Below are 72,089 nucleotides of genomic sequence, written 5' to 3'. Positions count from 1 at the left end.
ACTAATAGTACATGTGAGCAAAATGGAGATGAGCTAGGCCTAACCATGCCCTTCTCAATCAACTCATGCACTTGCCGCATAATCTCCTCTTGTTGAGCTTGAGAAACTCTATAAGGAGGTTTGTTAGGCGGTGAACTTCCTGGAAGAAGTTCAATTGCATGGTCATCATTACCTCGTTTAGGAGGTAGCTCACAAGGGATGTCATCAATAAAAACATCTTGAAACCCCTTGAGAAAATTGGATAACTCTAATTCCTTTTGGTTGCTTTTATTTTCTTTTGCTAAAGCATTAGGTTCATTTTGAGAATCTTTAACAAAAATCATGTACACGCAAATAGAGCTCTTTATTGACTTGTTGAAAGCTGGTGTATGTACAATGGGGATAGTGTTACCCATTTCCTTAGCATCTATATACATGTCTTTTTCCCTGAACTTAAAGGAGATTCTCCTTTTAGGAAATTTAACATTGGCAGCCAGGCGCTCAAACCATGGTGCCCCTAGGATTACATCCTCATGCTTGAGAGGAGAGATAAAGAAGTCCTCTTTGTCCACATAGCCTCAGACATGAAGCCTCAATTTCCCGATTAAGGGAGTGACTGAAGCTTCTTGCCCCTTGAAGGCACTGTCTGCAGGTAGGATATCTCCCATCTCATAAGCTTGCATGCCTAGCTTGGTGGCCAACTATATAGATATAAAATTGTGAGTAGAACCAGGGTCAAAGAGAATAAAAGCATCATGTTCTCTTACCTTTCCCCAAGCATGGCATAGAGGAGATCCTTTGTGGTGAGTTTGGTGAGTCTCCTCCTCTTGGATTTCTACCAAGGAAGCTCTAAGAGGATCTTTGCGGTTGTTATTTTGAGGACAAGTGCGGTACGCATTCCCTTGTTCGCTGCACTTGAAACACCGGTTATCCTTGCGATAACGCTCAAGCTCTTCAAGAGAGAGTTTGTTCTTACCTTTGTAAACTCCCTTCTCTTTAGCTTTGTTGGAGTTGCCCTTAGGAGACTTTTGGACATTGTCCTTCCCCTTAGGCTCGTTGGAACCCTTGTTTTTCGTGGGCTTATTATTTCTTTTAGCCCCCGTTTGGAAATTGATTCGAGAGGCCACCATAGTATGGTGTATTACCGCCGATATGGTACGTGGCCTTTGGGAGTTGACATACTCCGCCATTTCTTCGGTTAAGCCCGCACAAAATTGTTGTTGTTTCTCTCCAAAATCCAACTTCTTGAAGACAGTGGCTTTGAGTTGTAGGTCCCAAAACTTGTCTACATATTTGTGGATGGATTCATAAGGAGAGAGATTTAAGCTTCGCCATTCGGTGAGTACTTTGTCTTTGGCATCGGTGGCCAAAAACTGCTTCATAATGGAAGCTCTTAAATCTTTCCATGTTCGCAGAGCTTCACCGTTGGCTCTTAGGTTAGACCACCATTGTCTGGCGGAATTTTGAAAGTGCATAGCTACATGGCGTAGCTTAGAGGACTCCGTGAAGCCCTCATCTCCAAACGCCGCATCTAATTGTTGGATAAAGGCCAAGACTTTGTCCGTAGCACCAAAGGTACCATCATAGGTAAGGAAAGAGATGCTCTTCCCTCCCTCTTTGAACTTCTTTAGCTTGGATGACCTCTTCCATGCGGCATAGGATTTCCTATGGCCTCTTCTTTTTGATGGTTCAAAGGTTGCACCATCACTTTCTTCAGAAGGTGAAGAATTTGAAGAAGGTGGAGAAGAGGGTGACCTCTTTCTCGCCTTTTTCTTGTCTTGATCTTCGTTGTCTTCACCATCACTTTCATAAGAGGAAGAGGATGAAGAAGATGGAGAAGAGGGTGTCCTCTTTCTCGCCTTTTTCTTCTCTTGCTTTTTATTATCCCTCTTTGAATTATGGCGTGGAGAAGAGTGTGATGGTCTTCTCCGCTTTGGTGGTGATGGAGAGCGTTTAGCCCGCCGTCTTCCTGGAGCCATCTCCGTCGAGGTGGCGGGAGACTCACTTCTTTCTCGTTCCTTCGGTGGAGGCTCTTGAGGTCTCCTTTGGGAAGGAGATGCATCATCAAGAAGTAAATTCTCGAGCCCTTCGTATGGATTCTCTTCTTCTTCCCGAATCGGAGAGAGACCTCTTTTGGGAGTCTCACAAGGAGGCTTCCTAGGTCTTCTCTCGTCATGGTGATGAGCTTGGAGAATCCCGTGAGCACGGAGCTGCCGTTGCACTTCACTTTGGAGAGATGGATTGCCCATGGCTTTTGCCCATGGCTTGTTGAATCCTAGAAACAAGATAGTTAACAAGCATCGGAGCATCATTAGTAGCTTGCTCATTAGCAAAATCAAAGTTATCAACATTAATTTCACTCTCTTTACTATTGTCAGCCATTCTAACAACTTTTAGGTGTAAACTTTTTAGGTGTACTTTGGCACTTCAAGCCCTAGTTGCTACTCCTCTTTACCCCTTTAGAAAAAGCACTCAAGCTACTGTACCCGTGGCTCGAATACCATTAATTGCAAGGAATAGAAGAGAGGGTCTTTCAACACCAAAATAGCACCAGCTCCTGTCAAGCTTCTAATAGCTCAATAGTGGTTAAGTTGTAGGCAAGCCCCGTAGGACTCCACTATTAAGACCATAGCTCTCGACGGTGATGCCCCGTTAACTGCACGAAGGCAGGCGCACTGCAAGGCTGAAAAATCCCTATTCTACTTACTCACAGGCAATTAATAATACCAACCATTTATAGCTAGCTTGAGGACCTCCCTACTTGAGCAAGAAAAGAGAAACCTTGTGCTCTGATACCAATGTAACATTTAATGGCCTAAAAATTTGTGTGTAGCGGAAATTAGCATGAACATAGTGGGCATTTCATTAAAATAGATTCCTAATGAGAATTACAAGAGTGCTTGGGTGGAGAGAGCAACAAAAAGCATAACACCTAGTTAGATAGCATCAACAATACTTTCAAAAGAGAGAAATTAAGCTATTGACAACAGTTGAGGACCGGATTTTCATGGAGCCGGTCCCCCCTCCAAAAGGCTTTGTATTATGGTTTCTCCCATCAAGAGAGACATTGTACGATACAATTCTTTGTGTTCCTTCAAGGCTAGTTAGTGCAATGAAGATGAAAGCTTCATGCACTAAGCAAAACACTTAGCAAACACAACATTAATTATCCCCGTTCTCAGACCCAAGACCTCACACACCTTCGAAGATGGTGAGAGCTAGCAGGGTATGAGAGTAGATTGAGAGGAAGAAGGAGTATCTTACGAGAAAGATGTACATCTCCTCACATAATCACTCATATTAGCATAGCTTAGCTTAGTAATTAGCTTGGTAGAGGAGATGAGCATGCATTGAAGCTTGGCTCTCGGTTGGATTTGCATCCACATGCCAAGAGTGTGTTGATGTAGGCTTCTATCTCACAAGCTTGGAGTAGATGATGAGCTCTCCATTAAAGCTTTGGGGAAGAGATAGTCTTCTTTACTTCACACATAGACTGTGTGTGAGTGTGTTTGTGTGTGATAATGCCTTGCAAAAATCAGTCCCCCTCTCTCTCTTGGGCGAGCCCTCTTGCTATTTGCTCTTGCTCAACCCTCATTGGCCCTCCCCAAGTCAAGCCAATGACTATTAAGCAGCATAAGTGATAGACTTCTGACATGTGTCCCCCTTTCCCGTTTTGTGAGAGCTTTAGGTAAATTAATAATTAAACTAAACTCTCATTGGATCCTTTGCCTCCTGGCCAGTAGGAATCAGGCAAGCCATTGGGCTGTTGAATGCTCATTGGACCCCTTGGGAGACTGTCCAATAGTCATCTAGGAGACTTAATTCTCATTGGTTCTTTTATTAAGTGTTTTTAAATTAATTAAACTAGATTTACTCTAGCCTAATTCTCATTGGTCCACCTTTAAGCCATCCAATAGGAATTGGGTACACCTTGTGGGCATCTGGCCTAGGGAGCTGACATGTGTCCCTCATTCCCTTTGTGTAAAGGGAGCTTGTGTGTGTGTGTGTGTGTGTGTGGCTTTCTCTCTCATCCCCTAGAAGAAAGGCTCGCCCCCTCCCAAGTACGGATTGCAAAGACTTTTTGGTCACACACAAAGCATCCAATTTCCCCTAGGGTTGACCTTTGGACACAACCTTTGAATTTTTTTGGAACCTTAGCATTTTGGAAGTCTTAATGGGCTGAACCTTAGGGTCTTTTTAGCCCATTGTTGCACATGGCTCTTTTGCAGATGGCCCCCCCTTTGGATCCCTATTTTCCCTCCTTTGGATCCCTACTGTGGCCGGTCTGCTAGCTTAACCAATATTCTAGCTTTTTCTCCCCTGGCACTTCCCCATATTAAATGATCAGTTTAACATGAGAAAATCATTTAGGAGAATTAGATATTGATTATTATGACACAAAGGATACATCTATCATTGCATGGATGAAGGATAAAGGTAAATCGTGCAGGTTGTCCAAACTTATAGAGATTTGTGGACCTCCCAAAAAGGTTGATGAGCTCTCAACTGTATATAATGGCAATGTTTGTTTCAAGCTTCCTCCAATACACCACAATAAAAGGATGTTTGGTATGGAGCAGAAGTAGGATGGTCACCTTTGGTCTCGACCAACATCTACCAACATGGCCATAGGTTGCACAATGTGTTTTATTGTTTTGGAAGTCTTCAATGTTGCAGAGTGACATGCCCTTTTTACCTTGGTAAAATAAGATACGATGATGCCTTCTTTCATGGACATCTGCACAGAAAAATCAACAGGGGCTATCCTGTTAGCGAAGGTAAATCTAAAATAACATGCCACTATTGTGAGAAAACAGTCACTTGTTCAAATGTTTGCAAGTGTATGATCTATTATATGATGCAAAGGAAACCACAATAACACATTTGGTGATCCATCTGGGGGTGCATGACGACAATGTTCAGCCAGGTACTAGGAGGGCAGCCCTTGAGTAGGTGCGCTATCTTGTTAAGATAGTTTTAAAGTTTGAGAAGGGGGGTCCTAGAAAAGTACATATGTTAGTTGCTCGTTAAATGCTATTCCATTCTTTGACTAAAGAAAATGATTTAGAAGCCACTGATGTAGGCATTTTCTTGAGGAATGATGCCACTTGTTCAGAATAGGGTATTCAAAAGTATTGTATCAAATGAGAAATCTAAACAGGGTCAAGTCGTTGGTGATGGATATGACAATATACTATTGCTGCAGAAGCGGTGTGTTTTTCCATTCTTTCATGGAAGTCGCTTTCCTCCCAGGGTGGACCTCACGATATATGTTACATCTTCAAAATGTCCACGAAAGGACCTGCTTCAGGAGTTGAAGTAGTCAATCAAATGAGGCAAGGAGGGACAAGAGATTTGAGTAGTGCTTGGGTGCACCTTGATCATACTCATTAGATTGAAGGATGGGCAACTATGTCCAGCTCGGTTTATGATCCTGGGTAAGTGAGTTTATAAAAACATGCTACATAGCATTGCAGGTGATTGCAATATGTGAATGTAAAGAGGAAGACAAAGATACACAAATTTTGTTTTGAAGAAATTTAAACACAATGATGGAGAGATGCGGTCATGAACCAACAGACTTTGCTAGATTTATGTCTGATGAAGTTGGAGCTAATTGGTTGGCAATACATGCCGTATACAATGGAGGAAGGCATAGTGTAATGGAAGGGAGGGAGTGCTCACACCTTTTCCATTGGGAGTAGAGTCTACACAAACACACTAAAAAACATGTCACTTCAGATAGACAAATGCAACACATTGAAATGTGTGAAGCATGATGCCTAGCAGAGACAACAAATGAGGCCTCCCTTCTAGCTTCCACAATATGGTAATGGTGGGTGAAAAAAGTGACAGGGATAATATAAAGGCTTTAGAGCGATGGTTATTGCCCATTGGAGAAGCACTAAACCAATGGTATATCAATCTTTTCTCTTACTCATATAGCATACATGAAAATAGAGATCAATATATATATGTTTTTTATCGTATTTCATTTAAATGTCAGCAAAAGTCCATGGGAGAAAGCTCAAATTCCAACCATAAACCTGTCAGAGAGCATCCATGCAAGTTGGCTGGCAGGTGAAGGTGGAAACAAAAAATATCACTTTCTGATGCATGAGTCAACGACATTTGACTGCATATATTCAATGTGCAAAAAGATTGGGATACACCACAGGTAGATTCATGGGAACTGGCCCTTCCATACAAGCAATGATGGTTGATGTCAAACGTAGAGAATCTCCAAATTCAACTCATATTGCAAGTACATTGAAAGTGGTTGCAGCCTGCAGGCAGCCCTTTGTATGAGGAGCCTGTGATGGAAGGTGACAAAGTGACTGTACAACTGAGGAAGCTAGTGCAGGTGGTACAAATTCACATAAACCTAGAAATGTAAGGGAAACAAGGCAACACAAAACCAGAGGGAGTCCACGGAGTATACAATCTTATAGAGAGGATAATGAAGAGGTATATGTTGTCACTAACAATGAAGCAGGAGAGAGCATTCCAATGAATCAAGGGGAGAATTCAACAAGGTGTATTCAAGAGGTCAGAGTTGCATGCGAAGAGTGGGCTTTATGAAGGATGCCAACCAATTGCGTGAGAAATGTTTTGGAATGGAAGGGAAGAAAAGTTGTGGTAACAAATTACAGAGACGTCAAGTGGAAATGGTTGCATTTTGGTTTGAGGTAAATTTTAAAGACAAGATGATTGCAGAATGTATATGGTTCTACAATAATGAAGTAAGACACACACAAAAAATACAGAGACAAGTTAAATTCTCACCTATTGTTCCTACATTTTGGCAAGTGGATATTGAAACCAACTTATCAAGGGAAGAGAGTGACAGCTTGGTACAAAGTGGATTTCAATTTGCAGATTTAGCAAAACCACTACAAAACATGAACAATACAACTGTTGCTCTTACACAAGGAGGCTCAATAGCAGGAAGAGTAAGTGGAGACATGGTATTTCCAAATAAGTGCAAAAGAGATTGGAGTCAGCTACAAGTATGGTTGCAACGTTCTTGGAAGAGAAACTATAAAGTGAACAACACGTAGTTTTTTGAGTTTTGACAAGAGTTGCTATGATTTACACATTAAGGTAGAACCTAGTTGTACCTGCCCCGATTTCACAAGAGAGAATCCACACATAAATCTTTTTTGGCATGTAAGCACATCTACTATGTGTATGTTCATATACTTGGGCTTCAACCAAAAGAGTACATGGTCACTCATCAGCCTGCAGTAACTCCCATAGACCTTGCATTTGTATTAGGGTAAACTCGCAAGATAAACCCTATGGTGTATTGAACCTAAACCTTAAAGAATTTCATCTAGAGGTATGCATTGAAGGAGACGTCTCTTATGTATGAGCTGTGGAATTGCTTTTCCCCACCTTTTGAAACTTTGTTTGATTTCCTTTTAGTTATAGAAGCAGGCTTTGTGGTATCTATCTTGCAGAATGTACAAGCTCAAAACTAGGCCTTTGGGAAACTTGTACATGTTTTCGGTGTGTATTGTATGAGTAATGTCTCTTTTTGGTGAACATTTTTTTGTATCGTTAAAAAAAGCTCTAAATCTAAAGCCAAGTTGTTGCAAGATCACACATGGTTTTTGGTGTGTATCATATAGTGATGTCTTTGTTTTGGATTAACATTTTTGTGTCGTCATAAAAGGCTTTGAAATTAAAATCAAAAAGCTTCGCAAAATTAGATTTGATTACAAAAGCTTGAAATCAAAATCTGGCAAAAAAAAAAAACACACTCCGACAAACACATAGTCACTCACCCCCCAATGTCGTTGTGCATGACCTTGCCACATGTCGCTCATGTGATGATGCAAATTTCTCAATGACAATGAACGAGGCAATTAATTGTGAGTGCCACCATGAAAATTCCACAAATAGTAATGATGATGATGTCTACCCCCATATATAACGTTCCTATTTACCATAGATTCCACTATTGTTTGACCTCTCTCCTCACGTCTCAGAGTCAACGTACCCAATTTTGCTGCCTGATTTCTTGTTCTTCTTCTTTTCCTACAACCTTTGTTTTCCATGAGAAATTCAAGTTCTCATGGCTCCCACGAAGCAAACAGCTAGGAAGGTATACCTGCAAGGCAGCCAGCCTTCAGCTCCACGTGTTGCAAGGAAAACCTTTCCCAATTTATGGACAAAAATGCGGAGTCAAATGTACGAGAAAAACCAAAGTTTACTGCTTGAGCTTCAAAAGATGAAAAGGCATATATCTCTAGATATACCTAAGCTACATTTTCATAGGGTTGTGCGCGAGATCTGTGAGAGAACGAACTTGAATTTTTGGTGGGCCAAAAGCACGATGGGTTTCCTTCACAAGGCAACTGAAAACTTTTTGATTGAGCTATTCCAAGATAGCTAGATCCTTACAACGCATTCCCACAGAGTGATTGTCATGCCTCGGGATATCAACACCCTTGGATTGTTACGTTTTAGGTATGACACAACACTAGCGCCAGTCCCTCTTTATGACAAGAGAATGGTTACCATTTTGACAATCCTACCAATTAGCAAAGTGAAGGTGATAGATATTAGCTCAATGTTAGCACCACCCATCACACATATAACACACATCTCAATGTGGAACGGGTCCAAGAGTAGGTGGAGAAAGAGGAAGCAGTCTTGGCCGATTCAAACGATTCGCAATGTTGGTGGCTATTGACAAAGCCAACAACAAAGTACTACTTTTTCTGGGTCCTAGATTCAATGTTGCAGTTTTAGTATGGGGATGGATGATGTATTTTTCCTTTGGACCTCATGAGATAACCATATTGCAAGATGGTATGAGGGAGTTGACGGACCAAATTATAAATTTTGGTCTCTGGTACGTGATTTTTTTTGTTTTGCAGAGCTTCTCTTGTGATTATAACATGTTTGGGGTACTCATTGATTTTTACAAATTTGTAGCATGCTTGTCTCTAATCTACCGTGGAATTGCCAATCTGAGATAGCTAGACGCACAGCTTTCAATGGTGCTGACCTCGGAGGCCACTTCCTTAATTGATGTCGTTGATTTCAATCAATCAACGAAATTAATTAAGTAAGTGGATGTCGTTAATTAATCAATCAACATGGATGCAGTTAAGGTTTTACTTCTAGCTTATCATGAAGAGTAAGTCTTGTATATTTTATCATTGTTTCAATATTTTTTCTACTATGAATAGTAACATAATTCCTAATTATTTGCAAATAGTTCACATTGGAGCCTTGTTAGACTGAACATCGAGTGCAAGTGCTGCTATCTTGCAAACATTGCACACGAGTTTCATGCGAATGCCCGAAGATAGTTGTCTGTTGATTGATGTTGCAAATTATAGACAACATGTCACCACTATGCTATGTCCTGCAGGTCTGTTCAAAAACTTGTGGCTACTTGGGAAGTGTTGACCCATTACAATATCGAGAAGACATGTTGATTCTTAGTTGCAAGGTGCCCAAACAAGACGACAGACATTCTTGTGGATGGAGAATTCTCACAAATGAAGAGCTTCTATTAGAGTGCATTTATGCTAAGGAGCATAGAAATTTAAGTGCATTTATGCTAAGGAGCATAGATAATTAAGTGCACTCTTTTGCTTTGCAATCCTTTTACTATTTCTACATACATTTTCTTAAGGTAGGAATTTTGTTTGCAGGAAAGGAGCCTAGCAAATAATTTTGATGTCCACGTCGAGGTATTCACGATGACGATGACCCAAACTATGATCAATCTTATGGAGACGCGTCTTGAAGGAGTCTCCCAATGAATTTGTCCTTCCACAACCAAGGTCATAACCATGGCCTCCACCTTGGAGGTACGATGCGGTGCCTCGAGCATCAAAGCAAGCTCGTGAAGTTGCCACTCCTCGTCTCTATGATCATTCCACCTATAACTTTTTTGTTATACTCGACTTTATAGAGGAGGAGGATCCCGCTGCACAATTTTCTCTTCAACCCCATCCCCTCATCCAACACTGGAATCATCTCTTGAGTATGACCTAGCACCCTCACGCCCTCATGTTGCCAAGGCTGCTCATTCACTTGCTCACTCACCTTCTATCAGTGCTAACTATCAATCTAATTCTTCCCAAAGCGAGTCTTTATATTCTAGTCATGATAATCAAGCATCGGAAGGATCTCCCCCATTATTGTAAATGAGAGTTACAAATCAAATGGATTGAATTGGACAATTTAGTGTACAAATGTAAAGAAAAGTTGAGTCGGACTTGAAAAACATTTGTGCTCAAACTTTTTTTGCAAGAAAATTTGTATGTATTTTGCATTTGAATAACGATTACAATCGTACTCTAATGCTTTGTTATAGAATTGGGGTTCTAAACATCATGATGCTTTGTGTGAGCCGCTTCTTTGATTAGGAATATCACTGCACCAGAAACAGTCGGTCATCATAAACCTTTGCACATATTATCTCCTTCTCCTTCCTTTGAGGGACTTGTACGACGATTGATCCAATATTCAGATTAAGCAAAAAAAAATTGAGAATGACAAACAAGGAAGTAGTACATGCAAAACATACTACCTTTTGCATGTTGCACTCGAAAAGAAATTTTGGAGGCACGTTGAGGTCAACCTCATTCTCCAAGCCCTCGCGCACTTGTCGTAGTCTCACATTGCCTCAAATGCTAAGAACGGTCAGCAAGTCAAGTCCACACTAAACCTCAAGCATCCTCAAAGGTTTAGTAATGTCATCATGCAAATCCTGATCTCACCAACTACCATATGACCATTCACTCGATGCCACCTTATGTAGTGGAAGGAAGCTATGAAGTTCTGAGAAGCTATCATGCATTCACACACAATGATCTTCTTATCTACTTTGCATAAGATGCCTTCAAAATCATAAACATCCCAAAACTCATCTAGAAAATCAAGGCATTTCTTTGACTTATAGATTAGCATAGTTGCAATCTTCCTAAGCTCCTCATCATGGAAGAAGTTGATGAATATATGCATGGGCATGAATATTGAAACACGTACCACCCTACTAGCAATATTTGATCTTAAGCACTTTTGTATTCTTGATGAAGCTTTAGTCTAAAACGTTGTGAGGTTTTGGAGGCAAGTACTAGCCACTGTGGACTCTCTTTTGGAGGAAGCGAGAGATATTGAAGATTACCAAAGCCAAGCACAGAACACGGTGCATTGTAAAAGTGGTCAAAGAAAAATACCTCCTCTTAGCTAGCACTCTTCTAGCGCTAGTGTTATACAGTAGTTCGTCCATCAATATGTGGAATGCATATAAAATGCCTATAATACAATCCATCGGCTGTCTGTCTTCTTTGTTCAAGGGATAGATATCTACAACAGACAAGTTAAACATAAGTTAAACGGTGAACAAAAAATCTTTATTGAGGTTAGTAAACGCATAATTTGGTCGGTGAGCTGGAAACCCTGTCGATGTTGCTCTCAGACACAGCTTTGAATGCATATATGTATGTTCAATGAGCACCTCTTTGATTGTTTTGCCCGTTTGTGACAAGCAATATTCTTTCACCCTACCTTTGTAATTGTTCACAAATTCATTTTCCATGCGCTTTCTCTTTCTCATGTATAGGAGAACCCAGCTCCCAATGCTAATGATGGTGGAAATCCAACCACTATCATCCAAATTGAATTTGCTGAATATTTCCACATACTTAATACTTATGGATGGTCATCGAGGTCTTCTATTCTCCATTAATGCTTCTTCGATAGCGTTAAGATACACAACACAACAGAGAGAGGAAGAGTGTTCAGTAGTGACATTGAGCACAAAGAGCATGAAATAGAATGCGAGTAGAATAGTAAGTTGAGCGCAAGTAGATGGGAATGAGCGGAAATAACACAAAATCTTTCATATCAAAAAAGTACGCACAACTGCATTGAGTGTGAATTATGCCAAATTTCTCATGTATTCGATGTTGACAGCAAAGAGATTTGAGCAAGTCGCATCGTATATTATTGTATTATTATTAAACAACTAAAGATTGTTTCTGGGTGAGCATGAAAAGGTGGTGCACAAAATAGTGTCCTTAACACTTCTTGTGAGGCACTTATGGATAGTACTTTAGTACACTTTTGTAGATGTTCTTGTGAGACTACATTTAGTATTTATTTTTTTGAAATGTTGGCTTCAACCACATTAACAAATTCTTGGTTTTGTCTATCCGTTTGCCTTTTACGTGTACTACTATAGTTGAGCGCCTCTCTCTCTCTCTCTCTCTCTCTATCTACTTGCATAATGTTCAGCAATCTGCCTCCATCTCTCCTTTGCTTAAAGCAAGCAAGGGCTTGTGCAACAAACTGCCTCAATGTCTACTTGTCTTTATGCAAGCTATTTTAAGTAGAGATTATAGCTGACAGGTTGGGCTTGGGCCTTGAGAAACATGGTTGGAGAGTATTTGCAACAAGATATTGGTGTGGCTCAGATGTAGCATAGAAATAAGGAAAAATTGAGCTATCATTACCATAACCCTCTATCCATTGGTCGTGCAACATTCTCTCTCTAGCTCTAAAATGACCAAATTTGAGTTTAAACTTTTCCTAATGATACCTATCACTTTTTTTGTAGGTTGTATAAGCTCAATGCTTACAAAAAATACATGGGAGATTTAGCACGCACAGTTTTTGATTCAAAGATTGTTTTAGATGCAAAATTTTGGTAGCACATTTTGGTCTTCTAATTTTTTGAATTTGATGCTTTTGCAAAGATTTATTGTGATTGTTTCTAGCATGTATACTGAGGAATGACGTTTTTCATTTAATGGAGCACAAAATTTAGAAAATGGGTTGGTTGTAATGTACTTTGAGCATGATGGTATTGTGAAAAATGGGACATTGTCTTTGTGTGATTTCCCGCCTAGCTAAAAGGCCATTGGTACTAAGTGCATTTTGAGGTTCAAAATCTTGATGGTACCATTGACCACTATAAGGCTAGAGTTGTGGCAAAAGGGTATGATCAATTGAAGGGCATTGATTTTGATGGATTTGTTTGTTCCACTTGCCATTTCACTACCATTCGTAGCATTTCTGCAGTGGCAGCTCATAATGATTGGAATGTACATCATTTGGACATAAATAATGTGTTTTTGAATGGTGATTTGCATGATGAAGTGTATGTAGCAAAAGTCTCAAGGTTTTGATGAAAAAGAGTAGAGGTTTTTAGGCTTGAGAAACCTTTGTATAGTTTGAAGCAAGTTCCAGCTGCTTGGTACAAAAAGATTCATGCTTACTAGGCTCCACATGGTTCTTACATTAGTTCGATTGAGCACTTTATAAAGTGTGTGGATGATGCATTTTTATCATTGTGCTTTATGTTGATAACATGTTTCTCACTGTCCAGATGGTGGGACATGTTGCTGATTTCAAGGCTTATTTGAATGTCTCTTTTAAGATGACGGATTAGGGGCTTCTACATCGTTATTTGGTTATACAATTCAAGAAAGTTGATAGAGGCATTGCTTTGCATCAGACGAAGTACATTGAGACATTGTTGCATAGAATATTTTCATGTCAATCTCTATCAGTAGGTTGTTGGTTGTCTCATTTATGTATGCATTATAAGGACGGATGTTTAATATGCAGTCTCATAGGTGAGCAAATTTATCATAGTTGAGGGTCTATGCATTGAAAGAAAGTTAACCAAAACTTTTGCTACTTGAATGGAACTATACATTCTGGGTCTTTTTATCCGAGGAGCATATCATTTCCATTATATCTATATTTATATGCTTTTTCAGACTTAAATTGGGCTAGATTCTATGATGCATGAGTGTCCATTACTGGTTTTTCTTCAATTCTCGAAAGCTCATGCATAACTTTTGGAGCAAGAAACATCCTATAGTGGTCACTTATGGTTGTGAGGTAACGAACGGAAAAAAATTTAGAGCTAGTATTGAGTGCATTTCTCTCTAAAGAATTTTGATTGAAAGGGGTATTGGATACCAATGTACTACCACTGTCTACACTTACAGTCATAGTGCTTTGGTTGTTGCCATCAACCCATTGTTCCATGCTTAACAAAGCACATTGAGATGCATTATCACTATGCCAATGAGAGACTCTCCTTAGGAGAGATCGGCTTGGCTTATGTACGCACGCAGGACAACCGGGCTAATGTTTTTACAAAGACTCTATGTCATGAGAAGTTTAAAGTCTTTTGCAAAGCTTTGGGCTTAGTTCCCTTTGTGGACTAAGGCAATTCTGTATACATGAGTGCCAGTTCACGTTCATCGTATCCCTCCTCCCAGGGAGATTTGTTACCATATCATGGTAGTGATGTGTGTGAACACACTTATGACCACCAAGGCACTTTTTTCTCTTTTTCACAAGGATTTTTTTTCTACGGCTAGTATATGCACCCATCATTCTAGGCAAATCCTTATCTTTATATTGGCACACTCATTAATACTAATTCCAGTATTATGTGTTCTTGAGTTTCTCCTTCATTTTCTCCATAGTTTTTGCGTTCCTACATGCATCTTTCCAACAATTTTGAAGTTGTCTTTAATGCTTCCTTCCTAGGTGTCAATTTTGGGACAGTTGCATCGTTATTTGGGCATGCAATTGAAGCAATTTCATGGAATATTTTTCGATTTGTGGAGTGCGAGTCTACTAATGCTCCTATGGAGTTACGATTGAAGCTTAGCCATCTCAATGTTGGATACTACTTTGATGTCGCTCCCGACCAGTAGAATGGTAGTTGCCTCATTTATGGGTAAGTTAAGAAGCTAGACATTTAGTACGTAATCTCGCGCATCAATAGATGTATGCATAGTCTAGGTTCTAAGCATGAGTAGGCTATCGAGTTTATCTTTTTTGATACTTGAGTGACACTACACTCCTAGTTTGTTTACTTCAAGGGGATTGCATTGCCACTAGAGTGACGTAACTTTTTGAAACATTGGGTTGGTTTATATGTACTCTTGTGTCCATAAGTGGTTTTCCCTTCATGCTTGACAACTTATGCATATCATGGTTGAGCAAGAAGCACCCTACAGTGGCCAGTTTTGGTGGCAAGTTCACATACAAGAATCTTTCACAACTATGGTTCGGTGCATTTGGTCCATACATCCTATTGAGTGATTTTAGTGTTGTAGGTAGCGCACAATCTATCACCGTTATCTTCATTGATATAGTAAGAGCCGTTGTTATAAGGAACCCAATGCTTCATGTTGGCACCAAGCTTAGTTAGGTGCATTACCTTTATGTCAAGGAGAGAATCTTTGTTGGAGAGATCTAATTGCCTTATGCACATACACAAGACATTACAAATCCTTTCACAAATGTATTTCCTCATAAGAAGTTTGAATTGCAAATCTTTTGGCTTACTCCCTTTTGTATATTTCTTACATTTTGGAGGGTGTTACACTTTCCTATACATAAGTACCACCTTATGTTCACATCATCGCTCCAAGGGGGATCCGCTTACAAGTACACTTACGATCATGGGGACACCTTTTTACCCCACCAAGAGGTAAAAAATCTGATTGCATTAGTTTTTCATACTCTTAAGTGTTTTTTCTGATAGCTAATGTGTCAACCTATGATTGTGCATGCGCTTGCCTTCTTTTAATTATGGCTGCTAATGAGGTTCTCTATGGAAATCCTCACTGTCTTGTTTTCTTCTGTGATTTGTGTTGAGTTGTCCAGCATCGAATGGTGGTCACTGAGATTACTATCAGTCAAGTACATTGGATGGAGGGATGGGATGCTCAGTCCCCCTAATCTTGGACCTTGACTGTATGGGGAATGGTCCTTCTAAAGAACCATTCCCACATAATTTATGCGCCCACCACGGCTCCTAGCCTTGCCCCTTATTATGGACCTTGACGGTGTAGAGAATGGTCCTTCAAGTACCCTTCCTCGTAATATGTGCAACCACATGGTGACTGGCAAATGCCAAGAGCCATGGTGGGAGAACATATTACGTGGGAATGGTCTCTAAAGGACCACTCCTAGCATCAAGAGTCCACACCGTCCTTGACAACTGTTGAGGTATCGCAATTGTATGCTTGCACACTTTCTGGCTTGTTAATCAGTCTTCCTAGAGTGATCCCCCTGTCAAGTGGATCTCAATGGGTGAACAGGGTGGCAACAAGCTACAGTTTTGTATATAGGATGCAAAGTGGCAACTTCTCTGCAGCTACAATTACCTTTACCTACATCTTGAACGTCTCCTAAAGTACAAGACCACAGTAAGCTTATAAAGAACTTTTATGCTTCTCTAAATCACCACTCTTCGCATACATGTGGGCCAAAGCACTAGAAACCACTCTCTTTTTGCCAAGCTTCGTGTAAAGGATGTCATTGCAGAGAATGGTTCGGATGTATGTTATGCACCACAAGGGCAAGACCAAGATTTTTCAACGAATGCAAAAGTTAGCCACGCAAAATAGAATCTAGAGGAGTGCAAGATTGGGAAATATGCCCTATGAGGGCTGACCAGGGTAGCTCTAGACTGTTTCTAATGGATGCAAGAAAAGGTATCTTCTAGGATGTAACACTTTTTAGCTAATGTGATCAATGTATGCTTGTCTCTCAAGTCTAGTGGAGGGAAGGGGTGGTTTTTTTTTTTTTTGGGGGGGGGGGGGGGGGATATACTTCATAGAGATACTTCGGTGATCACTGCTTTAGCAGAACATCGGAGAGATCTAAATTATTTGATCAAACAAATGCTCTACAAATGGCTCAGGAGTGTACGCACCTTCTTTCCGAGTTTGGAATCTTCTCTTTGTAGCAAACAAGTATATCGCTTGTGAATTAATCCAATCACATGAGTATATGAAACACCACATTGATGAATCATAACTAGCCCATTTGAGCTCGACCTCTCTAAGAGCAGAGAATATCTTGGGATGGAAGCTATTCTAACCTTAAACAGTTTTATCAATTAAATTAGCAAAGAGATACCATTCACTCGGCGGGAGCATCCAAATATTAAGACAACAATGTACATTACAAGCATTCCATCAAACGGGACGGACGGACCCGATCGTTATAATCCAGTGTCACAGATGAAGTATCTCTATGCTCCCCCCACCTTAAAAGAGGAAGAGATGGATGGTACAAAAAACCAAGTGGAACTTCATAACACTACCCTATTGCAGAATCGCCGGCAGTGATAACAAACATGCTGCTGCAACAATCTCATTACATATCCACACACAGATTTGGATACCAAGAAGCATTACAAATTCACAATGTTATTCTAAACTCCGAAAGAGGGATTACTGCTCTTGAAAAGCTGTCAACATGTCAGCCATTCGCAAGTCTGATCATAGATACACGAAAGCACCGTCTCATAATCAATGGGCCCACTTCAATGGAAGAAATTTAGTTGCTGCAAATTTCTCACAGGCGATCATAACTCTGGAGTTTTAAGCTACTGAAATCCCAGAAACTGATTTTGTCTCCGTGCATGCTCAGGAATAAGCTTTTGGATCATTTCAAGTGTAGCACCTTTCAACTCTGCAGACACCAGCTCTTCTTTATCAATATAAAACAATAAGTTACTTACGGTATTGTATAGTCACAATCCGTATTTTCTCATTAATAATATAAAAAAAAAACCATACAAGTTTATAACATTTGGGGAAAAGAAAAAGATGCTATCAATCCAATGAGCAAGACTGTTGACCAAGCTAGCATTAAGAGAGAGAGATGCCCTCCTGGGCTGCTACCATGGCATCTGTTATGAATGATAAGTCTGAATGTGTTCACAACAGCTTGGAACCATCCTTGTAGATGGTATTACAATGTCTTCTTGTTGATTCTTGATTGTATCCTGACCATTGGTACTCAATTCACTACACGAAACGAATAACCCATGAAATGTAGAGATCTGTGGTGTCTCTACAACACACGAACCAATTTTGGGGCCTGTTATGTAATTGAACTGCTGCATGCAAAATTGGCCAAATTTCACAAAAATTAAAAAAATGCACCTATACATTTGCCTAGTCGTCCCCAGATGGAGACCCCCTTCGATGCAACACAATGTGTAAATCTCCTTTACAAAAAGCATCTCCTTTTGCGGAAAAGTTTGCTTTTCCGAAAGCTTTAGAGAAGACATCTTCTTTTGCGTGGTTGTTTCTAGCGCTCAACTCTTACAGGTTGATATTTGTTTTTGACCAAGAGATAGTATAGTGTGAGTATCCAGTCACCCATCCTGAAGAGTATCATACTACGGTATCTGTTCAGACTCCTGGATTATTTCCTTCGGGATGCTCCGAGTCACCTATCTGCTGGCGCATCAGAGATCTTCATTCGGAATGGCCAGACACCCCTTCTTTAAGTAACCCACGCATTATGACACCCGTTCCAAGGGGTGGCGGGCCTATCATAGTGCTCTAGTCATCCCTATGGGATACTGATTTTTTCTAAGATAGTTTTAGGGATATTCCTTCTACAATGCTTCAGTCATCCTTGTGATGACGCATCCAGAATTACTCCCTTGATTATGGATCCTATCATCCCTCTGTGATACGTACTATGAATATTTGTTCTAGGATGGTTTTAGAATATTTAGTCTACGATGTTCTAGTCATCCATTTGATGACGCGTCCAGATTGTTTCCCCAAATATGGACCCATTTATATAATCTGATAATTAAGAAAGTGTTATAATTCCTAAGTTATAGCCAGTTTAGCAACAAGCAGGTAGAGATCCATCAAGGAGAACATGTAGAAGAGATCTAATACAAAACCAAATAGTTACAGCTTTCTGCTCGTAGACTTCCCTTTGCTACCTAGCACGGTCCGTCCTCTGCTACTCCTGCCCCTATAAGCTGCTTTGCAGTAGCCAATAAGGGGACACTAGTTGCTACCTTCCAGCTTGGTAAAGGGTTTTTTTCCTCCTCTCATTGGAGCCTTACTTTGTTTGGTGTTGCCTCACCTTGATTACCTCTCAGTCAAGCTCTTTGCATGACGCTACTGCTGTAAGAGAACTATTCTGGGCTTTCCTTCAAAGTTGATTTGAAATTGTTTCTTCACACTTAGAGCTGTTTTGTGCTTTCGCTGTTGCTTTGGGGTTTGATTTCCATCAGTCGCTTGGAAGATCCTCTGTTGGTTTCTTGGCCACTTCTACCTTCTTTCCTAGGCAATCTTGGTCCTAGGCTCTAGTATCCTCGTTTAACAATTGTTGTATCCATTTTTTGTGACCATTATTTTGGGGCTTCATGCATTATTTGTAGTATGACCACCCCTGGCCTGTCATCTTGCAAGAACAAATAGTCCTATCATAGGATTAGCAAATACCTGTTTCTTTGAGAGAGAGAGAGAGAGAGAGAGAGAGAGTGTTTTTGAAAAATAAGCATGTAGCTATAAGATGATATAAATCACATAAAAACCAAAAAACTCAAGACGCTACCATCACACACTAATATTGATAGAACAGACTATCACTAGACTCTACTACAAGCAATTCTGGTTAAATAACATACCTGGGGGTTTAAAGTTGAAAAGCGGAGGAAGAGGACGTCCATTAGGCAATCGAGTGTTAGGATCCCGCAATTCATCAAAAAAGGGATGAATGCAAGCTTCCAGCTGTTTAACCACAAAAAAGATTTCTTTTTTCCATATCTTTGAGAAATTCATGAAAAAGACAGCAAAAGACTCACTGCTGTGAAACGAAGGTTAGGAGAATATTGCAGTAGCCGAGACACAAGATCCACTGCTTCCGGAGGCATCCTCTTGTGAAAAATCTGTCAAAGGAGCATAACCACCAGATTTACTTCTAATCCATAGGTATCTGCAAAGAATGAGCTTCTTCAAATAAAAAAGTTTTCAAGGTTTCAGTTGGATTTCTCATGTCAGAATGCTTTGGATTGCAGACAACTTCAAAATGCTGCTCAACAACAAAAGCCATACAGTCAGAAGACCTCTGTGGACCTCTGTGCAGCTTATTAGAGCAAGAGCTTACATCCTCCAGGTTGGTACTCTTACCTTTCCGTCACCCAAGGACGTAGATTGATTATGCCATTTTCCACTTAACAGGTCTTGAGTTCACGACGATCTTTGGGGTCTCTTTGTTAGAGTTCAGGCATCTCTCTTGGTTCATCCAGTCGGTCCCAGTCTCTCCCGGGGACAGGTGCTAGGGAGTGAGGGTGCCATGCCCGGCCAGTGTCAGGTAGGCTTCTCATGACGGGTTGTGTCTAACCATGTTTAACCGTTCTTGGCCTGAAACCATGGTCCATAGGCTCCTGCAAGCTGGGGGTATTTTTCCCAGCCTTGCCAGTATTTTTCCTCTCTGTCCCATGGGCACCCGATGCCTTCTTTCCCTATTTTCTTCATTTATGCAGGGTCGTGGCTGGTGGACAGCTGGCCGACCTGGAGGCTTGGAGGTATATATGAGAGGGCAGGGCGCCTGTAGAGGAGCACAGTGCAAAGGTCAGGGTGCTGGGTGCCCCTAGGGGGCAGCCCTAGGGTGGTCCTTGGGTGCAGATGTCTAGCGTTTCCTTGCTGGATGCCTAGCGTTTTTCCCATGCAGCCCTAGCGTTTTTCTCTCCCAGCAGTGGGGCAGCTCCACAGACATGCAGTGGGCAGCTGGCAGGCATTCCTTGTGTTTTCTCCTCAGGGCAGCCCGCAGGTGGACGATCTCATGCAGAGACAGAGCATCTCCGATGCAGACCTAGGAGAGTAGAGGATTCCTTTTCCCTCTAGAGAGCAGCCATACGACGGAAGCCTTCAGCCTTAATTCCTCTCTCTCCAGATCCACCTTGCTGCCAGGAGGAGATGCAGTTCGGTATAGCCCATGACGAGACGTGTCAGTGGTCTTATGTGCAGGAGCAATTGGCAGTGTCAGTAGCAGTCACAATTGTGTGCACCTCAGGCCTATCCATTGGGCATGTCAATTCTATGCTGGACTAAAGTGATTGGAAAAACTCGTCTTTTCTAAAGACTGTGCATGCAATGTAGATGAACAAAGAGACGGAGTGCCAAACCGTTCACCACACACACGCAAACAATCAGATCGAATCTTTCTCTTCTGATCTAAATCAATCAACTGTGGCAATTCACAACAGAAATGCCCATGCTTGGTGCTCATACTTTCTTGTGCTCTTTCTACAAATGTGTCCTGCCAAGAAAGAGACATGGAATGTGACTTCCTTGAATGCATACTTTTCAGCTTTTCATGAGAAATCCGCATACATTCGTGCTCATTCATGAGTGAAACGTGCTCACGTACAATATGTCATGCCTATGAAAAGGGATCACATAAAGACGCTGACTAAAATACAGGAAACGATCACGAATGAAACACTCGATCACTGCGTGCTGACTAATCATTCGAACACAGAGTACTTCCTGTGAGGGTTCTTTGGACCTAGGCTCGAGAGCCAAGATCGATTCGTCAAGATCTATCGAAACTTCTTGTGGGGGATCTGTGGGCGTCGACTCGAAAGTCAAGATCGGTCCTTTGTGATCAATCGAATCTGCAATGAGGTTAGCTTCACTAGAAAAAGTATCAACTAAACCATCATGCTTGTGAACAATCACATCATCTTCAAGCAAATCATCATGCTCGTGAGAAATCACCGTGATCATCATGCAAATCATCAGGCTTGTGAGAAATCGCATCTTGATCATGCAAATCATCATGCTTGTCATTGTCATCCAAGTCATCATGCTCATCATTATCATTCAAATCATCAAGCTTATCATCATGCAAATCTTGTGTATCATGCTTTGGAGAAGTAGAGACTGAGAGAGTCTCCTTTTCCTGATTTTGTGCGAAGTGCACCTGCACTTGAGAAAAGAGTTACAACATCTCTTGCATTCTTGCTCTGTTCTCGCGATTAAATCTTACTTGTCTTTCTTTGTTCTCGTGCTCGTGCTCACGCTCTATGGCTTCCATTCTTGCGTCGTATTCACGATCTTTGGCTGCTCTTCTTTATTCGTAGTCACGATCTATGGCTGCCATTCTTTCTTCGTGTTCTAACTTCCTGTCCATCAACAACTGCATCAACTCCTTCATAGGAGTTATTGCAATCCTTGGTGTAGATGGGGAACGGGGAGGGTCAGAAAAACCTCCTGGTGGGGAAAATTCTTCTTCGCCTCTCTCATGCTCATCACCTCCAAGCGAAGTATCCATTCCGCTTCGAGTGATGACCATCCACTGAAGTCGTGGGTTCTTGTGGTCTTGGGTTCTTAAGTTCACGAGGAACTTGGGTTCTTGGGGGTCTTGGGTTCTGGCGGTTCTTGAGGGTCTTGAGTTCTTGAGGTTCTGGAGGTTCTTGGGTTCTTCTTCGCTTGCAATCTGTGTTAGAGAAGGATCTTCCCTTCACCCGAGTTCTGCTCTTTTTCGCGGGCGCACCCCTTGGCGGCCTTGCGCTCACACCAAGGTTGCTTCTTCCCACCTCACGTCGATGACTCGATTGGCCGGCTGCTAAGTGCACGGTCCGCTCTCAATGAGTAAAAAGAGGCACAAGGGGAGGCTCGACAAGCCCTTCTTTCTTGGGTTTCCCGTCACTCTTCAAAAACACGAATAGGAATCGACACGCCCAAGAGGACTTGGGTTACATGCAACTGCAACAAGAAAAAAAAAAAATTGTGGTTCTTGTGGTTCTTTCCTTGAGTGATACAGAACACTGCCAAAGCTCTGATACCAATGTAAGGTGCAGCGCAATGGATGTTGAACTTTGCTCAAGATGAGTGCTCCGAACTGTGCTCAAGGTTCCTTTTACTTATGGAAGGGAGAGCCTTCCATTGTTTAATGAGAGAGTGCAATGGATACAAACAAAGTGAATGGACACTGTGAATGAAGGTGCATGAGACTGAGAGATAGAGAGAGAAGAGAATACGACACCAGAGACGTTGTAAAACCCTCCTTTAAGGGCCCCACTCTCAATGGCGAGAGTGGTCTACTATTGATTGCACAATCTGGTACAATGGCTGATGCAATGAGTCTAAATGCTTGCTATGTCGCTGTCAATGGTGTGGACGACGAGGACGAGGCTAATACTGAAAAACGAGGCTAATACTGAAAACTGAGTGCTTTGGGGTGCTCCTTGTCGGGCTGTCCTTTATCCGCTAAGTCCGATGGTCCTTCGGCTGAATATGCTATTACAAAACGCTGGTTCCTGCTGCTACATACGCTGATGTGCTGGATCAAAAACGCTGCCTAGCTGAGTTAAAAACGCTGATCTGCTGGCTGGTTTTGTCGCTGTTTTGCTGTCCCCTTGCTGGCAGAAACACCACACTGAAAAAGCTGGAAAGGCTTGCTGATGCAGAGTTTGCAAAACACTGTCTAAAGGCTGAAATCTCCTGCTGAAATCGCTGGTATGGCTGTGCAAAAACGCTAGACAGCAGGTGTTAAAAACACTGCTGAGGCTGTTTGAAAACACTGCGTTTGCTGGTCCTTTGCTTGCCGAAGTCCCCTGCTGAAAACGCTGGCCTGAGGTGGTCGAAAACGCTAGCATGCATGAGAATCTGTGGCTGAAATTGCCAAGGCTTCTTGAGGTTGGTCTTGCTTGAGAAGGTGCCTGTTGAGCAATGCTCCTGTTGCCTCTTCTGCCAGAAAGTGCTAGCGCTAGGTTTCTACTTATACAAAGTTAGCAAAATTACCCTACCTACTTTCCAACAAAGTCACTTAAAAATAATAAGTGAAAAATGTCAAAAATAGGAAAAAAAGGTCTATTCACTGTAAAAATGCTACTGATGGGTTCTGACTGTAATCTGATGATCATGTTGTGTGCAATCAGAGGATATGCATCTAATCTAAGTGTCTGGACGTGCACGGTCTGCGAACACACTCACAAAAGTGTCAGATCACTTCCTATTCTAGACTGACTTGACTGACCTGAACCCTGGTCATGCTGTAGCTTGTCCACGGACACATAGGGTTGGATGTGTCACATGACATCCCCTCCTTTTCAAAGTGAGGTATTGGTACCGATCTGTATGGCGTCTAGGGAGATCGCCAATAACATCCGGAATCCTGGAAAGGACTCTTCGCCGGCCCACTCTGATGTGTTGGTCGTGCAATACTTGAACTTCATAAAGGTCTGCAATGCTTGCTTCTCTGGGCTGCGCCGAAAGCGACACAAAGTCTTCTGTGGCTCCTTCAATGCTTCAACTTCGTCTAGAGTCATGCTTCTTCCTTCTTCAAGAATCTCCATGGCTGAAAATTCTTGAAACCACTTCCAACACAAAAACATGAACATACCTATTCCATGTAAAGTAACTAGAAAAACTCTTGTCTTTTCTAAAGACTGTGCATGCAATGTAGATGAACAAAGAGATGGAGTGCCAAACCGTTCACCACACACACGCAAACAATCAAATCGAATCTTTCTCTTCTTACAGAACACTACCAAAGCTCTGATACCAATGTAAGGTGCAGCGGAATGAATGTTGAACTTTGCTCAAGATGAGTGCTCCGAACTGTGCTCAAGGTTCCTTTTACTTATGGAAGGGAGAGCCTTCCGTTCTTTAATGAGAGTGCACAATGGATACAAACAAAGTAAATGGACACTATGAATGAAGGTGCATGAGTCTGAGAGATAGAGAGAGAAGAGAATATGACACCAGAGACGTTGTAAAACCCTCCTCCAAGGGCCCCACTCTTGATGGTGAGAGTGGTCTACTATTGATTGCACAATCTGGTACAATGGCTGATGCAATGAGTCTAAATGCTTGCTATGTTGTTGTTGACGGTGTGGACGACGAGGACGAGGCTAATACTGAAAACTGAGTGCTTTGGGATGCTTCTTGTCGGGCTGTCCTTTATCCGCTAAGTCCGATGGTCCTTCGGCTGAATATGCTATTACAAAACGCTGGTTCCTGCTGCTACATACGCTGATGTGCTCGATCAAAAACGCTGACTGACTGAGTTAAAAACGCTGATCTGCTGGCTGGTTTTGTCCCTGTTTTGCTGTCCCCTAGCTGGCAAAAACACCACGCTGAAAACGCTCAAATGGCTTGTTGATGCAGAGTTTGCAAAACACAGCCTAAAGGCTGAAAACTCCTGCTGAAAATCGCTGGTATGGCTGTGCAAAAACGCTAGACTAGGTTTCTGTGCAAGAAAGTGCTAGCACTAGGTTTCTACTTATACAAACTTAGCAAAATTGCCCTACCTACTTTCCAACAAAAGTCACTTAAAAATAATAAGTGAAAAATGTCAAAAATAGGGAAAATAGGTCTATGTACTGTAAAAATGCTACTGATGGGTTCTGACTGTAATCTGATGATCATGTTGTGTGCAATCAGAGGATATGCATCTAATCTAAGTGTCTTGACGTGCACGGTCTGGGAACAGACTCACAAAAGTGCTAGATCACTTCCTATTCTAGACTGACTTGACTGAACTAAACACTGCTCATGTTGTAGCTTGTCCACGGACACATAGGGTTGGATGTGTCACGTGATAGCCAGGGCCTGCCACAAAGGTGACAAATTATAACAAGAAAATCACTAATGTGTTACCATGTTCCTTGAATTCTATATTACTCTTTGAAGGAACGGAGAATTCATGATGCCATAAACATCAGGTACAAGTCCAATGGTTCTTTTTGTTTCTTCGCAGACGGTGTTCAATGAACTATGACCTGTCTGGAAACATCAAAACTATTGGCATTCTTGTTACAGAGTTCCTCTTTGCTTTGGAGTGATCCGAGGACACAATCGTGTAACAGACTTGGACACTCCAAGTCAAGAATCTACCGCGACAGCACCACATAACCACTTCAAAACAGTTCACAATTTATTCGACACTGGCCCAACGGAGTTCCGTGCCTAAAGTTATTGGCCCCAAAGACTGGCGCCCCTTTTGGTATTTCTTTTTGTATTAATCTGAGTTCAAAGTACAAGAGTGCAGGCAGGCGCTCACACTCAGACTCTGCGTCCAGATGCTCTAAGTTGTGAGAGGCCTGCTCACATATTTATAGATTACAAGGAGTGCTAAAAGCAGAGCCCAAAAGCTGAAAATCAAAAGCTTTCAATAATACAGCAAGGCTCTTTCTCTCTCTCACAAGCCCTCTTTCTTAAATAAAGCAGAGCTTTTAGCTCTCTCTCTCTCTCTCTCTCTCTCTCTCTCTCTCTCTTTTTATGCTTTTCTGAAAATAAAGCAAGAGAGCTCTTTCTCTCTCTCCAGTTGTGTAGGAAAATCAAAAACAGCCAGCCATAAAACCCGCCGCAATTCACAGGATGCCACGTGAGCAGTACGGTTTTTCTGGATTTTGCGTCGTAATTTGCGGAGCCTGCCACGTGTCACCTGCAGGTTCTCATACATCCAGCCAACCACGTCATCATTGGCCATCAGAGAGTGTGTATGTGTGTGTTAGGGTTTGCCAAGTCACCATTTTGTGGCATACCCCCCTCTTGAAAGCATTGTAATCGCCCTCGATTACGCTTGCAAAACAGACAGAAGCCATAAACTACCTTAGCAGACACTGACTGTTAGTACCTACGTATTAGGAACACACATCTAGCACATGTACTAATCAACAGTCACATCACACGACATCACAGGACATTACGAGACATCACACAACATTCAACATTGATTCGGATCTTAGACCATGAGTTATCGACAATGTAGCTAGCAATCGCATCTAGATCCAGTCGGGACCTCATAGGTGCCCGATTGACTAACCCCTATTGCAACCATGTCTATTCGAGATCATTTAAACCAAAATGCTGCAGGCATTTCGTTTATCAGTTCCTGCAGTTAAAAACAAGTCAAGAACAAACGAGTTTCATATTCAGGAATTCCATTTCATAAAGTCATACAACAGAATACTGTCAACTCTCAGTATCCCTGAAGCTCAAAGAGACATCAATGACTCTAGTATTCTAAAATTCGAGGCATCTGTTGACAAAGGAGCGGAGTAACTCCCCTCTTGTGCATCCCACTGCACCAGATCTGCGGCCAAGCTAAATTCTGGGTTCCATTTGGAATAGACTATGCAAACCAAAAGCTTCAAGGTAAAGATTCACAATTTGAGGAGTATCTGCTAGGTCCTCCTCCTCCATCCACTCCGCATCCATTGCGAAGTAGGTCTTGAATTTAACCAAGAACCGTCAGTTTGCTTTACCTTCTTTCTTTCTTTCTATGCCAATTTTTGTTCTAGGACGAGTATCTGCTCGTTTCGTCCAATTCGGGTTGCACATCTAGCAAATCGAATTAGCAATCTCTAATTGCCCGTCAGTCTGCGCGTGGAACAATAACGAGAACTGCAACCGCGTGCCTATGTTCTCCCAAATAGCCGTCCGAAAGCAAACTCGTGAACGTGGGGTCCTTGTTGGAGACAATCGTCTTAGGCATGCCATGTAATCTGAAGACCTGGGCAATAAACAATCGTGCCCACGCTGTGTTCTCGAGAGATGAAATCCATTGCAATACTTTCCCAAGGCGGGTAGGTATGGGTAAAAGGCTGTACCAATCCATGCTTTATGCCTGTCAAACTTGACCTAGCATACCAAGCAACTGCGCACAAACTCGTCCACATCCTTCTTGAGTCTTGGCCAATAGACATATCTCTCTACCCCTTTCAAGGTGGTAGCAATGCCGTGGTGACCCGTAAAAAGCGCACAGTGGCATTCTTCTAGAACCTTTTCCCTCAACGGCTGTGTAACGCACAACATGTTTTCTTCATCAAGTAGCTATCCCGAATGGAATAGTCCGCTACCATCTTCCCTTTTCTGTATTCAACTGAATACATCCGCAAAATCTGTTTATGTGGCATACTGACCGACCATATCCTCGAAGTTTCTATGATGTATCATGGAAATAGCCAGAACCAACAGCTTTTGGGACAAAGTATTTGCCACCAATTTCTTTTGTCCCTGCACATGAATAATCCGGAAGTAAACCGTGACAAGATGTTTGCCCACCGCATCTGCTTTTTCCAAAACTGCTTCCGTGAGGAGAAGTAGCGTAAACTCCCATCATCTGTGAAAGCCGTAAAATCGGCTCCGAGTAGGTAATGTCGCCACTGAATAAGAGCATGGATAGCCGCCAAAAGCTCTTTCTCACAAATCTGTGCTGTCAATTCTAGCCTTGAGAACAATCGGCTCTCATAGGCAATGACATTGGCCTTCTTGCATTAAGACCGCATTCAGACTACGACCACAAGTATCACAATATACTTCAAACGACTTCTGCAAGTCCGGCAAAGTCAAAACTGGTCTCGTAATCAATTTCTCTTTCAAATTCTGAAAGGCAGTCACCTCTGTGGGTCCCCTCGAGAAAGGGACTCCTTTCTGTGTCAAGATATGCAACGGGGAAGCAACCTCTGCAAACTTTCTACTGAACCGCCTGTAGCACGAACACAATCCCAAGAAGCTTCTAACTTCATAGACATTCTTCAAATCGGGCCAATCACGGATAGTCTCTATCTTGGCCGGATCCATTTGCACTCCTGCTAACACAATGTATCCCAAAAAGTGTATCTCTGGTAGGAAAAAAATTCACTTTTCTTTGCACTAATCACTAACTTGTGATATCGTAATGCCTGAAAGACTTGAAGCAAATAATCTCTATATTCTACCTCATTCTTGGAGAAAACAATGATATCGTCAAAGAAAGTGCCAACAAATAGCCTGTACTCCCGAAAAAATCATGTCCATCATCCGGTTAAATGTCGCAAGAGCATTGGTTAGGCCAAAAGGCATCACCAAAAACTCAAATAACCCAAAAGTCGTCCGAAAAGCTGTCTTATAGACGTCTCATGGCACGATTCGGATTTGATGATATCCTCTCTTAAAATCAATCCTGCTAAAGCACAAGGATCCTTGTAATATATCGAGTATATCATCGATCCTAGGAATCGGAAATCTGTTCTTGATAGTGATTTTGTTGAGAGCTCTATAATCGATGCACATTCTCCAAGATCCGTCTTTCTTCAAAATCAACAACATTGGAGAGCAATACGGTGAAGTACTAGGCTGGACAAGACCCTTTTCCAAGAGGTCTTTCACTTGGTTCATAATCTCTTCGTTCTGTGCTCGGCTCACACGGTAAGGTGGCCGGTTCAGTGGCGTGCTTCCAAGTATCAGATCAATGGTATGATCTTCAGGACGCGCAGGTGGTAACTCTTCTAAGTATCAGATCAATGGTATGATCTTCAGGACGCGCAGGTGGTAACTCGCCTGGCAGGCCCAATGAAAAGCAATCGGCATGTGTGGAGAAAATCTTGGCGTTCTTTTGTTCAAGTCAAAACATTTATCCATCGTTCAGTTCTCTCCCAAAAAAAAAGCGAGTAAAGAAACTGAAGTTCATCAAGTACAATCTCTAAGCCCTTCATTTGTAAAAGTCGCATTTTCCCCTCGGCAGTCAACCACGGCATTGTTCTTGTGGTACCAAAGGATTTCGAGTAGAACGTCACAACCTTCCAAGGCAATTACGTAAAACTCCGCGTGCCCTAAACACCCCTGTCATTGCAAACGAAGTTTGTCAATGCTCTGTGTAATGGCAGCATCCCGTCCGAGTGCCACTCGAACTACCTCCGCCTGTGGCCTCAGCCTGTCGGGCGTAATTCCAAATCGAGCCGCCAATTCAAGAAGTTGGCCTTGGCTCCTTCAAAAGAGCTTCCTGATCTTTCCTTTTGCCCTAAAAACGGCAAAGTTTGTACTTTCATTTATTTAATTCAGTTCGGGTCCCATGCAATGTGGTACCAAATCTAATTTTATCTGCCTTTTTTGCCACGTCGCTCAGCTGCTTTCGAACTTTCTGGCCTTTCTTCATCCTATTCATTCGGTGTCTCGTCAGGGAACTTCGCGGAGATATGTCCAGTTTCCCTGCATTCAAAGCACTTCCCCTCCTTTATGTAGAGAGCCCTCTCTTGAGGAGTAAGCTTGGGTCGTGCATCCTTCTCTTTCTGTTGTGGGTCGCTCTTTCTCTTTCTACTTTCATTTTTCGAAGTCTATTCGGCTCTTTGCGTCATGATCTTATCTGTGGGGTAGGTCAGACTGCTAGAGTGAATGGCAAAACCCCGTTTCGCATGACTCATCAACTCCTGAACGGAAGCTGACTTTTATTCTAAGCAGTGATCTCGGATCTTTGTAGTAGACCCAAGGTAAACCGCTCAATCTCCTCCTTGAACAAGATCTTCTTAAATGAAGAGGCGGGTAGAAAAGAGCTCTAGAATCTCTCGCAATAAGCGTCCATTGTATCCTTCTTGGTCATCCGAAGATGGTTCCAAGCAGTTCGTATATCACGTTCATACTCTCGAGTTAGCCAAGAAGAAATAAAGCTTTTTAAATTTCAGCCATTTAACTGGCGTTGTCTTGTTCAATAGAAGCGTGGACCACCAAGTTTGAGCATTCCCCTTAAAGCAAAAGGCAGCTCTCCAAATCTTAGAGTGCTCTGAGTAACGCCCTCCCGCGAAAGCAATGTCAAACTGCTAGACAAAAGACAAAGCCTTCGAAGCATCTCTATAACCAGAAAACATGTCATATTTAATTGACTGTCCACCTTCTCTGACTTTCTTGCTTTTGTCTTCCAGAAAGTCATACTGGTTGGCTTTATAAAAATTCGTCTTCTTTGCATAGAAGTTGCTGTCATCAGAGTCTTAAATGTCTATAGACGAGTCCTCTGTAGAACTGTCACTCACGGGGCGAGATTTAGACTTCTTTGCCTTTTTCTTGCCCTTTCCGAAGCGTTGCTCTTTGCTTCGCTTTTTGCCTTTTCTGTCTGCTTCGCTCGAGTCAGATGAGCTAGAAGAACTGTCAGAAGAAGAAGAAGAAGAAGAAGAAGAAGAAGCACTGGGTACTCCTTCAAATCGAACACGCTTCTTCTGTTTCTTTGCCTTTCCAAAAGTAGACTGACGACCCAAATAACCCGGGAAGTCAGTGCCTTTCTTCTGCTTTTGGCTGTGCTTTTCAGCTTTGTTCTGCGCGTCAAAAAGCTAGCTCTGCTAATTTCTTCTCTCTATACTTCTTGGGAGTAGGAGGTTTCTTGAGAGCGGGTTTTCGGGGTGGTTTTGTGGTTTTCTGCCACTACGCATGCACCTCTTCAAAAGAAGTCTTGCTCATTTATTTAGCCAATTTCGGGTCCTTGGAAAAATTAAGCATCATCTTTGTTGCATCGCCGATCAATTGTCGGTGCTCCATCTCTTGACGCTCCGCCTGAGTAGGCAAAGGCAAGCCATACTCGCGTGAATCTTCGTTGTGATCCCTTCCCGCATCACTGGATGCAGAGGGAGTCGACTGATCTTTGCCTGAAGCCATAGGTGCCGCAAGAAAAAAATTGGGATCTGATTTCCCGTAGAAGAGAAATCGGACGTGCTCTAATACCACTGTAACAGACTTGGACACTCCAAGTCAAGAATCTACCACGACAGCACCAAATAACCACTTCAAAACAGTTCACACTTCACAATTTATTCGACACTGGCCCGGCGGAGTTCCGTGCCTAGAGTTATTGGCCCCAAAGACTGGCGCCCCTTTCGGTATTTCTTTTTATATTAATCTGAGTTCAAAGTACAAGAGTGCGGACAGGCGCTCACACTCAGACTCTACGTCCATATGCTCTGAGTTGTGAGAGGCCTTCAATAATACCGCAAGGCTCTTTCTCTCTCTCACAAGCCCTCTTTCTTAAATAAAGCAGAGCTGGCGATGGCAGCTATGACAAAGCAGTTGCATGCCAGATCCCGACCATCGCGTGCACCACCAACTCTCAATCTCTCTCTTTCATTATCTGCTAGTCGACGAGTCTCTCTCTCTCTCTCTCTCTCTCTCTCTCTCTCTCTCTCTCTCTCTCTCTCTCTCTCTCTCTCTCTCTCTCTATGATTTTTTGAAAATAAAGCAAGAGAGCTCTTTCTCTCTCTCCAATTGCGTAGGAAAAGCAAAAACAGCCAGCCGTAAAACCCGCCGCAATTCACGGGATGCCACGTCAGCAGTACGGCTTTTCCGGATTTTGCGCCGCATTTTGCGAGGCTTGCCACGTGCCACCTGCGGGTTCTCATGCATCCAGCCAGCCACGTCATCATTGGCCAACAGAGAGTGCGTACGTGTCTGGCTCCATTGATCTGGAGAAGTGCATTTTCAAATTGTTTTGGTCACTAGAAGATTCTCTCGTTTCTTTTTGGCCTGGAAAATAAGTCTTCCGTTCATTAACTTATAACCAACCGTTGCATGATTCATAAGTTCTTACATAGTGTGTCGCTTACACTTGTCTTCCAAGGCTAAATTTTTTAATAAGAAAGCTGGCACATACACGTCCCAAAATCTCTGATTATAATCTTTCAAAGTGGTTGGAGAGCATCTTCAATTTCCCCAACCTGCAATAAGTTGTACTCTAAAAAGAGAGTAGACAAAGAACCCCACCATGACATAGCAATGTCCTTGAGGAATGCCGCTCGACGAGAAATCTCAGATTCCTTTGTTAATTGCCAAGAGAAATGTTGTCAAATTGTTGTAGAAATTGAAGAGCTTTCTTTCTTTTTTTAACACCAGAGAAGATGAAGAACTTGATTGTGGATCCATCATCTTAAGTCTTCGGTCGAGAAGGGGGGACTACATATTGGGGGCAATAACCATAACCATTCCAAGTCGGAAATGGTGGTGGCAGTGAAGGAGGCAGTAGAGGTGCCACTGAAAAAAGTGGTAGAAGTGGAGGTCTTGCTACCATCTAACAAAAACCACTGCCCATTGGAAATTGGAATCGTAGTATAATCTCCCGGAATGTGTTGAAGCTCTCAAACTGTCATGTGAATGAGGTAGTTGCACCAATTGCACAACTAGAGGAATCATAGACTGGAGAAACCCTCTCACCGAATCTGTTTACAACTGGGCCCTGCCCATTTATTTATAGGCACTTTGCCTAAAGCAACATAAAACACACTGGATACTTTTACAAGTGCTAAAAGCCCTAAATCATTGGACATGTTTTAGTAGAAGCTTTTAAAGGTCCACTGCTTTAATAACTGGCCCCAAAAAAGCCTCTCCAACGTAAAACTGCAATGTCAGCAAATTTCAGGTTGTTCTAAAAGTTTTGCGGGCGCCCAAACTCAAAGATTGGTCCTTTGATCCCCCTCCTCATGTGCTGCCCCATCTGATGCTCCTATAACGCATCAATACGGTGCCATGTCAACAGCTTGTCACACCAGTACTCTTCGGAAGGCTTCTTTGTGCACGTGATTGTCTTTACAAGTGTTTTCAAGTTCAGTTATTTCAAGCCTATGATTGCACGTCTATTGAGGAACGTTCCTCATTGTCTGTCACAAGTTTCCAACTGGTTTCAAGTCCCATGGATGAAGTAACATAGGTATCCAAGTCTTGAGAATTAAAGACAGAATCCTCACCAACACAGGTATTACAACTTCCATTATTACTTTGAGAAGCAAACTAACAGTGCAATCAATCCTTATATGCTGAATTGGTCTACCTTGTGCCAAGGATGAGCCTTGAGTTGTGGAAATTTAAATTCTGTGTAGTTGGGATTCATGCACTTAATCTCTTCTCGTGTGGGTGTTCCCAAAACCTGTAATTAGAAGCAAAAGAAACCAAGAAAATAATGAAACAAGAATACACAGATTTTGAGACACACTTCAAAATAAGGTTCTGCGAATCTGCCTTGATAATCTCAACCAGCTGATCGACTCCACTTTCGCCAGGGAATATTGGCTGTTTGAACACAGAAAATTGACATAGATGTCTCAAAAATCTTCAAGTGTCCATAAACTGAACCCTTGAAAACACTCAAACCTGTCCAAGCATAAGCTCAGCCATAACACAGCCTGTAGACCAGATGTCGATCGCTGTGGTGTACTCAACAGCTCCAAAAATCAGCTCAGGGGCTCGATAGTATCGTGAGCAAATATAAGCAATGTTTGTTTCTCCCTTTACCTAGAGTCAGCGACAAGGGAAAAAGTGCACCCTTAGCAGAATTGACGACTCCACAATATATCAAACTATTGCATTCAAAAAATGCCTACCAAAACTTTTGCACTCCCAAAGTCGCAAAGCTTTAACTGATGAGTATGTGGATTCACCTGTTGATACAAAATAGCTCTCAGCATCCACTCTCATAGCTACATATGTATGTAGAAAAGTCTGAAGTTGCCCAGAGACTAATTTTCTTTTACTCCGATGCCAAATGCAAAATCTCCTTGTATTTGCTTGTACATACATTATTCAAAACGTTGGCTTCAACCCACCAAAAGGTTCTGAGGTTTGATGTCCCGATGGCAAACTCCCATCGCACCATGAATGTACGCCAGTGCTCTACAAATCTGCACTGGCCCAAAAACCGAGTTTATCCATCTAAATAGCCACAAGTTCTTAATATTAAATTTTCTTGCTGGACAGTTACCTGGTAAGTATAAAGCTTTACAAATAGAAGGGGCATTCTTTGATTCATCCTGTTGTAATGCTTGGCAATGCGATAGACTGTCTCTGGGACATACTCAAGAACCAAGTTAAGAAACACTTCATCCTTCTCTGTAGAGGAGTAAAAGCAATGCTTCAGAGAAACAACATTGGGATGATCAAGCAGTCGCATAATCTGCAATTCCCTATTCTTGTATCTTTTATCCTGCAGCACTTTCTTAATTGCAACAGTCTCGCCTGTCTCCAGACATTTCCCCTACAACCAACAAAAGGTTAATAAATTGAAGATGCAGCAGAGACCATCCTGCCACCTGGTTAGTGACCAAGAGTATACCCACTTGGAATACAACTCCAAAAGAGCCAGTGCCAACAACTCGCTCAGCCATGTAGCTTATCGTCTGAAAATGACAAATGTGACTGATTTTGAGGTAGTTTTTAAGGAAGGCAAACCATTGTAAGAGCACCAAAGGATACACATCTAGCTGACAATTGAAACCAGCAAGCTTACTTGTTTAGGCTGACCATTCTTACCACCTATGGTGGTTACAATAATGTGACCAGTCTCAGCTCCATTACCATCTACCACAGCGGCCTCAATTTCCTGCAATTAACATCACAGTATTTAGAATAGGAATGGTTCAATTCTCTGCCCTTTTCATCTTTGAGATTATGATTTTCTGAAGAAAACTGGCTCTTCTATCTTAAGCTGAGCGGCCAATCCTTGCAGACATAATCAGCAACCTGCTGCCCTTCATGCCTCCTCTTGTCTTCCCGTTACCTACCTTTTCCCCCCACATCCCCCTCTCTGCCCACCCACTACTACCTTGCCCTTGCCAGCTTACTACTTAAACCCTCTCTTCCAAAAAAAGAAAACCCTCTTGTCCCTCACCCACCTCCACCCCACCCACTACTACCTTCACTAGCCAGCTTCCTGTAGCACAAACCCCCCCCCCCCCCCCCCCCCCCCCCCCCCCCCCCCCCCCCCGCCTTCCCGGTGGGGTGGTTTTTCCTTTCAAAACTCCCTTCACATGCACGCAGGAACATCCTATCTACCTACTTCAAAGACCAAGTAAACTCACGAAAGCCAAGAAAGCCTTAAATCAAGGACCTTGTGGGCCTGTTTGCACTACTTGCATATCCAACCAAGTTCATTACCCTGTGTATGCCTCTGTCCATAAATGATTACACAAAGCATAATTGGTGATGGTTACACTATGCATAACTGACCAACGTGAGCAATTAGCCTAGGCCTCATGTATCCAAATCTCAAAGATATAGAAGTAAACTTGCATAAAATGTATGCTAATGTGCGTTACGAAACTTGTGATTTTCAGCACATACTTGAAAGTTCAGTCAAAGGTGAACGGTTGCTTGGAGACATTCTAAAATTCTAGGCTTCCAAGGTCCTATAAAACGACGGTTAGGCCCTCATAGTCTACCAATGTCGAATATAGGTACCTGTCACACATAACGGATGAAAAACCAGACACGAATCAAAACCACAGGAATCAAAACACCCTTGCTTGGCTGTACTACTACTTAGTTCTTTGGTTATTTAGAATCAAAAACCCCTTGCTTGGTTGATTCTAGGCTTCCGAGGTCATATAAAAGAAGGGTTAGGCCCTCATTTCCTACCACTATCGAATTTAGGTACCTGTCAGGTGTAACGGATCGAAAATGTGACAAAGATCAAATACCACAGAAGATAAGACAACCCTTGCTTGATTGTACTGCTACTTAGTTCTTTGGTTCTTTACTTAAGAATGGTTCTTTGGTTCTTTACTTGAGAATGTTCCTTGCCCGAAAGAGAGACATAAATGAAATGAAATGAAATGTAATATAACGTCTTCAAAAGGCCAAAATGACCTATGAGACAAAAAGCTTACATGTGAATCTAATACCAGGTCTGGGTACAAAAAGTACAAAGAACTGAAAAGAAAATAGTGGGTAGGGGTGGGGTGAAAGCTGATACAAAGGTGATACAAAGGGGGGGTGAGCTGGTACAACGAAGTTCTCTGACAGTAGAGGCATCATATACAAATACATCAGTATCCAAAAGGACGGCTCCTATGTCGCGCCAGTATGGTATGGATCCTCTTATCACAATCTACGTCGATGTCGAGAGGGCCCCCTCATTCGTGGGCGACGGGACCTCCCCAACTCTATCGTCCAATCAAGTATGCCTTTGGTGCTGCTCTGCTGTGGGGGCTTCTTGGACTCCTCTGCCTGCGAGACTGAAAGAAATCTGTAATCTGCCACTATCGCTGGATCTCTCATTGTGCCCCTCTTCAAGAGGTCCTCTCTGTGCCTGCAAATCTCCAGTAAGTATAATCCGAGGCATCTCTGATCCTAGTATCTCATGACTCTAGAAAGTGATCCAAAACCCTCTCTGAATAGACCATGAAAGCTGCCTCATCTCATAGTATACTGGGCACTGACATATGTAATGTAGCTCTGTCTCGGGCTCCAGCTGGCACACTTGACAAATCTTAGACTCAACGGGTACTCCTCTAAATCTGTCTGTCTCGATCTCCAGCTGATGTGAAGATGTGCGTATCTGACCAATAGCACATCGTATCCCGTGGGATAGTTGAGTATCCATGTATCCTGGTCTGATCACAAAACCATCCTCCGTAAGCTGGAGAAGATGCTTTCTATAGAAAGCCATCTTCATACCCAACTCATGTGTAGGCTGTATCCATGTCCTCTTCATAGCCAACTTAATCAAGTCCTGTCTGGTGAGCCTGGTAATCTCTGCCCTAGTGAGGGAGATGGAGGGAGCATCCAAAAAGTATTGAAATGGGGGTAGCTGATCCATATTAAATCCATGTAGCTAAAACCAAGATGCCATCTCTGCATACCAACATGATCTATCTCCTTGCAATGCTAGCTGTCGCGAAGACTCTAGTGCTAATCGAGCATATCTATCTCTAGGGAGAGCCCATGAGCTATGCATAAATGAAACTGATCGAGTGAGTGCCTCCACTACCAATGGAGAAGCAGTGACCTCTACCCTAACAATGTCATGTGGTACTGAGGCCTTGGCCCTACTTATGAGAGAAATCATAGACACCAAGGGCTTTATAGTTGAACCTGAGGAAAGCCACTTGGCTGCCCAAAAACGTTGGGGGCTGCCTCCCAATAGGCTGCCTACAGTGGAAAACACGGCACCAGCCCCAACTAGGGCCTAGGGAAAAATTGGTGAGGGCTGGGATAAAATATCCCAAGCCTCTAGGAGGCTATATGGCCAAGAACTCAGGACTAGAATGATCTATAAATAACCTAACATGAGAAAACTACCTCCCTCTGGCTGGGCACAGCCACAAATTAGCCCTAACTCAAGACTAGACATGACTATAAATAACCTGACATGAGAAAACTACCTCACTCTGGCTGGGCATAGTCACAAATTAGCCCTCACTCCCTATCACATGTCCCTGTGACTTACCGGGACCGATTGGACAAATCCAAAGAGATGCCAAACTCTTAACACATACTTGCTAAATTGAACCTCAAGAAGTTGTCTTGATATGCTAAAGAAGCTTTCGTAGTAGCCTCCACAACAATCTTGGTAAGCTTTTTGTAAATTGGTTCAAAAGGTGTCAGGTGCAATAGAATTGAAATGGTGAAGATCTAGGTTTTACACTTCCACAAATCTTTTACTTCCTTTCCTTGCATTCGTGATTGCTTTTAGCTTGGATAATGGTTCCTTTTGTTGGGGGGTAAATGCCCAGAGGTCACTCCCAATGTTAGGTGCAGCGGAATGAATGTTGTATTTTCTCAAGATTAGTGATCTTTATTGCTCAAGGTTCCTTTTAGTTCTTAGGGAAAGAGAGAGCTTTCTGTCTTATGGAGAGTGCTATGATCACGAACAAAGTGAGTGGATATTGTGCGTGCAAGTGAATGAGACTGAGAGAAGGAGAGAGAAGAGATACGACACCCGAGAGGTTGTAAAACCCTCCTCCGAAGGCCCCACTCTCGTCGGCGAGAGTGGTCTATTCTTTGATTGCACAAAGGTGTACAATGCGTATGCAATGGACTATGCAACTTGGTCTATGCCGATGACGACGACAACGACGACGATGGCTGAAATCTGAGATCTTCTAATCGCTGAATTTCAGGACTGTTTCGGTGGCTGAAAATGACTGTTTTGGCTGCGTTTTCTTGGCTGAAAAATGAGGTTTCTTAGGGCTGAAAACTGATGTAACTAAGTCAGACTTTGTAAATAATTAATTTATTTACGAGAAAAGAATTATCTAATTAGTTGTGTGCACACCAGAATAGACCTAGCAGTTCTAAGGCCTCAGGTGAGCCTAAATGCGGGCCACAACACCTCAGAGGGACCTTAGCAGAAATTACCCTGAAGCCCTAGTGATTGGGAAATCGGGTCTTCAGAAAGGGGTAAGCAGTAGCCTCAGATTTTAGGCTCAGGAAAAATACGCGCATCAGTACAAGCACATGAATGAGATGGGGTCCTTAGAACAGTGACCCTAAGGCTAATAAAGCTAATAAAGCCTTAGGGTAAGTTTCGTTAAATTAAATTTAACGGTCCGTGCCCGGACAGGCGGCCGGACAAGTGTGAACAGGTAAAGGCGGTGCAGTGCAAGTGCGGCATTGCGCCGACAGACCTTTGGTGTTCTCATAAAAGAATCATTGGTAGCATTTGTTAGTTAGTTGCACATTTTTAATTAATGAGCTAGAAGTTTTTAAAGTCAAAAGTTGAATGGTTTTAAGTTTTTAAAGTAAATGTGCCAAGTGGCACACTTACCAATGCAAACTAACTCTCTCTCACTCTCACTCTCACCCTCTCTCTCTTCCTAGCGCCCCCTCTCCCTGATGGCTATTTAGGAGCCCCCCTCCCTCATTTTCAGGGCTGGCAGTGCACCTACCCCCCCTAATGTGAGCGTGCTCTACGCGGTGGAGCCCTCCATTGAAGCTTGAGAGCAGCCCCTTGCGACATATGTGGTAGCCTTGTGCTCCCATTGTCAAGAACAAGGGATCTCATAGTTATAGACACCTTCTGGTGAAGTTTCATCGCGAGAAGCTGCCGTAGACGCTCTCTTAGCAGAGTGCGGCTGCTGTAATTCTCTGTTTTTCAGCCCCTAATCACCTCGATTAGGGCTGTTTTCAGCAGATCAACCATGGAAATTCTCTTCTCTCTCCTTATCCTAAGTCTACATCAAGTTTGGCGCGATTCCATCGCGAAGAAGACCTCTGTTTCGGCATAGGGGTGTGCACAGGTAAGAATTTCAGGTTATGTGCAGAAAATTACAGCAAGCATGTGCGTGTGCATTTTGCTTGTTTCTCTTTTGTGTTCGATGCATAAATGAATGAACATGAAGGCAACACATAACGGAAGATGGACTCTCCTCTGTGAGAGCTTCCGATGAGCTGTTTTGGAAGATAGACTCTCTTTTCGAGAGCTTCCAACCAGTCTCGCAGAAGATGGGAAATCCCCTAAGCAGAAAGAAAGTGGAAACACTTTCTCAGTCAATAGTCAGAACAGAACAGAAGAAAGAATAGAGGACGGGCGTATGCCCCGTTCCTGTGCTTGTAAAGATTCTCCCTTAGTAATAAAGATATTCTCTTTATGGGGGGGGGACCAGCCCATCTTCTGGTCCCCAATGGAGTGTCAAGTTTTCTCTCTCCCTCTAATTCTCTTGAGTATTTGAAGTGCAATTAAACGTCAGTTTACGCTTCCGTATTTTTGGGACAATTGATGGTCTTTACGGGCTGAATCTGCTACACTTTAGGTGAATGATGCCGGTCTTAATTTGCTGCTGAAATCCAAAAACGCCAGGGGCTGAAATTGGTCCTTCTGTCGCCGGGGTTCTGCAAATGCAAAAACGCTAGGCTGATCTACTGTGTCGTGATGACGCCGGGACTGATTTGCTGTGCACAAATCGCCAAGGCTGATCTGATGCAAAAACGCTGGGTCTTCTGTGGAGAAAACGCTAGAGTAGTCGCGGGGGTTGGTCTTGCTGAGAAGTGGCCTGTTGAGCAAGGTGCTCCTGCTGCCTCTTCTGCCAGAAAGTGCTAACTTGGGTTTGCTTATATATTAACTTAGCAAAATTGCCCTACCTACTTTTGTTGGAAAGTCACTTAAAAATAATAAGTGAAAATCCCAATAAATAGGAAAATAGGCTAAATGCACTGAACAATTCCCCTAACTGATGCTAATGGATTCTGATGGGAATTTCGATGATCATGCTGTGTGCAACCGGAGGATATGCATCTACACTCAGTGACTGGGCATGCACGGTCTACGAATAGACTCACAAAAGTGCCAGATCACTGCTAATCTAAACTTGATCGAACTGATTGAACCCTGCTGTGGTATAGCTTGTCCACGGACACATAGGGTTGGGATGTGTCACGTGACACCCAATCTCCTCCCAACCGTTTCCACCACGTAGCTCTACTCCAGAGCTTCACAAAAATACTTTTTGTATATTTTTAGCCCACCATTTTGTACCTGTACAAGCATTATACCTCATTTTAGTGGCCTTTGAGCCATTTGGACCATTTTTAAGGTGTTCACATTGTCTAAGTGGCCAAATGGCTAATTTTAATAAAATGGTCCAAAACCTCATCACTTGAGTTAATGGACTTCTAGAAACTTATGTTGCTCTCTCCTGCAGCAAGCACTCAATTCTCTTTTTGCCTCTCTGCACTCCATCTACACGCACACATTCCACTGCCCAAACTCACCCAACCTAGGTTCGTTTACCTACTCTTTCAATTGGTATCAGAGCCTTGTGCAAATTCCTTGCGAGAAGTTCGCCACGAGCAGCTAAGTATTTCAGCCCTACACCCTCGAGAAGCTTTCTCTCCCATTTTAGGAAATTTTCATCGTAGAAAGTCTCTCCGGCAAGCAAGTTGCTGGAAATTTGTGAACAGCATGTGTTTTTTGTCCATTTTAGGACAAATTTCAGTATTTACAGGTCAATTTCAGCAATGAAAATTGGGCGTTTTGATGCACATAGCTGTCCCATGTATCAATTTGTAGATTGCACCTTGAAATTGTGAAAAAGCCCAAATTTTTGGACGAAAAATTCAAAAATTCAGCGTGCTGTAATTTTCTGCATAGAATTTCATAAATTAATAATTTTTTGAAAATTTATCAATTTTTTACGAAATTTGAAGGGAAGCTTCTAGAAGTGTTGTATTACCTTTGTGGCACATGTTTTTGCAAAAATCGTTGAAATTTCATGAATGTACTAATTTCTGAAACTTTTCACAGAAATTTGATTTTCTGCTTTTTGTGCACAAAAGCGATAATTTGGCCGCCTTCTCTTCGAACGTGAAGAATCTCTATGAAATCAAAAGATTCGAAGGCATTGGATTCGATTTGTGCAAAAAGAGAATGCAGGGCATTCTTTTCTTAGGATTGCGATGGTGCGCTGCAAGATGCAAAACATGTAGCGATGACAGATGAGACGTGGCTCAATCTAAACAAGAAGACTATTGTGTATGTAAAGATGGTTGTTTCGAATGAAATCTTGATATTGCCTATGCTGTGTGGGAAAAGCTCAAGGCCACATATGAAAACAGGCCGCCAGTGAACCAGGTGCACTTGATGCATGAATTGATGCGTATGCGATTGGATACTCCAAAGTTTGCAGCTAAGCACATTGGTGCTTTTACAAGTGTTCTCTCCAAGTTGCAGGACTCTTGCTCGCTTTTGATGATAAGTTAAAGGCCATATTTTTTATTATGACCTTGCTTGATTCTTGGGAGGCCGTGGTGGTCTTATTGTCTAATAACCCAAATCTTACCTTTCATGGGGTAAGGGGTTCTATCCTCAATGAGAAAATTAAACGAAAGGCATAGTTAGGGGCATAACAGATGATAGGAATGCTAATGCTCGTCAAAGGAACAGGAGCAAGAGCAAAGGAAAGCAATATGAGGTCACTTGTTACCAATGTGGTAGGAAAGGCCATATGTCACATGACACATCCAACCCTATGCGTTCGTGGACAAGCTACAGCATGACCAGGGTTCAGTCAGTCAACTCAGTCTAGGATAGGAAGTGATCTAGCACTTTTGTGAGTCTGTTCGCAGACCGTGCATGTCCAGGCACTTAGTGTAGATGAATATCCTCTGGTTGCACACAGCATGATCATCAGCATTCCCATCAGAATCCATTAGGGGAATTTTCCAGTGCATTAAACCTATTTTCCCTATTTTTGACATTTTTCACTTATTTATTAAGTGACTTTTGTTGGGAACTAGGTAGGGCAATTTTGCTAAGATAATATATAAGCAAACCAGAGCTAGCACTCTCTAGCAGAAGTGGCAGTAGGAGCTGGAGCACTCGCTCAACAGGCAACTTCTCAGCAGAACCCCTAGATGCCCTAGCATTTTTGCATCACAGCAGAAGGCTAGCGTTTTTGGACCAGATCAGCCAGTGTTTTTGCATTGGCAACAGCCTAGCGACAACAAGAAGCAGCAGACTCTCCACCGTCAGCAGATTTCCACAACAAGGACAAAGATCAGCCCTAGCGTTTTTGCATCTGCAAGGCACTTCGACGTTTTTGCAGATCTTCGCGACGGAATTTCCACAAGCATCAGCGTTTTCAGTTTTCAACATTCAGTACCCGCAGTAGAGTGTAACAAACTTGGACACTCCAAGTCAAGAATCAACCGCGACAGCACCAAATAACCACTTCAAAACAATTCACAGATCACAATAGATTTGCACTGGCCCGGCGGAGTTCCGTGCCTAGAGATATTGGCCCCAAAGACTGGCGCCCCTTTCGGTATTTCTTTTTGTATTAATCAATCATCAAAGTACAAGAGAGCGGTTAGGGTTTCACTCTCAGACTCTGCGTCCAGATGCTCTGAGAAGTGAGGCCCTCACCACTAATTTAAAGGTTACAAGGGATGCCCAAAAGCAGAGCCCCAAAAGCTTTTAAAATCAAAAGCATCAGTTCTCTCTCTCTCTTAGAGAGTCTTTTCTCTTTTTTTTTTATAAAAAAAGCAAAAGCAAAATTCGCGTCGCTCATCATTTTCCAAAAAAAAAAAAAAAAAAAAATCTTTTTTTTTTTAATAATCCGCCTCCGCGATTTCCGGAATTTAGGGTTTTTGGCAAAAATTAGGGTTTGCAGGAATTTTAGGGTTTCTGGCAGAAATTAGGGTTTTTTGTTGTCCGCCACGTCATCACTTTGTGACATACCCCCCTCTTGAAAGCATTGTAATCGACCGCGATTACGCCTGCAAAACCGACAAAAGCCATAAACCGTCTTAGCAGACACTGACTGTTAGTACCTACGTACTAGGAACACACATCTAGCACATGTACAAAATCGACAGTCACATCACACGACATCACAGGACATCACCAGACATCACAGGACATCACATGACATTCAACATTCATTCGGATCTTAGACCATGATTTATCGGCAATGTAGCTAGCAATCACATCTAGGTCCAATCGGGACCTCATCGATGTCCGATTGACTAACCCCTATTGCAACCATGTCTATTCGAGATCAATCAGACCAAAATGCTGCAGTCATTTCGGCTATCAGTTCCTGCACTCACAAGAAGTCAAGAACAAATCAGTATCATAATCAGGAATTCCATTTCATAAAGTCATCCAGCAGAATACTGTCAGCTCTCAGTATCCCTGAAGCTCAAAGAGACATCAGTGACTTTAGTATCAAAATCGAGGCATCTGTTGACAAAGGAGTGGAGCGACTCCCCTCTTGTGCATCCCACTGCACCAGATCTTCGGCCAAGCTGAGTTTCTGGGTTCCGTTTGGAGTAGACTATGCTAAACCAAAACATCGAGGTAAAGTTTCACAATCCGAGGAGTATCTGCTAGGTCCTCCTCCTCCATCCACTTCGCATCAAATGCAGGAAAGTTCTTGAACTTAACCAAGAACCGCCTTCGGACTTTACCTTTCTTCGTATCATTATGTGCCAAAATCTGTTCAGGAACAAGGATCTCCTCGTTTTCTTCCACTTCGGGTTGCTCATCAGGCTCCCCATCATCAGGCACATCACCCTTAACAGGGTTCAAGAGACTCACATGCAATGCATTATGAATCCTCCAAGTATCTGGCAGGTCCAATCGGAAGGAGACATCATTTATCTTGTCAGTAATCTGGAAAGGTCCGTAGTATCACATACTAAGCTTTGGAAAAAGCCTCTCCTTTCCCTTTTTTTTTTCTTAGGCGTGCCTTCTCAAAAGTAAGAGCACCCAATCATCCTCCTTCAGTTTCCAGTCGCGACGATGGCGATCCGCTGCCTTTTTCTGCCGTTCTTGAGACTTCTGTAAAGTCTCGTGAACCTTGGCAAAAGCCGTATCCAAATCTCGCGAATATTCATCCGCTTCAAATTTCTAATCTTTCGTGCTCAGGAAGGATGGAACCTTCGCAGCAGTTTCAACAATCTCTCATGGCGTCTTCCCCGTCGAAGAGTGTATCGTGTTATTGTAGGCAAATTCCACCAAAGGTAAGTTCTTTTCCCATTGAGTCTTCTGATGCGAGATACAAGACTTCAATAAATCTAAAATCACTGAATTGGCAATCTCAAATTGCCCGTCAGTCTGCAAGTGGAAAACTGAAGTTCATCAAGTACAATCTCTAAGCCCTTCATTTATCAAAGTCGCTTTCTCGGCCCGGTAGTCAACCACGGCGTAGTTCTTGTGGTACCAAGGGATCCCGAGTAGAACGTCACTCACGTGCCCTGAACACCCCTGTCATTGCAAACGAAGTTTGCCAATGCTCGGTGTAATGGCAACATCCCATCCGGGTGCCAGTCGAACTACCTCCGCCAGTGGCGTCAGTCTGTCGGGCGCAGTTCCAAATCGAGCCGCCAATTCCAAGTGAAAAGAAGTTGGCCTTGGCTCCTTCAAAAGAGCTTCTTGATCCTTCACTTTGCCCCAAAAAAAAAAACGGCAAAGTTTGTACTTTCATTCATTTGATTCGGTGCAAGTCCCACGCCATGTGGTACCAGTTCTGCTTTTCTATCTGCCTTTTCTGCCACATTCCTCAGCTGCTCTCGAACTCTCAGACCTGTCGTCGTCTTTATCATTCTGTTCTTTCTGTGCCTTATCAGGGCACTTTGCGGAAATATGTCCATGTTTCCCGCATCCAAAGCACTTCCCCTCTCTGATGAAGCGAGCTCTCTCCTCAGGAGTAAGCTTGGGTCGTGTATCCTTTTTTTTTTCTCTGGGTTGCTCTTTTTCATTCTACTTTCATTCCCAGAAGTCTGTTCGGCTCGTTGTGTCATGGCCTCATCTGTGGGGTAGGTCAGACTGCCAGAGTGAATGGCAAAGCCCCGCTTCGCATGACTCATCAACTCCTGAATAGAAGCTGACTTCTGTTCCAAGCAGTGATCTCGGATCTCTGTAGGTAGACCCAAGGTAAACCGCTCAATCTGTTCTCTGAATGAGATCTTCTTGAATGAAGAGGCGGGTAGAAAAGAGCTCCAGAATCTTTCACAATAAGAATTCACTGTATCGCTCTTGGTCATCCGGAGATGGTTCCAAGCAGCTCGTATATCTCGCTCAAACTCTTGAGTAAACCAAGAAGAAATAAAAAGCCTCTTGAATTTCAGCCATGTAACTGGCACAGTCTTGCTTAATAGAAGCGTGGACCACCAAGTACGAGCATTCCCCTCAGAGTAAGAGGCAGCTCTCCGAATCTTGGAGTGCTCTGAATAGCGTCCTCCCGCGAAAGCGATGTCAAACTGCTGTATAAGAGACAAAGCCTTCGAAGCATCTGAGTATCCTGAAAAGTATCAAACTTGATCGAGTGGCCACCTTCCTTAAACTCTCGGACTTTCTTGCTGTTATCTTCGAGAAAGTCATACTGGTTGGCTTTGTAAAAATTCTTCTTGTTCGCATAAAACTTTCCGTCATCGGAATCTGAGCTGTCTGTAGACGAGTCCTCAGTCTGTCAGTCTCTGGGCGAGATGTAGCCTTCTTTGCCTTTTTCTTGCCCGTTCCGAAGCTTTGTGTCTTGCTTCGCTTTTTGCTTTTTTTTTCTGTCTTCTTCGCTCTAATCCGAGGAGCTAGAAGAACTGTCAGAAGAAGAAGAAGAAGAACTGGGTACTCCTTCAAATCGAACACGCTTCTTCCGTTTCTTTGCTTTGTCGAATGTCGACTGACGACCCAAATATCCCGGGAAGTCAGTACCTTTGTTCTGCTTTTTGCCGTGCTTTTTGCCTTTCTTTTGCACGTCGAAAAGCTGAGCAATCCGTGCATCAACCACGTTCTCCAGTTCCTTCTCCGTATATTTCTTGGAGGTAGAAGGTTTCTTGAGAGCGGGTTTCGGGAGTGGTGTTGTGGTTCTCTGCCACTCCATCTGTACCTCTTCCAAAGAGGTCTGATTCATATATTTTGCCATCTTCGGGTCCTTGGCAAAATTGAGCATCATCTTTGTTGCATCACCAATCAATTGACGACGCTCCATCTCTCTTTGCTCCGCCTGAGTAGGCCGAGGCGGGCCGTACTCTCTGCCTGAATCTTCGTTGTGATCCCAGCCCGCATCTCCAGATGCAGAGGGAGTCGACTGATCATTGCCTGAAGCCATAGGTGCCGCGGAAAAAAAAAAAATTCGGGGATCGGATTTCCCGTAGAAGAGAAATCGGCCGTGCTCTGATACCACTGTAACAAACTTGGACACTCCAAGTCAAGAATCAACCGCGACAGCACCAAATAACCACTTCAAAACAATTCACAGATCACAATAGATTTGCACTGGCCCGGCGGAGTTCCGTGCCTAGAGATATTGGCCCCAAAGACTGGCGCCCCTTTCGGTATTTCTTTTTGTATTAATCAATCATCAAAGTACAAGAGAGCGGTTAGGGTTTCACTCTCAGACTCTGCGTCCAGATGCTCTGAGAAGTGAGGCCCTCACCACTAATTTAAAGGTTACAAGGGATGCCCAAAAGCAGAGCCCCAAAAGCTTTTAAAATCAAAAGCGTCAGTTCTCTCTCTCTCTTAGAGAGTCTTTTCTCTTTTTTTTTTATAAAAAAAGCAAAAGCAAAATTCGCGTCGCTCATCATTTTCCAAAAAAAAAAAAAAATCTTTTTTTTTTTAATAATCCGCCTCCGCGATTTCCGGAATTTAGGGTTTTTGGCAAAAATTAGGGTTTGCAGGAATTTTAGGGTTTCTGGCAGAAATTAGGGTTTTTTGATGTCCGCCACGTCATCACTTTGTGACAAGAGCCCCGAACCTCGCAGATCTCACCTTCCCGCAACAGATCCTCACCGCACGGTCAAATCCCGCAAAGTTTGCAGATTCAGCCCGGAAAACGCAGATTTCAGCATCTGCGTTTTCAGCGCGTCGTCATTGCATCGTCGTCATCACCGTCATAGAGTCAGAATTCAGCAGATAGAAGATTTGCAGATTTCAGCTCTTAGAGTTTTCAGATTTTAGCCCGTCTCGTCGTCGTCCTCATCGTCGTCGACATTGTCGTCAAGTCCAAGCATTGTAGAGATTTGTGCAATCATAAGTAGACCGCTCTCGCCATAGAGAGTGGGGCCCTTGGAGGAGGGTTTGAGAACCGTCTGGTGTCGTATTCTTCTCTCTCTCTCTCTCTTTCTCTCAGTCTCATGCACTTCCATTCAAATTGTGCATTCACTTTGTTTGTGTCCATTGCACTCTCTCACTAAAGGAACAGAAGGCTCTCCCTTCCGTAAGTAAAAGGAACCCTTGAGCACAGTTCGGAGCACTCATCTTGAGCAAAGTTCAACATTCATTTCTGTTGCACCTTACACCATACGAAGCCAGATTGCAGGTACTTTAAGAAAGAGTAAGAAAGGAAAAAGAATACGGGTGACAAGAAGACAAAGGACGATAAGGCAAATGTATCTGATAGTTCCAAGAACAAGGAGAAGGTCAATGTAACCTCCAATGTGGTGATTGAGGAACTGTCTTACATAGATGATAGTTTGTGTGCCACTATGTTTTGCCACTTTTGATGCAAGCAATTAGGGCAAAGTTTATCTCAGAAATAATCATGCTTACATGATTGATGGAATAGGGCCCTCGATAATGGGCAAGAACTTGTTTTACATGATGTCAGATCTGTTGGACAGCTTTGATATGCATGGTTACAGCACCATTTTCAGTGGTAGTACTTGAAAGCTCACAATAGGTGCTATGCAAATTGTTAAGGGCACAAAGAAGGGGACACTTTATTTCTTCCATTGCAAAGCCTTGCCAGGTAAGTTTCTTGCTATAGCAAAGATTCGTTCTCACTTGGAGCTTTGGCACAAAAGATTAGTCCATATGAGCCAAAAAGGACTCGATGTTCTTTCGTCTCGTGTTGATACTAAGGGCTTAAAGTTTGATTTTTTAAATGAATGCCAATATGGAAAGCAAGTGAGAAATTCTTATACTCTGGTCTCTCTCACAAATATGATCGTCTTAATCTTGTACATTCTAATGAGTGTAACATGCCTGTAAAGAGTATGGGTGGTGTTGCGTATTTTGTTTCCTTTGTTGATGATTTCTCTAGGAAAATTTCGGTTTATTTGCTCAGGAATAAAAGTGACATGTTTGCCATGTTTCACGCACGTACCAAACACATTGATGTACGGTACCATTTTATTTTGCTGATGGTTTGGTATCGTTGATCAAAATCAACACGCATGAAAACCCGACAGATGCTCTTACCAAAAATTTGTCTAAGCCATAACATGAGCATTGCCTACAAATGATGGGAGTTACATAGCTTAGAGGCGACTCTCTAGGCCTTTAATGTCACGTGACACATCCAACCCTATATGTCCGTGGACAAGCTACAGCATGATCAAGGTTTAGTCAGTCTAGTTTTAGAAGTGATCTAGCACTTTTGTGAGTCTATTTGTAGACCGTGCATGCCCAATCACTTAGTGTAGATGCATATCCTCTGGTTGCACACAACATGATCATAAGCATTCCCATCAGAATCCATCAAAATCAGTCAGGGGAATTTTCCAGTGCATTTAGCCTATTTTACCTATTTTTAGCATTTTTCACTTATTAATTTAAGTGACTTTCCAACAAAAGTAGGTAGGGCAATTTTGCTAAGTTTGTATATAAGCAAACTAGAGCTAGCACTATTTGGCAGAAGAGGCAACAGGAGCCAAGCTCCGCAGGCAACTTCTCAGCAAGACCAAGCCTTGGTGGATTCCACCCAAGCAGCAGATCCCCCCCATCCTAGCATTTCTTCATCAGCATTGCCTGGCGTTTTTGCACCAGCACATCATCGCCATACCCCCCAGTGCCTAGCGTTTTGCATCAGGTTGTCATCACCTGAAGACCACAGGAGCTAGCGTTTTTGCAAGGACCAACATACCTGGCGTTTTTGTCATCAGCATGCCTAGCGTTTTTGGGAGCCCATGACTAGCGTTTTCAGCAAATACCACCCACAGCAATGCAGCGATTTTCAGCAATGCAGTAGTTGCAGATTCAGCCCTAAAGAGGTAGCAGATTCAGCCGGAAAGACCATCAGTTTTCAGCCTTGAAGAACCTCAGTTTTCAGCCCTAAACCTGCAGATTTTCAGCGACAAAGACCCACAGAAACAGCCCCCAAAATCAGCGTTTTTGGCTCAGTTGCGGATTTCAACCTATAGCATTTTTGGACAGCAGTAGAAAGATTGCAGATTTCAGCCCTTAGGTCGGTCTCGTCCTCACCGTCGCCATAGCCTAGACTTGCATCAGTCTCATGCATCACCATTGTACCAGATTGTGCAATCATAAGTAGACCACTCTCGCCGACAAGAGTGGGGCCTTCGGAGGAGAGTTTTACGTCTCTGGTGTCGTATTCTCTTCTCTCTCTATCTCTCAGTCTCATACACTTCCACGCACAGTGTCCATTCACTTTGTTTGTGATCATAGCATTCTCTCATTAAGAACGGAAGGCTCTCCCTTCCATAAGAACAAAAGGAACCTTGAGCACAGTTCGGAGCACTCATCTTGAGCAAAGCACAAACATTCATTCCGTTGCACCTAACATTGGTATCAGAGCTTTGGCAGTGTTCTGTATCACTCAAGGAAAGAACCACAAGAATCACAAGAATTTTTTTGCTTGTTGCGATCGCACAAACCCAAGTTCGCTTGGGCGTGTCGATTCCTAATCGTGTTTTTGAAGAGCGACAGGAATCCCAGAAAAGAAGGGCTTGTCCAGCCTCCCCTTGTGTCTCTTTTCACTCATTGAGAGCCGACTGTGCACTTAGCGGCCGGCCAATCGACGTGAGGTGGGAAAAAGCAACCTTGGCGGGAAAGAGCAGAACTCGAGTGAAGAGAAGATCCTTCTCAAACACGGTTTGCAAGCGAAAGAAAACCTCAAGAACCTCAAGAACCCAAGACCACAAGAACCCACGACTTCAGAATGGTCATCACTCGAAGCGGAATGGATACTTCGCTTGGAGATGATGAGCATGAGAGAGGCGAAGAAGAATTTTCCCCACCAAGAGGTTTTTCCGACCCTCCCCCTTTCCCATCTACATCAAGGATTGCACTAACTCCTATGGAGGCTTTGGAGCTGATGTTTATGGAAAGGAACTTAGAACGCGAAGCAAGAAATGCAAAAAGAATAGCAGAAATGAATCACAGACACGCAAAAATAAAAGCAGAAATGGAACGCAGACACAAGGAAGACAAAGCAGAAAGAGAAGCAGAAAGAAAGGCAAGACAAGAACAGAGAGACCGACACATGTAGGAGTTCTTGCGACTCTTTTCTCACGTGCCGGCACAGATGCAAGAGATTCAGGAGACGGAGACTCTCTCGTTCTCTTCTTCTCCAAAGCATGACACACAAGATTTGCATGATTGTGAGCAGCGTGATGATTTGAATGACAATGATTTGCATGATGATGATTTGATTGACAATGATCAGCATGATGATTTGGATGATAAAGACAAGCATGATGATTTGCATAATCAAGATGTGATTTCTCACAAGCATGATGGTTTGCATGATCAAGATGTGATTTCTCACAAGCATGATGATTTGCATGAAGATGATATGATTGTTCACAAGGATGACGTGTCAGTGGATGCTTTTTCTAGCGAAGCTAACCTCGTTGTAGATTCGATCAATCACGAAGAACCGATCTTGGCTTTCGAGTCGAGGTCCAAAGAACCCCCACAGGACGATTCGATCATTCAGAAAGAACCGATCTTGGCTCTCGAGCCTTGGTCCAAAGAACCCTCATAGGAAGTATTATGTGTTCGCATGATTGATATGCACGCATTGTTCGAGTGTTTCATTCGTGATCGTTTCCTGTATTTTAGTCAGAGTCTTTATGTGATCCCTTTTCCTAGGCATGACATATTATACATTGAGCACATTTCACTCATGAATGAGCACGGATGTATGCGGATTGTTCATGAAAGGCTGGAAAGTATGCATTCAAGGAAGTCACATTCCATGTCTCTTCCTTGGCATGACACAGTTGTAGAAAGAGCACATGATAGTATGAGCACCAAGCATGGGCATTTCCATTGTGTTTTGCCACAATTGATTGATTTAGATCAGCACGACAAGATTCGATCTCATTGTTTGCATGTGTGTGGTAAACGGTTTGGCACTCCGTCTCTTTGTTCATCTATATTGCATGCACAGTCTTTGAGGAAGACAAGATTTTTTCCACTCACTTTATATGGAATAGGTATGTTCATGGTTTTGTGTTGGAAGTGGTTTCATGAATTTTCAGCCATGGAGATTCCTGAAGAAGAAGGAAGCATGACTCTCAACGAAGTTGAAGCATTGAAGGAGCCACACAAGACTTTGTGTCGCTTTCGGCACCACCCAAAGAAGCAAGCGTTGCAAACCTTTATGAAGTTCAAGTACCGCACGACCCACACATTAGAGTGGGCCGGCGAAGAGTCCCCTCCAGGATTCCGGTTGCTATTGGCGATCTCCCTCGATGCCATACAGTTCGGTGCCAGTACCTCACTTTGAAAAGGAGGGGATGTCACCTGACACATCCAACCCTATGTGTCCGTGGACAAGGTACAGCATGATCAGGGTTCAGTCAGTCTAGTTTTAGAAGTGATCTAGCACTTTTGTGAGTCTATTCGTAGACCATGCATGCCCAGTCACTTAGTGTAGATGCATATCCTCTTGTTGCACACAGCATGATCATAAGCATTCCCATCAGAATCAGTCAGGGGAATTTTCCAGTGCATTTAGCCTATTTTACCTATTTTTGGCATTTTTCACTTATTAATTTAAGTGACTTTCCAAAAAAAGTAGGTAGGGTAATTTTCCTAAGTTTGTATATAAGCAAACTAGAGCTAGCACTATTTGGCACAAGAGGCAACAGGAGCCAAGCTCAGCAGACAACTTCTCAGCAAGACCAAGCCTTGGTGGATTCCCTCCAAGCAACAGATCCCCCCCATCCTAGCGTTTCTTCATCAGCATTGCCTGGCGGTTTTGCACCAACACATCATCGCCATACCCCCCAGTGCCTAGCGTTTTGCATCAGGTTGTCATCGCCAGAAGACCACAGGAGCTAGCGTTTTTGCAAGGACCAACATACCTGGCGTTTTTGTCATCAGCATGCCTAGCGTTTTTGGGAGCCCATGACTAGCGTTTTCAACAGATACCACCCACAGCAATGCAACGATTTTCAGCAATGAAGTAGTTGCAGATTCAGCCCTAAAGAGGTAGCAGATTCAGCCGGAAAGACCATCAGTTTTCAGCCTTGAAGAACCTCAGTTTTCAGCCCTAAACCTGCAGATTTTCAGCGACAAAGACCCACAGAAACAGCCCCCAAAATCAGCGTTTTTGGCTCAGTCGCAGATTTCAACCCATAGCGTTTTTGGACAGCAGTAGAAAGATTGCAGATTTCAGCCCTTAGGTCGGTCTCGTCCTCACCGTCGTCATAGCCTAGACTTGCATTAGTCTCATGCATCACCATTGTACCAGATTGTGCAATCATAAGTAGACCACTCTCGCTGACAAGAGTGGGGCCTTCGGAGGAGGGTTTTACAATGTCTCTAGTGTCGTATTCTCTTCTCTCTCTATCTCTCAGTCTCATACACTTGCACGCACAGTGTCCATTGACTTTGTTTGTGATCATAGCATTCTCTCATTAAGAACGGAAGGCTCTCCCTTCCATAAGAACACAAGGAACCTTGAGCACAGTTCGGAGCACTCATCTTGAGCAAAGCGCAAACATTCATTCCGCTGCACCTAACATTTAAATGGGAGGTTGTTGGGGGTAAATACCCAAAGGCCACTCCCAATCTCCTCCTGACCATTTCCTCTGCGTCGCTCTGCTCGAGAGCTTTGCAGATATATTTCTATATATTTTTAGCCCACCATTTTGGGCATGTTCAAGAATTATACCACATTTTATTGGCCCTTGGGCCACTTGGACTACAGCTCATCACCTCCAAGTGGCCAAATGGCCCATTTTAATAAATTGATCCAAAACCTCATCACTTGAGTTATTGGACTTCTAAAAACTTACATTACTCTCTCCTGCAGCAAGCGTTCAACCCTCTTTCTGCCTCTCTGCACTCCACCTGCACGCACACGCTCCGCTACCCAAACTCACCCAACCTGGGTTCGCGAACCTCCTCTTTCACCTTTTACTTTCCTTGAACAGAGGGAATGAGAGACAACGGTAGAGAGGTACACCCCAAACAAACTTGCCCGACTCAATTTAACATGTCAAATACGTAAAATATACCTAACATGAGATCAAGCAGACTTGTGCACTCAAATGTTTTAACCTTCATCCATGGCCATTTGTTCATTGTGTTCTTTCTGGCTTGTTGTTGTGGTACGTGCTGCAACTTTTGAAATTCGACTTGCACATGAATCAGCAGCCCATTTTCCTCTACTGCACATCTTAAAATCAGGTGTATCATCTCTGAATTGCCATTTTAGATATTTATATCATTTATAACTCATTGATCTGACTGCAATCACCTCCAACCAATGTGAAGCACAAGCTCAGCGTCTTCTTTAAATTGCAGCTGCCTCAGGTGAAATGAGAAATAAATCCCAAACTTTCATTACGAAGGAAGGTAGGATTTGATCTCTGGTAGAATTGAAAATCTCATGAAAACTGTCTGTTTGAATTTGTCATTATACCACTTGTAAGCATCTACATACAAACACCGGACACCTAAATGCACCAAAGGGTACATATATGTTTGCATTTTTCATAATGCTAGCACATGTAAGATAGACATCAGCCTCTACACGCTAACACTGGATATGACAATTACACCAACACCTCTTAAGAGTGATGCAGTTGGCATTTCCCACAACCAATTTGAACATTGTGAATGCCATTAGGTAATTCATGTACATGTTAAAATGCTGGTGTCTTAACTGAAGATGTCAAGCAAGCCTTCTAAACAGAAGCGCATTGTATGAAATAAGATTGGAATAAAGAGATGAATTGAAGAACCTACCTTGTCATCGCTTACGTCAGTACTCCGATCATCTCTGACCTTCATGTCATTCATTTCTTTCCGCAGGTAGTATGCGTCTCGGCCAGCTGTGACACTTGAGCTGATAATAGGCTTTCTGGCTCCTCCTCCTCCACTCACAGAGGCCATGTGCTGCTCCCCCTCGTCTTCCTCAAATCTCTACCCTCTTTTCCTCCCTGCTTCAACTTTCTCCTGCTCGACTTTGACGCCTCTGAGTCTAACATGTGCAATACATGAAATTTTCAAGTTGGCCCAATGCTCTGAAGCTGCACGGCAGCTGGAAACCCCGGGTTCTCTAAGCGATGGAGGAGCGGAACCGCGTGAAATAAATAAGAATAGATTTTCTGTCAAATTAAAATGCCAGGAGAAGAGAACTGTACACACAGAGGAGAGAGAGAGAGAGAGAGAGGGGGGGAGGGGGGCGCAGAGATCTGATACACTATACACGAGAAGTCTTCTGTCTTCGTGTGTATGTGGGGGGAGGGGCGAGAGAGAGATCTACACAGTACTATACACAAGTCCTCCAGCCTGCAGAGTGCGCGCGCGGGCGTGTGTGTGTGTGTCTGTGTGTGAGAGAGAGAGAGAGAGAGAGGAAAGTCTCGGGCGTTGGAAGAGACGAGAAGACCAGCACTCAGCAGGACTCGGCTCCATGTCCAAGGGGAACAGTACCTAGCTAGCCCCTATCGCATAGACAGATCGTAAGAAGCAATGCCCACCTTGGCACCTTCGGAGAGTCTCCCATTTTTAAGAGACCACTCCCATGCTCTCTGTGCTTCAACTAGTTTCCAGTAGGATGAGAGCACCCATGAAAGGACAGGTCCCTATAGTGATATAGCCATTTGTTATGCTTTGATATAGCCAACAAAATTGTGCACTTAAGGGGAAGGGGGGAAGTCACAAAAATGTGCATGTAAGGGGAAGGAAGATTGAGACTCTTGAATGGCAATCTTAAAGGTGCACTCAACCTCCCTTATATAGACGACAATGCTTCTATATTAAGAACCCCTATGAGTGACTCCTTGAATAGAGGCTCCCTAGCCTCTATTCCCATAGACTCGTAGCCTATTGACTCTTAGCCCTTAGGACCTTTGTCCTTTGACCCGTAGGCACATATTGGTAGCTTTCAACTATTATTGCCCGGAATCTCCAAAGATGCTTTTACTTCATAGATGCTTTCACTTCGTCCCTTGCCTTGATAGAGGAGTAAAACTCCAATGCCAAATGCCTCAAAGGTTTTGAACTCTCTGAAGCCCGTTTGTGGGGGGCTTGGGAACGTTGCTCTAACCAACTTGCACTCAAGCGATTGGTATTCGGTGAGTGTCCTTAACACTTAAAAAGATAATTGCTTCCCCCAGCTACATGCAATGGTGTCGCTGCCTCCTAGCCTCGTGTTCCACCTTGGCGAGTTGCCTATCCCGCCATCTGTCACCTTCCTCTCCCTGTGCATCGCTTCACGCCCTTCTCACACCCTCTGATCTGCCTACGGCATCCTCCGAAAGCTACCAATCAACTTCAGTTTTTTCATATCTCTCAATATTCCTAGCAATTGGGATTTAAATTGAATCGTAGGCACATACTCCCTCCTTAAAAAAGAGTTTTCATCCTTGAAAATATCATTGAAAATTTTTTTTCCCCAACAGTACCAATGCTTTCCTAATAAACCTACACTAGTCTAACAATCTACTCCTAGGAAAGGTTGAACAGTGTAAAACTATATAATTACAATTAAAGTAGCAACTAGAATCTCGAAAGAGATTATTTTGAAGGCAAAAAGGAATCTTAAACTAATAGACCAAAACTATATAATTGCAATTAAAGTAGCAACCAGAAATTACAATTAAGTAGCAACTAGAATCTCTAAAGAGACTGTTTTGAAGACCAAAGGAATCTTAAACTAATAGAAGAGCATACTAGGGGCATTAAATGAGTTGCTTGAGAGACTTCTATGTGACACCTGTATATATTGTGGCGGCCTTAGAATGATGTAGAATGTAGGACTACCTTTGCATAAAAAGATATGTGTGCTTTCAATGTATCATCCATGATGGCATCATAAACTTGTGTTAACCAATAAACAAATTGAGGTGTAGTTCTCTTGAAAAGAAGAAGAGCTTTTGTGGAATGACTATACTAAAAAGAATGGGATACCAAAACTTTCTAACTCCACAATTTGATGGATGATACATTGTGTTCAGTCTTGCCTGCACAATATGTCATAAAATATAATATCTAACTTTACCAAATGATTTTCTCATATTAAACTGATCATTTAATATGGGAAGATAAAAGGGGAACAAGAGTTAGGATATAGATATGTGCTTCTAGACCTATCTCAACAGGGGACCAAAAGGAGAAATGGTTGCATCTCAATAGGGGTCCAAAAGGAGACGGTCTACCAAAGAGCAACGTGCAATAAGTGCTTCTAAACTTATCTATGTAGGGGACCAAGAGGAGAGATGGTTACATCTCAATATAAGTCCAAAAGGAGGTTGTCTATCAAAGAGCAACGTGCATCTAATGGAGCTTAAAGAACCTTAGGGTTTAGCTTCATTAAAGACCTCCAAAGGTTAGTGTTAAAAGTCCTTAGACCTTAGGCAAGCTAGGGTTGTGCTTGAGGTGGGAACCTGGCCCAAGCTTGAGGTGCTTGTCATGCTTGGTGACTAAGGTGCTTGTCATGCTTGATTAGTAAGTTGTTTGAGGTGCTTGTCATGCTTGCTGACTAGGTGCTTGAGGTGCTTGTCATGCTTGCTAACTAAGGTGCTTGCGGTGCTTGTCATGCTTGATGAGGAAGGTGCTTGAGGGGAAAAGCCCCAAAGTTAGGAGAATCTTTGACTTAACCTCCCACTCACCCAAAGGACACCCCCTTTCTCAAGGGGCACATGGACACATGTCAAACTCTCCCTATGCTTAGCCACATGGTGTGCTTGAATCCTATTGGCTTGGCTAAGGAGGGGTCCAATGAGCTTCTAGTTCAATTCAACAAATATCTAGATATTTTCAAGTTCTCTCTTTCTCAAAGAGGTAAGGAGAACACTTGTCCTAATGCTACCCATGTTGCTTGAAATGCATTATGCATGTGATTGGCTAGGCTTAGAGGGGTCCAATGAGATTCAAGCTTGAGCTACAAGGAGGGGTCAACCAAATCAAGCAAGGGGGTGCTTGTGTTATGGAATTGATATTTATCCATTTATTGCAGCTGACAGGTGGCAAAAGCACTAGCAGATAATGGATTATGCAGAAGGATATTATATTTTATGTATATTTGATTATTCAAGTGCTCTTTATGAGCTTTGGCCATTTATGTCCGGACGGCCAGTTTGTACTCATTTTTGGGCATTCAAGAAATCTATAAATAAATACGTGCAAGAGGAAATGCTCACTCTTGCACGGGGGGAGATTGCACCCAGTGTCTACGTTGCTCTTCTCATCTCTCCCCTCTTCTCTCTCGCCGTGCCGGCGTAGCACTCCGCTCTAGGAGGTGCGCCTGCACGTGCTCTCTCAATCTCTCTCGCTCTCTGTCTCTCTTTGTTCGTGTATCTTGCGATCATGCAACCACGTGATTGTGCCAGGTATGTCGATTAGCCTGTTTTATGCTGTTTATTGTGTTATTTCGGGTATTTCGCAGGGCAGCCACGCTCCCGTTTGTAGCAGTGGTATGAGAGCCCAGATTTACGCTCCTACTACTATCAATATAATTATGGAGAGCTCTACAGGCTACAGCTAAGTCGTTTTCCTCTTCTACCTTAATCTCTTCTCGTTTTCTTATTCGCATGGCATATAAACTCCTTGAAGGCGTGCTTAACTGAAGGTTATGAGTATTGTTTTCAATGTTTTTTCTATTGCCTGATTGTTGGGAGTGAACGATAGCAAGCAAAAATTAATAATATGCATAATTTGTTCATCTTTCATGACCTTTTAGAAACTACAAATTGTCGTAAATATTGCATATTGAATAGGATCTACAATCCATATGAGCAATCTCTCTAATAGTATAGATATATATAGAAGTAATGGTTGCTAGCTATATAGATGAATAGAATGAAAAGCATGTTGCAAAAGGGTGAAATTTGAAGACCAAAACCCCAACAATGCCTCAAGATCTCTCTCCTTGTCAAAATAAGAGCGGCCAGATCCAAGTACTCCAAAGGAGTTCGAGCACAAGGCTAAGTTGGCATTGTGGAGACTCTTCATGTAGTGGGAAACACTCCTTAGAGCTCTAAAATAATAATAGTAGATAATTAATAATCAACGCTATGGTTATCTCAACCTGCGTATCCGACCAGCGCCACGCCAATATCAATGAGCTCGACTACTCTTCAACTACTCTGCTCATTCAGCTGGCGATGGCAGCTATGACAAAGCAGTTGCATGCCAGATCCCGACCATCGCGTGCACCACCAACTCTCAATCTCTCTCTTTCATTATCTGCTAGTCAATGAGTCTCTCTCTCTCTCTCTCTCTCTCTCTCTCTCTCTCTCTCTCTCTCTCTCTCTCTCTCTCTCTCTCTCTCTCTCTCTCTCTCTCTCTCTCTCTCTCTCTACAGCAACCACCCGAAGCAGCCAGGGCGCAAATTTGACCAACCGTTTACCACCCTTGCATGGCCCACCCCACACACAAGCGCTCATACACGACCCTGCCCTCAACTCTTGGAGTCACATATGGCTGGCTGTTGTTGTATAGCCGCCAAGTTTTTTTTTTTCCCTCATGCATAGCTATAGCAACCCACGGCCCCTATGCTCTCTCTCTCTCTTAGTCAGTCAATAACTTTCCAACCAACAACTACACACACCCACAAAAAGGCATGCAGGCAGCTAGCTGACTAGAAGTAGAACGCATGCAGAGCAGCCAAATTATTTTTTTTTATAAATGGAGTGGTGTGGTTTCCTGGTCTGCATCGCGTCCCCCACCCAGCAACTCATGGCGTCACACTCAACCAGATCTGCCAACCACTTAATTAGAAGGGTGGGCTACCCACCACCTCTGCATGCACATCTTGCACCTAGCCAGCGGATCTCTCTCCCTCTCTCTCTCTCTCTCTCTCTCTTGAACCAACCACCCCTACATACAATATCTCACCCCCACCAACCAGAACGCAAACTTTGGAGCGGCCTCTCTTTTTCTCTCTGCCTCTTGTTGTTGCAGAACACGTGCGCACACACCATCAGTGTAAATGGCCGAAACGCATGTGAGAGATCTGGTCTGCAGTAATATCTCCATGCTACAATATTGTGTGGCATCCAACTGCACGCAGACAGGGACCACCCAGTTGGATTGTTCTTTTTTTATTATTTTTATTTTCTTTCTCGACTTCTCGCCAAGTCATTGTCTCCCACTGTCAACGAGCATTTGGTGAAGCTTTTAGGGATGCTCACCTCTTCTTGCTGTTTAAAGTCGATGATGGGAGAGCTGCAACTCAGGTTTAAAGCAGGAGAGTCTTCCTCCACGATGGTAGCAAATTCAGAGGCCTTGGTATGTAAGGCAAATAGCTCGCAAAAATTTGACAAGGAGATAGGACCTATCAAGCCCCAAGTGGCGTGCCTTTTTCTTTGCAGCCACGATGAGGTGGGATAGCCATACTCCAGAAATTAAGCGCTCGTCAACCTTAACCACCTATAGCAGTACTCTCGCAGACGTTGCTTCAATGCCAGGCAGGAGCCACGCACTCGTGGCTTAGCGATACACCACCTCTCTTTCCAAGAAGAAGATCGCAAACTGGTCATGAGACAATGTACCTGTAATGGCGGCTTGATTGCTTGTTGGGAGATTGAGCCTCAAAGGGGTCTGATAAGCCTTCCGACACATCGGGATCCTCTTGCTCAAATAAATCCCTAAAGTAGGCGATCGCTTCTTGAGGGAGAACATCGACATCTCCTTGCACACTCTGAGCTTCCTGAACGCTGACATGATGCATTTACTCTCTCTCTCTCTCTCTCTCTCTCTCTCTCTCTCTCTTCCTCTTCTCTCTAGCACTCAAATAGAAGGCCTCTTTGTTGCAGCATTTCATCCTTAACTAACTGTCTGAAGCGGTACACATGCAGTTCGCTACGAGCCTCGTTAGGGCTTCTTTAATGTGACGTGCGCATGTCATGTTGACTCACTTGAGTGCAGGCAGCTTCACCAAGGTTTTTGCAGCTCCAAGAAATTAAGGTCTTTTGTCCCAAGACTCAAATGCAGCATAAAATATTACAAGGTTTACTTTCATCTTGGTGTATATGTTCATGACCTCGTCATATAGTTGATGTCGAAATCCCTGTAGCCATGAGCTGCGCACATTGACTTTAGGTGACGCATGTTGGTGCCCAACCACACACACACACACACACACACACACACACACACACACACACAAACAGATTGAGGAGCTTGCCTTTCCTGTAGTGTTGCTGCACGTCGGGGGGCATGGGCTTTGATGATGCATGGAGCAGGTTCCTGGATACCTCTTTCTCCATTTATGGCAATGATGAAGCAGTCTTTACGGAACCCTCATCATCCATGATTGCTATACCTACCGAGGAGAACGTTGATCCCTTTCTCCTATGATTTCAATGATTTTCATTATGTAATGATTTATTATTTATGTCGAAATATGTGATTACAACTACTACGGTCTGCGCTCACCAACTATCTACGCATTGTCTTGTCAGGTTTAGGTAACTTGTATAAGATACCAACTCCCATCCTACCTCCTCCCAGTTAATATCTAGAGGCTTAAGTAGATGGTTTTGTAAGGCATTTCCTTGACGCACCAAAAATCTATATTCTCATCCTTAATTCTAGCTCTACCTAACAAATAATTTGTCATAAATAAAGGCTTCTAGGCAAAGGCAGTTCAAGATCAAATTACTTTTGGGTTGTTTGTCCAATCAGTCATAGTTAATCATTGTAGACGTCTCTTAGTCCTCAATGTAATTTTGTCTCCCACATTGCACTATAAAATCCAATTAGATCTCCTTACCTACATTTTTTTTCTTTTTCTGCCTTGTTCGTGGTTTTTGTCTATCTGTGCTATTTCGTTAGGACTGCAACATTTCCTCACATTTTCATTTTCGCAGGGCTATGGCTAACTTTTAATTTGTGTTCCAGCTTCATTTAATTTATTTTGCGATTGTTGAATCAAAGTGCTAACACTGTATGTTCTAAATATGTGATCGCACACTAATCTTGAATCATATTCTCAACAAACAACATAGTCTTTTATTTTATTTCAAATTACTAACACAAAATTAACATATTTTGGAATTGTAAATTATACTATGGTGCAAGTTTGATAGTCGCAGTTCTCCTTAGCTTCTACAAATCTGTTTGACACGCCTCAGATGCAAGTTACGATTGTATCTCTCTCCACAAACACACTGACTCGTATAATTTTGATGCAGTGTACCCTCAAGGTATGTACATTAACCTCACTCCCCTTTTCATAATTGCTTTACCGACAATCTTTTATAGATTAGGCAACCCAACATCTCTCATGTCATCACTAATACTTATAAAATGGAATCTCAAATTCATCACTCCTATTTTTAAATTTCATTCCTCTACATTATATGCTCACTGAATACTCCATCAAATGCTCCGATCATGGCTTCTAATTGTACTACAAGTATTTTTTGTAAAGATGATTTGTCAATAAGCCCTGCAGCTACTCATGTGAGCCACGGTGTTTTGGGATAGTGCACAAAAATTTGTAAGTGCCTTGATATACGGCACTGCGATGTCAACATAGTAACTATTTTTATTTCCTCCTTTATGCCTTGTCTAGTCCATTGGTCACAAGCACACAGATCCGCCGATTTAGGCAGTGTGTCAATGCTCATCTAGTGCAGATTCGCCGATTTAGACAGCACGTCGGGTGTAGATTCGCCGATTCAGGCAACACCAATCACAAAATCATACTGCAGTGACTGGCCACCATTGTAATTGGTATGATTTTGTTACCCGAATATAGAAAATGAAAGATATTTTGGATTTGAATTGGGAATTGGTATATGTCGATGCTTTTCTGTCATGACAGTATTTATGAAATTGGATTTGAGATTGATGAGAAATGATTATTGAACGATGAGTGTGACCAATGATATCCTGATTCATCAGGGTATGACATATACTACTTATTCTAGTGGTATGGGACACTAGAATAGATAGTATGTGGATGACGGAAGGCATAAGCAATGTTGTTTAGTTTCATTCATTTTACTATATGCTATTTTTTGACACAAATTTCTAATCACTTTTTTACAAGTATCGTTTGCAGATTTCTTATATTTGCAACTGAGGACAGTTGCTTTCCAACGAAGAGGTATGTTATGGAATTGATATTTATCCATTTATTGCAGCTGACAGGTGGCAAAAGCATTAGCAGATAATGGATTATGCAGAAGGATATTATATTTTATGTATATTTGATTATTCAAGTGCTCTTTATGAGCTTTGGCCAATTATGTCCGGACGGCCAGTTTGTACTCATTTTTGGGCATTCAAGAAATCTATATATAAATACGTGCAAGAGGGAAATGCCCACTCTTGCACGGGGGGAGATTGCACCCAGTGTCTGCGTTGCTCTTCTCATCTCTCCCCTCTTCTCTCTCATCATGCCGGCGTAGCACTCCACTCTAGGAGGTACGCCTACACTTGCTCTCTCAATCTCTCTCGCTCTCTGTCTCTCTCAGTTCGTGTATCTTGCGATCATGCAACCACATGATTGTGCCAGGTATGCCGATTAGCCTGTTTTATGATGTTTATTGTGTTATTTCGGGTATTTCGCAGGGCAGCCACGCTCTCGTTTGTAGCAGCTTGGGGGTATACACTCTCTCACACATTCTTACTTGGTGAAAGTGAAAGAACTCCATCTCCTTCTCCAAGCTTGTTGAGAAGATGAGAACCTACACCAACACTCTTGGCTATGGAATGCAAATCCAACCAAGAGCCATGCTTCAATGCTTAAGCTTGCCATCTTTTTCATCGTCATTACTATGTTATTAAGTATGCTAGCAAGAAGAGTGATGATATGTAAGGAACTAATTCTTTCTCCTATGAATGTTTCTTCTTTCTCTTCCCTACCCTCATTCCCCACTAGCTCTCTCCACCTTTGAAGGTGTTTGAGGCCTTGGGACTGAGGCTGGGGATGATTAATGCTTTCTACAAAGTCTATGTTATGCTCGTGATGCATGAAGTTTTCCATCTTCATAGCATCACCAAGGTCACAAGGAACACAAAGATTGTATTATACCAAATCTCTCTTTATGGGGGAATCTATAAGACAAAAGCCTATTGGAGGGGGGACCGGCTCCACATAAATCCGGTCCTCAACTGTTGTCAAGTTCTCTAATTTTCTCTCTCTCTTGCAAAAGTATTGTTCATACCAAGTTAATTAAGTATAATGGTTATCTTGCTACCTCTAATTAAGTTCACCCTATATGCTCTCAAAGTAGTTTCACAAAAATGCTCTCTTTAATTCTCCTAATTCCGCTATTCTCAATGTTCATAGGCCATTTCCATTACATTGGTATCAGAGCATTTGGTTTCTCTTTTCTTGCTTAGGAAGAGAGGTCCTTAAGCATCCTATTAATGGTTGATTTTGTTAATTATATTAGGGTAAGTGGGACTGGGATCTATTATCGATTTTGTTGAGCCCACTATGTGGGATATGCTGCACACCTCGGGAGCTTTGGTCTTAATAATGGGGTCTTTTTAAACTTGCCTACGGCTTTATCATTATTGAGCCATAAGAAGTCCAAAAGGAGCTATCCCTTGACAATTCTGCTATGTTAGACCCACTCCTCTACTCTCTATAATTAACCAATTTGAGCCGTGGGTGTAGATACTTAAGTGCTGATTTTCAAAGGCTAAGAGGAGTAGCAAGAAAGGTTTTGAATTGCCAAAGAATACACTAAGTAAACACATAAGTATAATTAGCATAGCTGACAATAACCAAGAGAGTAGAATGAACATTGATAACTTTGATTTTTCACATAAAGGTGCTAATGATGATGCCCCCATGTTTGTTAATTATCTTGTTACTAGGTTGCAACAAGCTATGGGCAACCCTGCTTTGCAAGACAAAGTTACTCAACAACTTTGTGCTTATGGGATTTCCCTTCCTCTCCAAGAGGAGAGAGAGAGCTTAGGAGGCCTCTTGATTAAACTCCCAAAAGAAGACTCTCTCCCATATGAGAGGAGGAATCCAAGAACGAGAAAGTAATAAATTTCTAAGTTCCTATGAAGATGTGGCTCCACGAAGACGGCAGTCTAGACGATCACCAACTCCTCCTAAGAGGAAACGGTCAACCCACAATCCTTCTCCTCATCACTCCAAAAAGTAAGAGAGGAAACAATGGAAGAAAAGGGTAAGAAAGAGATCACCCTCTTCTCCTTCTTCTTCACGTTCCTCCTCTTATGACAAAAGCAATAGCTATTGTCCTAGAGAATACAAGAGGGGAGGACATCGCAAATCTTACCCTGCATGGCGAAGGTCTTAAAAGCTCAAAAGTTCAAAGAGGCAAAAAAGAATATCTCTTGTCTCACCTATGATGGCACCTTTGGTGCTACCAACAAAGTATTGGCCTTCATCCAGCAATTTGATGCGGCCTTTGTGGACGAGGGCTTCATAGAGTCCTCCAAGCTATGCCATGTAGCTATGTACTTCCAGAAATTGGTTCATCAATGGTGGGCTAGCCTTCGTGGCAATGGAAAAGCCCCAAAGACATGGAAAACTCTACAAGTTTCTATCATGAAGCAAAGGACAAAGTGCTTACCAAATGGCTGAGTTTGAAGCTTCTCTCCCATGAGTCTATCCACAAATATGTGGACAAGTTTTGGGATTTATATCTCAAGGCTACTGTCTTTCAAAAAATAGACTTCATTGAGAAAAAGCAACAATTATGTGGGGGATTACCTGAAGAAATGGCCAAGTATGTCAACTCCCAACGGCCTGGTTCTATCACGGAAGTAATCCACCACTCTATGGTTGCTTCATGCATCAATTTCCAACAAGGGGCTAAAAGGAATGCCAAGCCCATGGAAAACAAAGATCAAAATGAAGCAAAGGGAAAGAACAATGCTCAAAATTCTTCCCAAGGCAACTTTATCAACAACAATAAAGCTAAGGAGAAAGGAATCTACAAAGGCAAGAATCAACTTTCTCCTGAGAAGCTAGAGCATTATCGCAAAGATAACCAGTGCTTCAAGTGCCGGGAGCAAGGAAATGCCTATCGTGCTTGCCCCCAAATAAATGTGCGCAATGAGCCACCTAGAGCCTCAATGGTTGAAGCCCCAAAAGAGGATGCTCATTGCCAAGGATTTCTCCTTTTCTTGGGGAAAGATGCAAAAGCACGATGCCTTTTTTTTAAAACCCTAGTTCAACTCACAACTTCATATCCACGGAGTTGACCACCAAGCTAGGCATACAAGCCCACGAGATGGGAGATGCGTTGAAAGCCAATGGAGCTATCAAAAGACAAGAGGTCTTAGTTACTCCCTTAATTGGAAAATTGAGGCTTCATGTCCAAAGCTAGGCATACAAGCCCACAAGATGGGAGATGCATTAAAAGCCAATGGAGCTATCAAGGGACAAGACGTCTCAGTTACTCCCTTAATTGGAAAATTGAGGCTTCATGTCCAAAGCTATGTGGACAAAGAGGACTCTCAAACATGAGGATGTTATCGTTGGGGCACCATGGTTTAACTGCATGGCTTCAACATGAAGTTCCCTGAAAGGAGAATCTACTTCACCTACAGGGAAAAGAGCATGTACATAGATGCTAATGAGTCGGGGAACACCATATCCTTGGTAAATACGCTTGCTTTTGATAAGTCAATGAAAAGCTCTATTTTTGCATATATGATTTTTGTTAGAGAATCTATAAATGATTCTAATGTTTTCACAAGTAGCAATAAAGGGAATCAAGAGGAATTAAAGTTTTCTAATTTCCTAAATGGATGCCAAGATGTTTTCATTGATGACATCCCTAGTGAGCTACCTCCAAAACGAGGGGATGTTGACCATGCAATATAGCTCCTACCAGGAAGCTCACTGCCTAACAAGCCTCCTTATTGAGTTTCCCAAGCTCAACAAGAGGAGATCATGAGGCAAGTGCAAGAATTGGTGGAAAAGGGATGGTGAGGCCTAGCTCCTCTCCATTCTATTCACCATTACTTTTAGTACAAAAGAAAGACGGCACATATCACATGTGTGTCGAATGTAGAGCACTAAATAAGATCATTATCAAAAATAGATTTCATGTGCCACATGCCACTCAAATTCTCTTGAGGAGTACAAGCGACACCTCCAGGTAATTTTCCAAGTTGTGAGAGAGAATAAGCTTTTCATTAATCAGAAGAAAAGTGAATTTTTCCTACAAGAGATTCAATATTTAGGTCACATTATCTCTAAAGATGGCACCCGTATGGATCCAATAAGTAAGAGGTAATAAAAGGATGGCCTAATCCAAGGAATCTATAGGAGGTACTAAACTTTGTAGGTATGTGTGCATACTATAGATGCTTCATAGAAAAATTCTCGCTAATAACAGGCTCATTACATGACTTAGCAAAAAAGAACGTTAAGTATTCATGGACTGCAAAAGTGCAAGAAGCTTTTGAGAAGCTTATCTCTCAATGTGTGCTCACACTACTAGATCTCTCAAAGCCGTTTGAGGTCCGATGTGATGCTTGTGGTGATTGCCTTGGAGCTATTTTGCTTTAAGAAGGGCATGCCATAGCATTTGAGAGTCAAAGACTCAACTCCGATAAGCGAGTATTGGGCAAATATGAAAAAGAGCTACTAGCTGTTCTATATGCCCTACACACGTGGAAATGCTATCCCTTGGAGACTCCATTCATCCTACAAATGGATCACAAAGCCTCAAGAACTTCATGACGCAAACCAAGCTATTCGACAAACAAATGAGGTGGGCAAATTTTCTTTCAATTGAAATTTCATATTGCTCACATTGCTGGCAAGCACAACCAAGTGGTCGATGTACTTTCACAATGGCCAAGAGTAAATGTGGTGTCTATAGCAACTCACAACAATGATATATCTTTTATAATAGATGAGTATGCTACTGACCGATACTTTAAGTATGTAATTACAACCTTTGCATTAGGGGAGAAAAAAGGACCGTTCATCTTGAAGGATGGTTATCTTCCAAATAGGAATAGGCTACATGTTACTCACCCATACAATAAGAAAGTCATGTATGAATCCCATGCTTCTCATTATGTGGGAAAAAAAAGGATTCCATAATCCTATCCCTACTCTTATAGCATGGATGGTTTGGGGTACAGGTGTAACACTTGTCCAAACTACTATCCATTGTGTTATTGAGGTATCAGCCCAAGGTGGTTTGAAGGTCCACCACCTGTCCAAGCTAGCTCTATTGAAAGAAGCTATCTCTATAGTTTGAAGTCAATGTGTGAATGGAGTGTAACTGCTATGTTTAGCACAATGGATGGTTTGGTTAATTGACCATCACCTGTCCAACCTATTAGCCATTGTATTATGCAGGTTTTAGCCCTATGTGAAGGTCAACCACCTGTCCAAGCTCGCTCTATTGAATAGTCCTATCTCTACTTTGATAGAGGGATGGTTTTGATTAGAGGTCCAACACTTGTCCAACCTACTATCCATTGTGTTATGTAGGTTTTAGCCCAAGGCGGTTTGAAGGTCCACCACCTATCCAAGCTAGATCTATTGAAAGAAGTTATCTCTATTGTCTGAAGGTCAATGTGTGAATGGAGTATAGCTACGATGTTTACTACCATGGATGTTTTGGAGTAAAGATCCATCACTTGTCCAACCTACTATCCATTGTGTTATGGAGGTTTAAATCCAAGGTGGTTTAAAGGTCCACCACCTGTCTAAGCTAGTTCTACTGAAAAAAGCTATCTCTATCGTTTGAAGGTCAATTTGTGAATAGAGTGTAGCTACTATGTTTACTACCATGGATGGTTTGCGGTAGAGGTCTACCACTTGTCCTAATTTCCATTGGGTTCTACAGGCTTTAGCCCAGGTTGGTTTGAAGGTCCACCACCTATCCAAGCTAGATCTATTGAATAAATCTACCTCTACTGTTTCAAAGTCAGTGTGTGAATGGAGTGTAGCTACTTTGTTTACTACCACGGATGGTTTGGGGCAAAGGTCCACCACTTTTCCAACCTACTATCCATTGTTTTATGGAGGTTTTAGCCCAAGATTGTTTGAAGGCCCACCACCTGTCCAAGTTACCTTCTTTGAAAGAAGCTATCTCTATTGTTTGAAGGTCAATGTGTGAATGGAGTGTAGCTACTGTTTATACTTCCATGAATGGTTTGGGGCAGAGGTCCACCACTTTCTCAACCTACTATCTATTGTGTTATCGAGGTTTTAGCCCAAGGTTGTTTGAAGGTTCACCACCTATCCAAGCTAGCTCTATTGAATAGTCCTATCTCTAGTCTCATCACATGGATGGTTTCAGGTAGATGTCCACCACTTGTCCAACCTACTATCCATTGTGTTATGGAGGTTTTAGCCCAAGGTTGTTTGAAGGTCCACCACCTGTTCAAGCTAGCTCCATTGAAACAAGTTATCTCTATTGTTTCAAGGTCAATGTGTGAATGGAGTGTAGCTACTTTGTTTACTAACCATGGATGGTTTGGGGAAGAGATACACCACTTGTCCAACCTACTATCCATTGTGTCATGGAGGCTTTAGCACAAGGTGGTTTCAAGCTAGCTCTATTGAAAGAAGCTATCTCTATTATTTAAAGGTCAATGTGTGAATGGAGTGTAACTACTATGTTTATTACCATGGATAGTATGGGATAGAGGTCCACCACTTGTCCAACCTACTATCCATTGTGTTATGGAGGTTTTAGCCCAGGGTGGTGTGAAGGTGGCCCACTTGTTGAAGCTATCTCTATTATTTCAAGGTCAATGTGTGAATGGAGTGTAAATACTATCTCTATTACCATGGATGGTTTGGGACATAGGTCTACCACTTGTCCAACCTACTATCCCTTGTGTTATAGTGGGTTTAGCCCAAGGGAGTTTGAACGTCCACCACCTGTCCAAGCTAGCACTATTTAATAGTCCTATATTCTCTATAGTTTGAAGATCAATGTGTGAATGGAGTGTAGCTACTATGCTTACTGCTACAGTCGGAAGCGTCGCGGGCCCTGCAAAATAGCAAATACAATATACTACAAGCCATGAAACGAACAAATCTGCATACCTCGAATCACACAACGCATAATCCAAGTTGTACATGAGCAGAGAGAGAAAGAGAGCGTGATAGAACGAGAGAGCACGTACATGCGCACCTCCTAGAGCGGAGTGCTACACCGGCATGGCGAGAGAGAAGAGGGAAGAGGAGAGAAGAAGTACACATACATTGGGTGCAATCTCCCCCCGTGCAAGAGTGACCATTTCCCTCTTGCACGTATTTGTTTTATAGATTTCTTGAATGGTCAAATTGGTTACAAACTGGCCGGCCGGTCATAAGTGGCCAAAGCTCATAAAAGAGCACTTGAATAATAAAATGTACAATGTATATACTTTCATTCGCATAGGCCTAGCTCGGTCCCAGTCTTTTCCACCTGTCAGCTGCAACAAATAATAAAATATCAATTCCATAACATACCTCTCCATTGGAAAGCAACTGTCCTCAGTTGCGAAGATAGAAATCTGCAAACAATACTTGTCAAAAACAATGATTAGAAATCTGTATCAAATAGTCACAAAATTCATAAAATTAGACAATATTGCTTATGCCTGCCGTCATCCACATACTACCTATTCTAGTGTCCCATACCACTAGAATAGGCAGTATATGTCATATCCTGATGAATCAGGATATCATTGGTCACACTCATTATTAATCTAATAATGTCAAGTCTCATGACCTAAACACTGCCATAATAATCACCAGATGCCAAATCCCAATCCAATTCCAATTCCACAATATAAGTCCAAATCAAAATCACTTTCATTATGTACCCCGGGTAACAAAATCATACCAGTTGCAGTGGTGGCCAGCCACTGCAGCATGATTTTGTGATCGGTGTTGCCTCATCCGGCGAGTCTACACCAATAAAACGTGCTGCCTAAATCGGCGAATCTGCACTAATGCTGCCTAAATCGGCGGATCTGCATTTGCTACAAGTTTAAAAATCATGAATCTGCAATTTATCAATGTGCTGCCTAAATCGGCGGATCTGTGTGCTTGTGACCAATGGACTAGACAAGGCATAAAGGAGAAAATAAAAATACTTACTATGTTGATATCGCAGTGCAGTATATCAAGGCACTTACAAATTTGTGTGCACTATCCCAAAACATCGTGGCTCACATGAGTAGCTGCGGGGCTTATTGACAAATCATCTTTACAAAAAGTACTTGTAGTACGATTAGAAGCCATGATCGAAGCATTTGGAGTATTCAGTGAGCAGATAATGTAGAGAAATGAAATTTAAAAATAGGAGTGATGTATTTGAGATTCCATTTTATAAGTATTAGTGATGACATGAGAGATTTTGGGTTGCCTAATCTATAAAAGATTGTCGATAAAGCAATTATGAAAAGGGGAGTGAGGTTAATGTATATACCTTGAGGGTACAGTGCATCAAAATTATATGAGCCAGTGTGTTTGTGGAGAGAGATATGACCGTAACTTGCATCTAAGGCGTGTCAAACAGATTTGTAGACGCTAAGGAGAACTGCGACTATCAAACTTGCACCATAGTATAATTAACAATTCCAAAATATGTTAATTTTGTGTTAGTAATTTGAAATAAAATAAAAGACTATGTTGTTTGTTGAGAATTTGATTCAAGATTAGTGTGCGATCACATATTAAGAACATACAGTGTTATCACTTTGATTCAACAATCGCAAAATAAATTAAATGAATCTAGAACACAAATTAAAAGTTAGCCATAGCCCTGCGAAAATGGAAATGTGAGAAAATGTTGCAGTCCTAACGAAATAGCACAGATAGACAAAAACCACGAACAAGGTAGAAAAAAAATGTAGGTAAGGAGATCTAATTCGATTTTATAGTGCAATGTGGGAGATAAAATTACATTGAGGACTGACAGACGTCTACGATGATTAACCGTGACTGATTGCACAAACAACCCAAAAGTAATTTGATCTTGAACTGCCTTTGCCTAGAAGCCTTTATTTATGACAAATTATTTGTTAGGTAGAGCTAGAATTAGGGATGAGAATATAGATTTTTGGTGCGTCAATATAGTCCCAACTCCCACTCACCCTCCATAGCGCCGTCATACCTAGCAAGGGAACTACACCAACTACCCTTCCTTTTCAGCTATGTATAGCGCCATCAATGGCAGCTGCCTCTAGGAGGTTCAACATAATATTTATCTCTTCTTTTTTAAAAAAAAATAAAAATAAATAAATAAATAAATAAATAAATAAATAAA

At 42.5% G+C, this 72,089-nt stretch overlaps 1 protein-coding gene across 1 annotated transcript; it reads right to left on the bottom strand.

The window, feature by feature from the left end:
• Nucleotides 1-16,905: 16,905 nt before the first annotated feature.
• On the bottom strand, nt 16,906-55,400 carry LOC147449321 (shaggy-related protein kinase epsilon-like). The gene is made up of 12 exons (XM_086521798.1): nt 54,652-55,400; nt 34,777-34,869; nt 34,607-34,666; nt 34,252-34,524; nt 34,097-34,171; nt 33,875-33,931; nt 33,645-33,785; nt 33,513-33,563; nt 33,325-33,420; nt 19,616-19,699; nt 19,439-19,541; nt 16,906-17,466 (listed from the first exon to the last, which is right to left on the bottom strand). Exons 1-12 carry the CDS (start codon nt 54,796-54,798, stop codon nt 17,381-17,383), a joined length of 1,266 nt encoding a protein of 421 aa, XP_086377924.1. The 5' UTR covers nt 54,799-55,400; the 3' UTR covers nt 16,906-17,380.
• Between the last annotated feature and the right edge of the window lie 16,689 nt (nt 55,401-72,089).

The sequence above is a fragment of the Adiantum capillus-veneris genome, chromosome 10, assembly GCF_014529385.1.
Source record: "Adiantum capillus-veneris isolate H3 chromosome 10, ASM1452938v2, whole genome shotgun sequence".
NCBI lineage: Eukaryota > Viridiplantae > Streptophyta > Polypodiopsida > Polypodiales > Pteridaceae > Adiantum > Adiantum capillus-veneris.
The sequence above is the reverse complement of the archived record's forward strand: the minus strand, read 5'-3'. Positions and strand labels throughout refer to the sequence as shown.

Bases quoted from the DNA above. Each gene is read 5' to 3' on its own strand.
- LOC147449321 (XM_086521798.1), bottom strand. From the start codon at position 54,798: ATGGCCTCTGTGAGTGGAGGAGGAGGAGCCAGAAAGCCTATTATCAGC. The intron at 34,667-34,776 runs GTAAGCTTGCTG...TGTCATTTTCAG, and splicing joins AGAATGGTCAGCCTAAACAA to ACGATAAGCTACATGGCTGA. The intron at 33,786-33,874 runs GTAGGCATTTTT...CGCTGACTCTAG, and splicing joins TTGGGAGTGCAAAAGTTTTG to GTAAAGGGAGAAACAAACAT.